The 72,089-nt window shown below is 37.1% G+C and overlaps 3 protein-coding genes across 6 annotated transcripts; 2 read left to right on the top strand and 1 right to left on the bottom strand.

Moving 5' to 3' along the window:
* Positions 1-19,762: 19,762 nt before the first annotated feature.
* On the top strand, positions 19,763-25,047 carry LOC113334718 (mitochondrial adenine nucleotide transporter ADNT1-like). 4 transcript variants are annotated; one of them, XR_003352901.1, is made up of 9 exons: positions 19,763-20,049; positions 20,818-20,866; positions 21,582-21,745; positions 22,040-22,074; positions 22,422-22,534; positions 22,646-22,759; positions 23,450-23,851; positions 24,338-24,400; positions 24,708-25,047. XR_003352901.1 is itself a non-coding variant. In XM_026580906.1 (6 exons), exons 1-6 carry the CDS (start codon positions 19,958-19,960, stop codon positions 22,718-22,720), a joined length of 528 nt encoding a protein of 175 aa, XP_026436691.1. In that variant the 5' UTR covers positions 19,763-19,957; the 3' UTR covers positions 22,721-23,257. The 4 variants fall into 4 exon arrangements, 1 of the variants encoding a protein (XP_026436691.1); XR_003352899.1 differs by lacking the exon at positions 24,708-25,047 and having other exon boundaries at positions 24,338-24,701; XR_003352902.1 differs by lacking the exons at positions 20,818-20,866; positions 24,708-25,047 and having other exon boundaries at positions 19,763-20,029; positions 24,338-24,701.
* On the top strand, positions 22,994-24,526 carry LOC113334688 (mitochondrial adenine nucleotide transporter ADNT1-like). Its single transcript, XM_026580884.1, has 5 exons — positions 22,994-23,023; positions 23,450-23,647; positions 23,747-23,851; positions 24,338-24,400; positions 24,491-24,526. The coding sequence occupies exons 1-5, from the start codon at positions 22,994-22,996 to the stop codon at positions 24,524-24,526; spliced, it is 432 nt and encodes a 143-aa protein (XP_026436669.1).
* A 633-nt stretch (positions 25,048-25,680) lies between the features above and the next one.
* On the bottom strand, positions 25,681-26,808 carry LOC113334449 (histone H1-II-like). Its single transcript, XM_026580700.1, has 2 exons — positions 26,673-26,808; positions 25,681-26,588 (listed from the first exon to the last, which is right to left on the bottom strand). Exons 1-2 carry the CDS (start codon positions 26,793-26,795, stop codon positions 25,878-25,880), a joined length of 834 nt encoding a protein of 277 aa, XP_026436485.1. The 5' UTR covers positions 26,796-26,808; the 3' UTR covers positions 25,681-25,877.
* Positions 26,809-72,089: the final 45,281 nt, after the last annotated feature.

Raw genomic sequence — 72,089 nt, forward strand, 5'->3', positions numbered from 1 at the left:
AGACAAACCTTGCACAATCTCTTGTATTATGGAATCCTCTTCATCTTTGAAAAACTCAAGCGAGTTATTCACCTCTTTTATATCATAGTCCTCTATCAAACCCTTCAACCATTCTTCGTCTGTTTCTGCCTTAACCAATGTCTCGATATAAACATCATCATTACAATCCTTTGCAATATCAATTGGGTCTTCCACAATATTGGTCATATCGGTTTCATTATCAACACACTCTTCTTTGTTGTAAGGCACATATGCTACTGCAGATTCAAGTCTCTCCATAAGGAACTTTTTAAGAACACCCATTGCATCATCCTCAAGCTCTACCTTTTGAATAGGTTCTTGATCATTATTAAGATCAATGCTTGAGTAAGATGCACTAGAGTCATCATATTCCTTTTCATCTTCACCTTGATCGCAAAAAGACTCCATTGTACACTCCTCGGGGATGTCACCATAAATTGGTTCAATCATTGTACTTTCATAGTCATCGTCACTATCATAGTTGACATAAGATTGGCTACCACTTCCCAAAGATTGGTCTTTCGCAGAATTTTGCATGTCCTCTTTGTATTCTTCAATGCCTTGTCTTAAAATGGAAACACCTTTTTGAAGCTCTTGGAGTGATCCATCCAAATTTTGAAAATAGTGTTCCATTCGTTGGTAAAGCTCGTTCGACAAGGAAAAAGTAGAATCACTTACGTCAGTATTGATATGCCAATTATCTTCCCTTTGAATGGGTGAATGATCATAACTACGATCAGAAATTGGGCCAAACATACTATTAGCATATTCGGTCGACGAAATTGGTTCCACACTTGGTTGTCTACAAACTGACTCCATGCCCACCATAAATTGTTGCATCTCATCTACCAAACTCGAAGAAATATGAATAGGAGTACAACTAGTCTCCCCTCCTTGTGGTTGCTCACTGACATACCTACCGTAAGAAGGTTGGTATGTATGAGAATAACTCAAAGGGTACGTGGAATATTGACCTTAACCAAAGGATTGGTTTTGATTGTATTCCCCATAAGGGTGATAGTTTTCATAATGTTGTTGAGGTTGATAACCGTACCCATTGTTCCAATATGCTCCGTCCATAGAAATTGGTACCTGAAACAAGAATTCTCAAAACTATGTCAAAATCAGAAAATAAGAAAAATGAAAATAAAAACAAAACTAAAAACAAAAAATAAGAAACCAAAAACAAGTGACAACCGCTGCCTCCCCGGCAACAGCGCCAAAATTTGATCGCTATCGTGTGCGTCAAAAATAAATTACTTTCTCACTACTCAAAATATATAATATAGCAAGGGCAAGAAAGGATCGTTCCCACAGAGAGGACTAAGGTTGTCAAATTGTTTCGGTTTCCTATAAATGCAAATGGGGGAGTTTTCTAATTTTTATATACTAAAATAAAATAAAAACAAAACAAAGAAATAAACAAGCAAATCAAATAGAGCAGATATTGGTTAAGGATTCCTCTTCATTCACAAACATTCTTTTTAACAATAACTAGAATTGATATTTAATCTCTCTTTTATCAAAGGCCCTAAGATACCTTGATCGCAAGTATATCCTGCAAATCTCCTATTTTCATCAACAAACACATTAAAAGATGCGAATATGAATTCAACCTTAGAGAACAACGTAACGTGTAAAAGAACTAATCAATTTTAATTCCCTAGATGCATTAAGTTCTATGAAATCAGGACAATCAAAGCAATCAAACGTGTAAAAGCACTAATCCGATTTAACAAAGGTTATGACTCACTTGTGACTATTAGGATGTATCACTACAAGCAATAATCATAATTATGCTACTTGTAATCAGGAATCTATCACTTTTGCGTATAATAAATCCTAATATAGCAATAGAGATGAAAACAAACTCAATTTATTCTAGACTCAACCAAAAAAACATTCAAATCATGTAACAATATCATCAATGAATCATAAACGATAATATGGAGACAAAACTAATTTATTGAATATAAACTCATATTTGGAAATCCAACTTATTCCTTAAATCAATGATAAAATTAAGTACTCATGTTAAAGGAGTTCATCACAAGAATGAAAAAAAGTTTCATGTTTCTAAACCCTAGAACCAAGTAGAAGAAGAGATAAAAGATATCTCCAAAAGTTGTAGAAACTTTTCTTTTTGTAGCCCTTCTTATCCCAAAATTAGGTTTAGTCTTCAAAGGTCCACCACCAAGATGTCCACTAAGCCCATATGTGAGAGAAAACCCATGTCCCAAAAGTGTCACCCAAAAACTGGTAGAACGTGGCCGGAATCTGCTCGGAAAAAGTCACCGGCAATCAACTTCAGGATACCGGGAAAGTCAACCCGGTCACTGGTCAAACTTTGTCAACGGGTCAACTAGGGAAGTCAACTGAGTCAAGTCGGTCCATCTCAGTGAGTCAGAACCATGTCAGACATGAGTCAGATAGTCAGGTGAACTGACTAGGCTAACTGGTCTGAGTAAGGTCAGGCCTGTGCACAATCTTCTGTTCCCACTCCTGTAGCTTCAGTTCAACTGCAATCACATCTCCAGCTGCCTCATGCCTAGTTGTAGTTAGCACCAACAACAAAGCATAAACTCCAATGGCAGTAGCTACATCACCAGCTGCAATTTCATATCATAGCATCACTTCCAACAATCCATTCCAGCTGAGTATTCTTAGTTCAACAAACTCACTGCAACAGCGCCGCTGGATGAATCACCACCTTCTTCAGTTTACAATCTCCGCCTAAAGCCAACCCATTATTCCCATCTCTGTATCAATCCCCGGAGATCAACCACTACCTGCAATGCATGAACTTCACCTGCATAACAGCTTAGCACTTGCATCACAGCCAGCCTTACAACTCAGCTCTCTGAAATCCTAGGCATACATCTAATTTGCAATACTCATTTCCTATAGCTTAGAATCTGAGCCGCTCCTGCAATTCTTTTCCAGCAAACCAACATCATTAGTGCATCTTGTTGAGAGTCAGTTCAGCTTCATCAAGCATCAACCTTCATTCTTCCAGTTTCATTCACTGCAAGATTGAACCACCTACAACAGCATCACCATTTCTTTAACTGCAATGCAGCAATCCGTAGTTGCTACACATTCAATCACTCGGAACATCATCTTCAGTTGTACCAGCACCAATATGCCATTCACCATCACCATCAACTTCCAGCCACATCTGCATCACCAGCTGCAGCTGCATTCCACCTGCATCACACAACACCAAAAATTCAATCAATCACTCATTTATCACCATTTCTGCTTCATATCCAACTCTTATTTTGCTTGTCTGAACTGCTACTCCTTGTAACTTCACTTCAAGCATCACCAGTAACTGATCTGCAGCTTCAATCACCTACAATGTTTCACCTGGCACAGTTATTTTCATCAGCTGCATCTCATGTAACTTCTTCGTTTCAGCTTAATTGTTCACCAATTCCATTCTCATTTGTGTACCTACAGCTTCTTCACTGAATTGCACCTGCAGTCTGTACCACTTCTGTCACCTCCATTTCAGTCAACATCCTTCTCCATGCCTGAAATGCCTCCTGCGATACCTCTAATTAAAGCTCATACACACTGCATTCGTTCACTGCACAACCATATATAGCTGCAATCAAAACCTCTCCGAGCTTGCAAGTTCAGTTCACAACTAGCCTTTGTACACTACTTCTTCCACTTGCTGCCAAACTGCACTATATTCATATTCAACACCACCATTGCTTCTCATCAGTACTACCAGAACTCATGGTAAATACCCCTGTAGTTCCTCAGCCATAACCCACATCGTCTGTTGCATCACAGCCAACTGCAACTCTCTTCGCTGCACCAAACCATCTCTGCAATTGCTTCAACTCCAGCTCAGGTTCAACCATTCACTGCCTTCAGTCACCAAGACTAACTGCCATTAACTAACCACCTGCTTTATCTCCATAACCAGCTGCACCATTTCAGCTTCATGTTCTAGTCATTACTGCAAAAACAACAACAGCATCAGCAGTTTCATAGTGACAACAGCAAAAACAAAAACAACAACAGCATCCCAAATACAATATTGCCACAGTAAACACTCCCTTGGACATCTTCCCCTTGTTCTCATCAGTGGCAACCACCAACTCAGATTACCAGCAGTTTCATAGCCTATTGTCTCTCTACCTTCATCTTCCTTTCCAACCCTAGACTCAAATCTGAGATGTAACAGTACCATTACTTCAATTCTTCGAATCCCACTCATTCAGCACAATCAATTCTTACACCATGTTTGTTTACTCCTGATTCATCTGAGTCGTCTGGATCTGAATCATCTGGATCTGAGTGAAATCACCTGACTCATCTGGATCTGAGTCGATATGTTTGTTTTGAGTCAGATCTGACTCATCTGACTCGGAAATAAGTGAGTCAGTGGTTTGGTCCCATGAGTCAGGGGTATTTTGTTACCTGACTCAAATGAGTCCGAGTCAGGGGTTATGTCTGAGTCAGAGGTCGAGTCAGATCTGACTCAAAATGGAAAACAAACGGTCTGACTGCTGACTCGGTCCGAGTCAGGGGTTGACTCAGATTCAGACGCCGAGTCAGCTGCAAACAAACAAGTTCTTACTCTATCATCTCTGATTCCTTGTTCAGTCAATTGCAGAGATAAATTGAAACCCTGATTTCTTTACTGTTATTCAAATTAACGAATTTGTAAGCTCCTTCTTCTCCAATAAATACACAGACTCGAACCCATTTTTTGCAGCAATTTCAAATCACCAATTTCCTCTCATTTGTTTGATTTCAAAATCTCACAGATCCCCTTTTGTTCTTCTCCCATTTCAACAGCAAACTCTCGAGTGGAGCTTAATCTTCGATCAGCAGAAGCTACATCTCCTCCATCATCACTCGGAATAATGGTGTCGCCGTAACCTCCCTAGTTTCCATTTCATTTTCCTTTGAATCTTCTTCATATTCTCTGTTGACGATGGCAGCAGCTTGAATTGCTTTGATCGACATCTCTTCCATCTCTGAGGGTTCCTTTCTCACTGAATAACGAACGAGAATGATGGAGAGATGATTTTCTCTCGATTTAAGGGTTTTGTAAGAAATGAAGGTGGATGCATCCACCCAAGTCCGGCAGATAAGGGGTAACCAGCTCATTCATGGCTTGTCGGTTCCAGATAACTGACACTCCATTCGCTTTCTTCTTGCAACTTTAGCAGGGTCCAAATATCAGTCGCCAGCGAAGTGACCTTTTCGCCTTTTATGCTCCAAATGTACGATTTCTCCTTCTTTTGCTCCAAATGACTCCAAAGTATCTAAACACTCAAAAGTAAACATAAGATACGCAATTCACAAGAATAATAGCAAAGAAAGCATAAATACTAGATATAAAATTAAGTGTTTTAGACACCTATCACACACCTCTTTAAAAACCCTAAAAATCCATCAACGGTCGCAAATATGTGCCATAGATCATCTCGTTCGTCCAACTTTGCCAGCTTGGTCAGACAGCCTAGGCTACTATAGGGAGTGATCGGCCAAGGGATAGCCCTCCCATGCGGCCTTCGAACGATCCCTTGAAGATGTTTGAACATGCTGCTATTTTAAGACCCTTAATCCGAGACTTACTCCATTAAGCTTTAAAACAACGATGTTTCATACATATTGATTGTTTTCAATGCATTACATGCATCGTGCTATTTCCAGCGGCGGGTCCTACGACTCGACCCACTCACTCGAGACATCAAACATGTCACAAACTTGGGGATACTTACTGGGGTATTGGTCTGGCGGTTTACAGCGTGCGGCGTGCAACGCGCCCATTTACAAGAACGTGTCAGGAGGCATGGACGGTTAAGATGATGAGGGAAGTGAGCAAAGATGTGATCGTGTGACAATCACCACTCATACACGACCCCACTACTTCATCACTTCACCTCCTCCACTTCTTATGAGATGAGGGTTGCGCTCAATGACTTGTATAAATAGGTCCTTCACCTATTTCCAAACAACACGGAGAAACCAAGTGTTGTCACAGTATCCAGAAAACACCCAGAACTGATAGATTTCATTGTGCAATCCAGTTCAACATTCTGATACAAGTCATAAACGGCCAACACTTTCACAATCTCAACACCTTCTTCGCTTGCCTCCCTAAGATCAACCCCATCTCCTTCACTTTATGACCGAAGCAAGTATGGAACGGCCATTTCTTGGTTTAGGCCAGAATTGTATAGATTGATCTCTCGAATCAGAAGTACTCCCGTGCAGTGCATTTGTTTAGGGTTTAGATTCGTTTCTCATTCACACACACCCAAATTTACGAAAACCAGCAGTAACAGTTTCCACCCTCAAACACCAATGTAAAATGCTTATTACTTATTGATATATTTTTCCTTGAATCTTTTATCATAATATGATGATCAAATCTATTATACTAGAGTTCCACATATATAACTTCGCATGTTATGTTTTCAATCAAAAGTGACTTGAAAGCTAACAATATAGAAATTGAAACAAATCAAGTCATGTATTACTAACCTCAAGTGGAAGTATCATGTTATCGTAGTTGTCGATACGTCTTCGGAATCTTCAGGTCTTCAGAGTAATACTTGTATGCCTCAACATTTCTAGACTTTCTAATCCAACCTAACAAAGTTGATTCTAGTAATTTAATCAAGCGACTTATGAGTTTTAATACTAAAATATGATATCTGAAAACACGGGGAAAACCAAATACCCCCAACTTTTTCGTTCGACAATCTATATAGACAAAACTTAAAAACATTCCTTGACAATATGTATAGAGTTCATATCTCAACCTGTACTCAGTCAGTATGTATATAGATACAAGTTCCGTGAACATGATTGTTAAGCAGAGTACTTGAACGATCTCAAAAATCATATCCAAGATCAATCTAGTCGTATCCAAATAATTCAATCGGAATTCTACCAAGTGGTTGAACTTGTTATCTATCTTTCTATATACGAATTCTACAAGAAACTAGTCTTGTAATCGATGATAATTAAAAAGACATATCTACCTATATTAAATACGTACAAACCTGTGTAAATTTAATTCTAAAGATAAGCAACATAATATGGAAAAGGAAAAACATAAGACACCAAAAATTTTGTTAACGAGGAAACCGCAATAGCAGAAAAACCTGGGACCTCGTCCAGATTAAACACTACACTGTATTAAGCCACTACAAAAACTAGCATAATATAAAATTTTGGATTAGAATGTGGTTGACACTGGATCCACCCTCCAAGTGATTCGGTTACAGTCGCGCCTCTTACATATCTTGAAACTCCTAAGGTTTCACGCACTTGATTCCCTTAGTTGACGTCCTTTACATCCTAAAAGTTGTTTCAGCCGAAGTGAATACTTTTGATACCAATTTTCCTCTAAGAGATAAGCCTATTTGATTTTCATCTAGATCAAAGATCAAGGTGTGAAATTTTATAATAGACAAGCTAGTAAACCTCACAAATCAGGATCTTTAGACTCACAAAGAGCAGTCTAGATTTTTAACCACCTCTCAAGAACAATAGTTGAAAGATCAGCTAAGACCAGTCTTTAGATATCTATCTTGAGGAATCAAAAAGTTTGAGATGAAGGGAACTTGGTGGTATACTTGGTTTGGTTTTGATTTTTTGATTGGTCTTGGATTGGTAGATGATTGAGGATTTTATTTTGGATTTGATAAAGATTTTATTTAAGTAAAATGAATTGAATTTTGATAAATTGCTTAATTCAAATACTGAATGCAAGTATTGCAAACGTTTTGGAGAAATTTAAATACAATGAAAGAAAATCCTAAATGCCAAATCCAGGCGTCATGAATGCTCAAACGCCTAGTACCTCAAATGCCCAATAATTTTAGGCGTCAAATGCTTTAAGCCAATTCTCATGTATCACTGGCATGGACCTTCCATCCGTGTTGATCATCCTGTAGTATCCTCCAACTATGGATTTAGCAACCACGAAAGGCCCTTCCCAATTGGAGTTTCTTGCAGAATGAAGGTTGCGCTTAGTTGCTTTGAGAACTAGGTCTCCTTCATGGATTTATTAGGCTTGGTCGTCCGCGCCTTGAATATCTTCTGTTGATTCGGAACTCCTCGTGCGGTGGATTCCAGGGCTGTGTCACATATGGACACTCATGCAAAAGGGAGTATCCAAAGTACTGTCTGTCATGCTCAGCCATGTCTTCAGCAATAAACCTTTCGATAGAATGCTCAGTTTGAATAAGCTCTGTATTCAACCATTTGGCGTAATATTGCCGCGGTGAGACTATCCATTCAGAGCACTTTGCGACGGCTAAGTTTTCAGTGGGAAGAAGTCCCTGGACCAGGACAACATGATTAAACATTAGTAATATAGGTGCATGAAAGGGAATCAGACTTGCCTGAGTACGGAACCTTTTGATGAAAGAGTGTGAACTTTCTCTAGTTTTCTGTGTTAATTCCACCAAGGCTTTAACTTCCTCCAGATGCTCGAATAATAGAGTATCTTATATTTCTTATGAGTCAGAGGTTTCTTCAACCGAAGGTATTGGAGTCACCTGTCCAGCATGAATCCAAGGTCGTCCAAGAATCATGTCATATCCTGGATCTTCCCGGATTATATAAAACTTGGTATCAGTGCAGACCGAGTTTTCTCTGACCTTGAGGGTGTTGTAGCCATATGCATCCCTGAGTGTCCCTTCATGATCTCTAATTGACATGGGAGTATGCGTAACTTCTTGTCGAGTAATGCCAGCGACTCTGAGAGTTTTCAAAGGAATGATGTTGATGGTTGTGCCAACATCAACGAACACTCTTCTGAATTCATTTCCTTTGAGATGCACTGTGGTGAGCAGTCCCCAGTCATACATTTCTTTATCAGTGGTTGGAGGCTCAGGAGGTACTTCTGGGATCAGTAGACGTTTTCCAGACACTATATGATTCAAAGCCATGAATATGTCTCCCCTTTGATCCTTCGACAGATAAAGTAATTCGCAGACATGTTCGATCAGCCACTGAACTGCTTCTTTGACTGGTTGTTCAGAGATGAGAAAGTCCTGACTAGAAGAGGGTCCATGTGTACTCCTTCAGTCCCCAAGTTAAGCTCTTCTGATTCGAACTTTTCGTTGAATATGTGCTTCAAGACCCTACAGTCTCTGGTGGGATGATTGACGAACATATGGAAATGGCAGTAACGAGGGTTCTCCATTTCCTTTTCAGTTGGTTCTTTTCTGACATATGGAAACTTGATTGCACCGTCTTGGATCCAGGCATCCAGCAGTTCAATGACCTATTCGATGGAGAGAGGGAAGTTGGGTTCCGCTGGATCTGTGTTTTGAATTGGAGCTTGTGCGTCCCGGGTTTGATTACCCTTTCTTGGTGCCTTTGAAGGAGCTGAAGATGCGGACTTGCGCTGTGGTTCGACTTTCCGTTTGCTCCCTTCTGCAACAACATTTGTGGAAGGATGGAGGTTGTACTTCTTGTTGATCGCACGCCTGCTACCTCGAGTCTCTCGCGGTTCCTCAGCTTTTGTAGCTTTTGTTCTTCCAGTAAAGCGGGTGCAGTAGTTGCTGATCTCTTGGCCGCTTCATGAAGTTCTGAAAAGGTCTGGAAACGAAGAGTTTCCAATAAAGCTATGTAGATCGGGATCATGCCGTTGATGCACAAGTCTACAAGTTGTTGCTCCATGACGTTTGGATCATGACAGTCCAAGGCTTGAACCCTGAATCTTTTCACATAGTCAGTGGGATGTTCATTGCTCCTCTGAAACATTCTTCCAATATCAGAGAGAGTAATTTGCTCTGACAAAAAGAAGTACTTTATGTAGAAGGCGTTAATCATTTCTCCTCAACTAGTGATACTTCCTGGCGCGATGTTGTTATACCAGGTATATGCCCTGCCTTTCAGGGATTTTGAGAATTCCTTCAGACAGACGATATGGTTGTGCTCATATTCACCCAATACTTCCAGAAATCGAGAGACATGCTCTTGAGCATTGCCTCCATCATACAAAGTGAAGTTTGGGGAAGTATAACCTTTCGGAAGAGGGATACTTTGCATGGCAGCAGGGTATGGAGGTTGGTAACGCTGTACATTTGGCGTGGTGCTTTTCCCACGGTCTTCCATAAAGCATTCCAGCTCTTCACGAGTGATGAAACCGGCAGGTTCTTTTGATGTCGATTTCTCTGCAGCTTTTTGGGCTTCATCATCGTTGACTACATGGACTGGTACAACCTCTGGATCGACAGTTGAAGATGCTTCTTTGCCCTTCCCTTTCTCCTAAGTTTTTTCTGACATCTTGTCAGTGAGAGTCTTGAGATAATTGAATAGCTCCTTCTGTGTTGTAGCCATGTCAGTTTGATTTTTTACAAGAGTCTCTTGCACCTAGATGAGATCAGCCATGGTAGGTGGATTCCCTCTGACTTCCTCGGGGTGTCGGCCGAACAGGGGATGATCTTCCATGTTGGCATGAGGAGGAATAACATCACTACCATCAGTGTTAGAAGCGGGAATGGTTTCCGGGATATCCTCATTGTTATCGTTGCTAGTGCTAGCGTCGTTTGTGTTGGAACCTGTAACTAACCCATACCTAAGACCATCCATCGTTGTGAATTGAGATTGCAACCGAAAGATTAATCTCCCACTGTGGTCTCCAATCTGTAGATGGGGAAAATGATTTGCTGGTTTTTATGGAATTGAGGAGACGTCCGTGAGGAGGAGACTCCTTGAACCGAGAAAATTGCTCAACCTCACACAGATGCACTGCAAAAGGGAGTGCTTTGAATTCGAGAGATAAATCTGTAGGACTCCGGCCTAAACCAAGACAATGGTCATTCCAGAGTCAATTCGGTCACAAGAGAGGATGGGTTGATCTGTAGGAGGGAAGCTGAGAAATGTGTGAGATCAATGGTAATCAAGGATTGTTGGTGTTGTGTATTTTGCATGAAAATAGTTTCTGAATGATCGAATTTACTCAGTTGTTTCTAAGACGATGAATAGAAAAAAATATTGTTTATCGTATGAACGTTATCTTGTTGGCAAGAATTGTTTTGTGGTTCAATCATCGGTTCAGAGAACTATTTATGTTACAAAAGTAATAGACAACATGATCCCATGAAGTGTGACAGTTGCTGGAGTCAAAGAGTGGAGAAGTGGAAATCGTGTCAAAACCAGTTGCTCATCGTGCGGAGACTTGGTTGACTTTCTATCCACTACTTTGCTAACTCCTTCAACTAATTGCACGACTTTCTCACATTCTCATCGTGGATGAACACATGTGTCGTAGACCGTCAGCCTAAAACCCTAGTTAATATTCCCCCATGTGACACGATTGATGTCTCGTGATTGTGGAGTCTGCAAGGCAGACGTGTATTTAATTAGTCAGTTGTTGACTTGATGAGACGATGAGTCTTTGTATTGCTGAGTCGAACATGATTTTCAAATGTTCTAGGATTCATGAATTGAACATGTCTGTTGAGACAGAGGTATAATTCTCGAGTAAACGTTGATATTTTAAGGTGAGCAAGTATTACTCATTCGATGAATTGTTGAATATTGATAGTTGAACCAATATTCATTAGTCTGGGCAAATATTGCTCATCTGAGCAAATGTTGCTCGTTCCATGAATTATTGGTAACAGAACCAAATAAAATATTAATTAAAATACTGGCAACTGAACGATTAGAATTAATTAAAATGTCGATCATGAGATCAACGTAAAATCACTAGTTTTGAATCTGCTCAGAATTATGTTTTGCAGAGTTTTAGATTCGAAACCCTAATTCTGATCAATTGCTGATCAATTAATGATTTATTTAAAATCAACCATGGAGTGAATGAGGGACCGGATACATGGGATGATGGATCGACCATGTAGTGCCCAGATGCTCGAGTGAGCAAAAATATACCAAAGTCTCTTGAAGACCAGTGGGTGAAAGGATAATTAAATGCTGGTTTAATCATTTATTAAAATAATGCTCCTCTGAACCTTAGGTGGTAAAACCTAATTAATTATTAGGAGATGACAGACCGACCAAGGGGTCATGAAACCATCCCTTGGTGACCGTGGGACCAGTTGCTGGTCGCTCGAGCAAGTCTCAAGTTAATTGAAGAGAGTTTGGACCCAATGACCAATTGATGGCAAATTAGGTCAAAATTGTGAATAAGTGTGGGACCGTCTTCTTGCAAGCCTTAGGGCCGTCCATGGTCGGTTATGAAGGCATGCCCATGTCACCATGGTGTCTGTGTCTCAGTCCTGAGAGTTTTGGTATTTTCTGACGAGCGTTTGAGCAACATTTAGAGAAAATACGAAGAAACCAGGGTTTTGCTGAAACTGGGAAACTTCATAAGATGAAGGAAATAATAATAAAATAAAGGATCATGGAGTGTGGGACCAGCTATGGCCAAGGCATGTCCGGACGGCCAATAAACCCGGTCTGTGACACTTTCCCTAATTTTATATTATTTTTCATGATTTTATGAAAATACCATGAAATCAAGGAGTTTGTTGAAACTAAGGAGTTTTCTTTGAAGTGAAGGAGTTTCACTGAGATGAGGGAAACAATAAAATTAATAATGATAAAATAAGGGGCGTGTGGGACCGGCCATGGCTATGGCATGGTCGGTTGGCTAGTGGCCCGGTCCCTGAGTCTTCCCTAATTTTATATTATTTTCATGATTTGAAGGAAATATCATGAAATTAAGGGATTTCCATGAGACGATGGAAATAATTAATAAAATAAGGAATTACAAGGTGTTGGACCGGTCATGGCTGGGGCATGGTCGGCCGGCTAGTGACCACAGTCCCGTGACACCTTTCCTAATTTTATGTAATTTTTGTATAATTTCCTTCATGTGAAGGAAATACCATGAAACGAAGGAATTTCATAGGATTAGGGAATTTTCATGAGACGATGAAAATAATTAATAAAAATAAGGAATTACAAGGTGTGGATTGGTCACGGCTAGGGCATGGCCGGCCGGCTAGTGACCACGGTCCCGTGACACCTTTCCTAATTTTTATGTAATTTTTGTATAATTTCCTTAATGTGAAGGAAATACCATGAAACGAAGGAGTTTCATCAATTGAAGGGATTTTCATGGGATCAAGGAAAATAATAAAATATGATAAAATAAAGGGAGAAGCATGGGACCGACCACGGCGGCACGACCGGCCGACCGGTGGGCTTGGTCCCCTTAGACTCCTCCTTAAGATATTTTATTATTATTATTTTCTTCATGGTTTGATCGTTCCTTCATGTTATTGAATGTTCGTTCGTGCATTCAGGTGTTCGTTAGTGCATTTATTGCTAATACACTTGCACCATTTCCTTGGGGCTTACTTGATGGTGGATCATCCTACACACATTAAATATTTATTACTAACCCATGGGATTATGCTGGGAATAACCATAAATTGAAGTAATGAAATATTATGCGGAATGCAGAGTATTTTTCTAGGAATTCAGTTGATGAATTTTGCGACTAGAAATAATTAATTGATGGCTCTATACTAGCAGGCATGCTGTCTAGGAGCATTATAATTATTCGAAAATCGAGGTATGAGCTAGCTGAAGCAGAACGCTCGATTTGAATGTTTATTCTGTAAAGTCAAGGAACATTGCAACATCCTGAAGACATAGTGCTCTACACTAGTGAGTAATACATCTAGGAGCCGTCCAATCATTTCGATTCTTTACAGAAGTGATTACTGAAATTGCTCAGTTAACGGAATATGTCGTGGTCTCAGCTGAGAGACTGCATACATATTCTCTGAAAAGTAATATACTCGATCAGAGATTCTTAGACATGTTCTGAGAAGCAATATGCTCGATCAGAGATCACTGTGGCATGAGCTTTCACGCTTTAATGAGAGATAACCCTCAATATTCATCTGACTGCTGGATCAGAAATATGCAGGGTTACAATTTTACCCTTTGTTAAGAATCCACCATCAACATGATTTATACACTAATTCGCGTACACACTATATATGCTTATATCCAAAGATAGTTACATAATCAACTCTTCATTTCAATCATTGAAACTTTCTTAGAGGATGTTATATAGTTGTTGTTCACAAACTATTTTTCGTCAAAGCAATTTTCAAGTTATTGAAATTATCATAATGAAATATTCCAAAGAAACACCAAATGATTGTATCACACAGACCATGTAAGATGTAGCTCGTCAATTTTCATATGATCTTATTCGGACTTTCGTCACGAATGTAAGATGAATTCGGCCGAAGCGAAAGCTTTCCAACACATATTCCGAGAAATATATAAGCGAGATAAACTTAGCTCGAAATTTCAAATGTGTATAATAGAAAACTATATCGTAACACGGTTATGTCTCAATATAGGAGATAGAGTAGAAATAGACTTTCCAAGTGATAGATAAGTTTAAGTCTCCACATACCTTTTGTCGATGAAGTTCCACAAGCTCCCCTTAGTAGTTCTTCGTCTTCAATATATGAACGCCGTGAAGTCTAAATCTCAACCACACAATCTATGTCCTAGTCCGAGACATCTAAATAGGATAGAAATAAAAACTCATAGTTTTGATCACTAACATTGACAAACATGCTTGAGATAGCAACGCATGCGAGTTCGACCGAGCAACGCTCTAACACTATGGTCCGATTACGGAACCGTGTATAATGACTTTTCTGTTTCGCAAATATGTCTTTTGAACTATAAGCAAGTTGTTCATTTAAACACTTAAGTATTTAATCATGAACACATACACAAGTTTTTTAGTAATCACTGATGTCTTTATTAGAGATGTTTATGAGAGTCATAGAAATGCTAAACATATTTTAAAAATAAGTTTTTAAGCATGTGTTAAACTTTTACTACGACCGCACGAACCGTATAGGAAGCAACGAGTCAGGATGCAACGGTTTGTGAACCAGATCTCCAACCCTACCCAGCTCGTGAACTCAGATGGACACGGTTCGTGAACCGGGTTACCCAACTGCTTATCCTTTTACACCAACATTAAATTCATATTACCACGGTTCGTAAACCGGGTTCTTGATCACTACCCTTATACATTTAAGGTTTGCGAATAAGTTCACCAACCTTCATGTGATTCAGAAACTCAAATATCTATGACTTGCGAACTGGTTTGCTAACCTACCCTGAGTCGAAATACCAGAAGTTCTGAATTTCTCTCTTTTGATGTTTGAAACATTCCCAAATGATAAAATCATTGCTTAGGTTATTTTCAAATTGATACACAAATTACTTCTTGAACAATAAATTATTTCGAACTAATATTGTTAAAGGACCTTTGAACATTCAATCTTGATTCATATTTAGAGATGTTTAACAAGACAAGCTTGACTCGAAATTTCATCTTTGCAATAAATCTACTAGAATTCATATGACATAGTATAATAAGATAGAATAGTAAGATAGTGAGTAAAATAGAATGGTTCGGTCTTCGCATACCTTGTTGATGAAGTTCTCCAAATATATGCGTCGATCTTCAGTCTTTGAGGGGGGTGTCCTATACCCATCTAATCCGAGACTTGACTTAGCAGACTAGAAATCAAGATATAGTTTTGTACGACTAATATCGACAACAAGCTTGAGATAGAAAAGCTTGTGGGTTCAAGCGAGCATTGCTATACCAATCTTCCTCTTTGTCAATTTTAGTGGCAAAACTGTTCAATACACATGGATTTGAAATAAAAAAAAATATTTCAACTCAAAATCCACTATGCTTGATTTACTTGGTTCTTGAACAAGCTCTTGAATTCTTCGTACTACAAGTTATTTTATGGTTCTGCATATATCCGTTTAGCACCTTTGTTGTTGAAAATCCGTAGCGTTAACAACTTATGAGAATACTCAAAAAGAGCTTTTATTAGAGTAAAAAACCATTATACTCAATGGTTGTTATATAGAAACAAAATATCAATGTTACCTTATCCAAAGTTCAACCGCACCATAACTTTGAAGCAATACTACGGTGATATGTTCTCGCCCATAGTCAATACTTATATCTTTTGTAAAATAGGTAAAACCTATAGATCATAATCCACTCCCTCTTACATAATGCTCCGAGAAGCCATATGTTGTAGTAATATACTTGTTTGTACCCTTTATAAAGAATCGTAAATCCCGATAGTCAAGCTCATATATAAGGTTCCAGAAGTTTCCACACGTCTTGCTTCCCAAATTACTTGCATATCAAATTTATCTCATAGTTAGGGTATACATAGACTATATAAAACTTGCGTTTAAACCCTAAGAAGAGATGGAATTCTAGATCGTGTTTTTTTGCCGAAAGTAATTTTTGGTACAAACAATACTACTTAATAGTTCTCCCCCTTTTTGTCAACAAAATTGGCTAAGGCGAAAAACATGGATCATAATGAATTAAACAAAAGATTATTAAGACTAGAGAACACATACCAGCTTTTAGTTTAGACGATTTCATCAAGGAGATATATAGGTACAAGCATCTCCTATAATTCCACATACGCTCTCCCCACAAAGATATGTCAATTAAGCACAAGTTCAAAAGAACTCTCCCCTATTTGATGTCATTCCCGGAAGAACAACATGAACGTACCCTTATCACAAAAGAAGGATTTTCTTGGACACTAAAATTTACTCGCCAGTCACGAAGCAAAGTAGATTTGTATCCCAATATTTTTCTCTCTTCTCACCAATTATGGACAAAGAAGTTGAAAATAACGATCTCAATGTTAAAGGCACTAAGATACAAAAAATTTGTAAGAAAAATAATCATCGACATAAACTATTCTATAGGAAGTTACGATCAATGCGATATGACTCAACATAAGAATTATAACTTCCCTAACCATGTACAGGCGTAAAGATTAAAGTTCACCATTTATTCCCTGAAGGTTATGCAATCTAGGAGAAAAACAGTTTCCTAAAGAACATCTTACGAAATCCTGTAGCAATGTATTCACAAAGTTTAATCGTGGAAAGATCAATATTACAATTCTCACAATAGTTTACTCCTCTTTTGACAAGAGTTAAGAGCTTAACATATGAGATATCTGTTCTAATCACCAGAATGTGATAGCAAAGAACAAATCTCACAAAATAAGCAATATATATATATATATATATATATATATATTTATATATATGAAGATTAGGTATTGCGAGTCATCTTCCAAAATAAAATTTAATTAAATAAACTTTAAACATGCAAAATGATAGAATTTGGAATAGCTAATGTTTCACATATAATCTACTCTAAAAACTAGTTTGCCTCCTTAAATAATAAGAATAATTTCCTACAAGGAGTTAACTAGTAAAAATAAAGGATATTGAGAAAGAAATTAGATTTCACTAATCTCTTCATACCTTTCAAGCACCCCATCATAGAAAGTGTCACTGAGATCCTTGACTCTTTTGACAGTGGAAAGGCCATGTTCGTTGAGTAAGTATGCCAACCTTGCAATTAACAATAAGAACAATCCCTTGCTGTTCTGCATTATGAGATGTGTTTCTTTTGATTTCGGTTCATGATTTTCCGCTTCTCAGAGATCTTGGGTTGACTGTCAACCAGGTTATTTTAAATATTTCAACTGAAGATTTGCAATTTCAACCTTAGAATCATTACAGACGTTGACCTGATCCTTGATGGTTTTCGCATAAGACGACCTTTGTTCATTCATACTCATAACCACCCTTTTTGACGATCCACTCATTCAGATTTCTTCGTTTTCATCCTCTTCATCGAGAACAATAATTTCATGGGTCTTTTGGAACTGCCCACAACTATTAATTTTTCATAGACAAGAATTAGAAGATAACTAGGAAACCAATAAGTTCTTTAATAAGGAAACAACTAGGGTTTTCTTTAGGGATTCACGAACCGGTCAACAAAGGGTTAATGAGTGCAAAAATGACAAACTATGTTGTTTGACGCGTTCATAGGAATTGCCCTGACAAAAGCCAAAAAGCTAATACGAATTCGGGAAGTGCTACGTTTCCCCTGGAACTGTCCCCCTCTGTCTTTTTCCGTAATGTGGCTACATCTAAAACACTTAATTGATAGAGTGAATTTCTGAAGCCTTAAATCCTTTGGACATCAGTAGGTCGATAACTGAATCCAATTGACCAGTAAGAAAATGACACGTCACTGGGACAGGCTTTGGGTGTTAATAGTAGGGGATATTAACATTTTCGTACTAATTTGTATTTTCATTTGGGCTAATTGGGTCTTCTTAACTTGTAGTCCCGTATATAAGTTAAGGATTCTTTAATAGCACAATTCCATCTTGTTTTTTTAACTTTTCACCTCAGAGTTTGAGATAACAATTAATAACAAACAACTTAAATACCTAAATTAATATATAAAGATAAATTTACTTAAATGCCCTTCAGGTTCATTACATACTTAAACATTTGGGTCCCACTAATTATAACATCAGATCAGATGGATGGATTCAGTAACAAAATCGAATATTCTGTTCAAAGTGAATTTTTGAGTTCCAACGATTAATATATTTTTACAATTTTTTTATTGACGGTGTGGCTCACCACCTTTTCTTTATTTCTCCTGTTAGATACCCTGCCGTTTGAAATTCTTCATTTTCTTCACCGCTTTTCTTCCCACTAGTCTATAACACAAAAATCGCTAGGAAGTGACATTTACTACTCCGATTGATCATGAAGCAGATGTTGTCTTTTGCTCTTACCGTGCAAATTTTGGAATTGTTAGCAACGTATTTTTATATAAACATTTTTTTTCTCGTGAAATTTATAGATAAACATAACAAAATTAATTTCGCTACCGGTACAAAATATTTCATGTCCAAATCATAGAAATGAAAGTGTTATTTACGATTAAATTATTTAGTGGTAAAGGTATAAATGGAATAGATATTTTATTAAAAACATGTAAATCATATTTCAAGGTAACAACAAGGCAAATGCTATATAATTCGCGAATTGTTCCGAACTGATTCGTTTCCCGTTTTATTCGCGCTGGATCAAACTCCGAACCTAGTACGCGTATAATACCAGTCTCCCAAATAATGCGCGTACTTTCCGAATTGGCGAATAATTCGCTAGGTTCGTTCGGACGTGTTTTGTAGCTGACTTGACTCTCTCCGAGTTGACTCACTAACCAGTTGAGTTGACTTTCCCTTCCACCTATTTTTCTAGGTGAAAAAAGATGATTCCAAGGTGGGATTCGAACCTGCCTAATCTAATTCCACTAGAAGTACATAGAACCAACTGTTCTACACACTTGTTTTGATTGTTTTTGTACATGTTTTGAATATAACACATTTACAACTTATTTTTCACCCTGGAACCAATGTAAATATAAAAAAATTAGTATATTATGATAACAAATATTAATCAATTTATTATATATATGGGACGAATTTTGTGCGACGAATTCATATCTCTAAAACGAATGATACACGTACATATGTCGTTCCGTATTACTGCCGAATCACGAGTCGTTGACCGGATTTTTAACCGATCTCAACTTTTATAAATCCGAATAATACCTGTACGTACGCTGTTCCGTAGGTTTACCGAATGACGAATTACTAACTAGGAGTTGAATAGCATTGCCGTGACAACAATTACAATAAAATTTATTAAACTCCAAGACAGTTGAAGGTGAGTTATTAATGACTCCTTAAAGTGAATATTGGGCTACAAGTTAAGAAGACCCATTTTATTTCATAAAAGTGGGAGACTCGGAGTCGGAACACCCTTAACTTCCTGCGCCTAATTTGTACGACTTCCGTCGGTTCACAGGTTTTAGAACTTAGAAGGCCAACTTAGTGCCATCCAAAATGCAATGCAAATTGGTACACTTGCAAAAGTTCCATGGAGATTTGCTAAAAACATTTTCAATTTCTTTTTAGGGGTTTTCTTTTCTTTTTCCATCTCTGATGAGTAGTAGCGAGTTAGCGATCATTTTTTGACTTCTCTGATGGAGTCTGAAAACAGTGTTCGCCAGGAAACAGTGAAGAAACCAGTTGATCCTAAGAGAAGAAAACGAAAAGTTAGTGTTTCGATGGCAGCGTAAGTTCTTTCGTTCACTTATTCTGTAGAATTCCATTAATTTGTTAATTTCTGGTTAATTGAAGTAATTTTATCAGTAATTTCAATTGTTAAATCTACCATCACCACCGTTTTAACCTAGCTTATCAATCTCCTAGAAGAATAAATAAAAATTAAACCCTAATTTTTGGGATTATTAGATTTGTGTTTGATTGATTGCTTTACTTTTTGGTGATGTGTCTTTCAAAATTGTTGATTCTGAAGTGGTAAGCCATTTATGGTTGATTCTTAACTGAAGTTGTAAATGACTTCTTCATAAAAGGGGATTTAATCAGTACATTTTGAATAGGATACTCAAAAATCTATTTATTTCATTGATTAGGACTGGGAAATTTAATACTACTGCTACTGCATTTTCTTTGTCACAAAGATGCAAATTTATTTCGTATTTGCATAGAGGACCAGATAATGCAAGGGGTATTGCCTGATATATACAAGTATGGTTATAGAATCATTCGTATTTGATGTTCCGAAGTAAAATGATTGTATTTCTACACTACCTTGAAAACTTTCATGGTTGCTTTAACAAAGATCATAAGTTATGATTCCCTGCAGAATTGTGTTCTTTCTTTTAAAAGTTTGAGTTGGATAGTCATGAATGTTAATGTAGATCTTTTGTTTTTACTCGAATCTACGTTATTCAGAGTTTTAACTAATGAAGTTTGATTATTATTACTTTGGTATGTGTGTTTGGGCCACTATACCTGTTTTATGTCTATATATATTCAGGTCTGTCACTGCTGCTGCTCCTTTAAGACGCTTAGAAATATTGCTTCAGGTAGTCTTCTTGATAAATTGCCTCCTCCGTGATTGTAAACTTTTACATATATAACCCGATAGACTGATGGTTGAAAACTAATCATGATCAAATTTATACTAAATAATCAATTACATCTCAGGACTCGAAAAATACATATAGTTCTGTAGAAATGTGAATGAGGTATGCTTTAAAATTGTCCCCTTTGATTCCCTGCAGTTCAACAATACGAAATAATCAGAGAAAACTTCTAAAAGGAATTTATATGCACCTGAACCATACGAGACAGTATTTCACCTTCATATTCTATCCGAGTTCGTATTACAAGGAGAAAGGTTATCCATAATAGTCTATTTGGCTTATATTTATACACTGGTCACAGGATACGTTCTTCTGGCTTGGATCACATAATAGTCTCAAAAGTTACCAAAGTGGGCATAATGATTTTCGTAGAAAGTAGTTATCCATTTTTGTTGGCAAATAGATCCTGTGCTGTGAATTGTGATTGATGCAATAATTATGTTTCATAACAATTGTAAGCCCACATGCTAAACACAAATGAAGCGTCTTACTGTTGAGGAGGTTTTGCATTTTCATTTTCTAGAGGTTTGCATTTTGACCGATTAGTTTTTACATGTGGTCCTTTCACCTTAAGGGATAGTGTGTGTGTGTGCCTACGAGGCTTCAATTTTTGGTCTGGTGGCCTAAATTTTTGTTTGGTTATTCTACAATGCAGGTTCAAAACTCTCAGAATATAAAGTACAAGGATGTTATCCAAGGCTTGCAACATATGAAGAGAACTGATGGTTTTCGAGGATTATTCAAGGGCAATGGTGCTTATATTGCGCAGGCCATGTCATTTTCTATAGTCCGCACTGCTGTCCACTATCCATTAGCAAGGTGCAATCTCTTTTATTGGGCTTCATATCCATTGTTGCATTTGTTAATATTAGCTGTTTTACATATTAACAAATGTATCGTACCTTCAAAAGAAACATAGGTACATGATCTGCATCTAATTGGTGGTGATTTTCTAAAGCATATTGTTATAATTTCATGTCTTTTATATGCTACTTATCTCCAAAGCTCATCTGATTCTAAAAAGCACTCAACTTATCTTGGGATATTATTTAGAACGTGCGTGCAAGTTAGGGATTTCTTCCTCTCTGCTCTGAACATCATTTTTTGTTACAGGATTATACAACTCCATTGGCAGCATCCAGGCAAAGGTATGATTATTCTATTTGCATTTTGATGCCAGAATCTAAAGCTTTGTATCATTGAATAAAAATAGGTTAAGGCACTTCAAAATTATTATTTGGATTTGAGGAAAAGGTTAAATGTGCCTTGACATAAAAGCGGCTCCTCACTTTTCTTTAAACACTAACTTCCTGAGATGATCTTTGAAGAGAATTAAATATGTTGGGGTCTGTTATCTTAAAATGTCAAATGAGTCAGTTCTATTACTGCTAGAATATACTGAACATTCAGATGCAATTGGCTGTTGGTACTTGGTAGTGAAGTAGAATGTGGGAGAATACAAGTTAAATTCTTTTTTTCCGTTTATCTTTTGCAGAAAACGCAAAGCCTCCTATTTTATTAACTGGTGGAATTGAAGCATGCAGTCTGATGATTGCAACGGCAGCAGCATACCCCATGGACATGGTACGAGGAAGGCTTTCTGTCCAGGTATTTACTAAACATTCTTTTTTCACTAATTTAGTGAACTTCCTGGTTTTGGTGCTTGGTAGTACCATAAAAAGGTGAAGACTCTTACTCTTCTATTAATTCTTTATGCAGACAGGAAAATCACCATATCAATACAGAGGAATATATCATGCTTTATCAAGAATTGCCCGAGAAGAAGGCCCATGAGCTTTATATAAAGGCTGTCTTCCTTTTACCATCGGACAAGTGAGTCAACTAATGCATCTTAAAATTCTTAAACATCTTCAAGCAAATGCCAAGTTTCTAATAAATTGAGGAAGTGACTGTCTCTATGGGAAAACCCTGGTCTCCTTCTTGTGTATCTTCTTATGTGATGCTTGAAAAGGTTGTATTGTAACATAGCCTTGCCCGAGGCTTATTTTAAAGGTTCAAGTCCCTCCTTTCGCTCCTGGCTTCGTCCTGCATATCACAAATGAGTGTATGACAGTCGTCACAACAGCTTTGGGACAGGTATTCTCCAAAGGAAGAAAAAATGAAGATGTCAGACTTTTAAGAAGCATGAAAATTTTCTGTCTGACCAGCCAAAATGCTTTTATCTTGACTTGTGGGAGCACTTCCCTCATCACACTCCTTGATCTTCTTTTCTCAGTATTACTAATAGTGTATCTGCTTGTCGTCAATATGTACATAATACTTCTTCCTCTCATTTTTTTGTTGGTTTTAAAGCCTTTTAAGGCTGTTACTGAACTAGTGTCCGTCATTGTTACCGGATATGAAAGTTTGAGCTGAACAAAGTTTGTTTAGGGTTTATCACAGCTTACTTTGGGATTTTTCGGATTGTGTTTGAATTTTTTACACTTCCATAATAGAACATTATTTCCTGATTGCTCAAGCTCTCGCTGAAATCTGTATTTACAATCTGTTTGGTGTAAACAGGTGGTATACACAGGCCTCAACTCCACTGTCTATCAATCTTTACGTATAATCTCACCAAGGGTCTTGAGACAAATGTTGGAGGCAACACCAGGATTTGATTATACTGATATGAAGCCGGAAGACATGAAACTTGAAGTGCTTGAAGAGATGCGCGCCTATGGGAAAAAACTTCCATTCTTCTATGTTTTTGCATTCGCCGTAAGCCATACCTTTGCTTTTTAATCTTATTCATCGAAGAATGCAGATGGGGGGTGGAAAAAATCTTCATCTATTATTGCATGTGATGGCAATAACAAGGCAGCAATTGAGTTCACAGGCATGTGTGATGCATTCAAGAAAACCATTAGAAATGATGGTTTTAAAGCACTGTACAGGGGATTGGTTCCGAATTTACTACTGAAGGTCAGTAATTGTCCCGTCTGACTTTTAATAGGTTAAAAAAGGATGTTTTCTTGTTCTTAATATATGAATTGAAGGATTTATAGAGACATAAAATCAACAAGAACTCAATACTGCATGGGAGCATGAAAAGTTTTAAGTCTATAATTTCTAATTAGTGCACTCGTTTTTTCAAGGCTATTAGTCCATTACTAATTAGCAATCTCTTTTCGAGTTCCTATGTGAACGTTCTCACATAGTACAATTTCCAACCAAAAGGGGGTGGTATTGGATGTTGAATTTTCTACTGTAAAAATATATATTAGAATCCCTATACTTAGCTGATGGTAGAAAGTTGTAGATCAGGCTGAGTTTTGCGAGGATGGTACATCTGGTAATAACCATAGTATCCCCCTTAGTGTATTGCTATCAGAGCAGAAGGAGATTTTGTAGGCAGAGTTTTTATTGTGTTTAGCTTATCTTTATACTACTGCTGATTTTAATGTTCAGGCATTTCCAGCTTCAGTTGCATCTGTGATACACTATGGGCTGATGGAAGGTCTTGGACTTGAGGTAAATATCAACCATCCAGAGTTGTCAGAATTTTAGAGCTATTATTCAGTATAACTTTTTTCCATCTTATTGTCTCTTGAATGTTTTAAGGTGCTTTTGGCACAAATGAAAAATGGGTGGAATTGAATTGGAAGAGTACAGAGTTGATAATTGATTATTAGTAAATTACGTTTACTGTGTATTTTTGTAACTCTTTCCTCGAAAAGTTACTGTACCACTGGTTTTGTTATTCTGGCGAACCTTTGCTGCATAGTACACCACAAGGTTAGCCCATCAATTAACATGATTTACATGCCACGCTACACAGGACATTCACATCTTGACTTTCTCTTTGGAGTTGACAACTTTAGCAGTATCATTATCTGTGAGTGCTTCATCCATTCTTGCCCATCTGATAGTTTCTAACGATGTCTTGCACTACACCTCATCACTCACTGCTGAAGCCCGGGGAACAGCGCTGTATCTCGTCCCATCAAAAATCTGAATGAGGGTTTTTTGTTGGTTTTTCTTTTCTTTTTTCTTCCTCCCCTTATAATTTAAATTAGAAATGAAAGGATTCTGGAGTTGGATACCCATAAGAAAGCTGGCTATCTTATTGCCAAAAATACCTAAAGCAATCATTTGAGAATACAGTATGGCTAGTTATGATTGAGTTCAAAGTGAATGAGACTAGTGAATTCTGCATGTTATAAAACTCCCTTTCAGTCTTTTTTTTCTTTTTTTGGAAAATTGGCACTCCCTGGCTTTCATAGTTATCAAGATAATCTGGATTAGAATTTTTCCTTTTTCGTAGACAAACAGAGTGCATAGAGGTCTTGCTAGTTTTGAAGTTTGGTGAGACCGACAGTTGCATATCATATCACCAGCAAAGACTAAGAGTAGTATATGAGTTATACCTGAAATTGTGAGTAGTAGATGTCAATGGGATGTCAGAAGCGTGGGTGAGAGAAAATGTGTAGGAACTGTGGTCAAAATTATTGAACTCGCAAAATTATGGCTCTTGTCGAACCAGTACTAGGGAAAAACTGCTAAAAGAAAAACCCTTTAAACAACTCTAATAATAACTGAGCACAAACACGAACTGCAGTCAGAAACTGTTGCATCCTCAGTTATGTTCACCACAAAAGAAATTGGAGATGGCTAATGAAGATTATCAAAAGTGTGGGTATGACTTGTGAGAAAGTGCCTGGCCATGTCAAAAGATTTCTCAAAATTACCCACTACACTGTGATTATAGTTCCTGTTATGCTAGAAAAGATCTACAAGAACTTACCACAAAATTGAAGTAACAAGGAAGAGATTAAATCAAACTAGCACATTCAAACTGATTTCATACAAAGAAATCTATTAAACAAACCACATTAACCCAATATCCATCAACCTAACATCCTAAACAGAAAATCCTAAACATAAATAAGAAAATCCATTTACATACATAGAAACCAAAGATTTAAACTACGAAACATTCAATTCATCATCAAACCTTAACTTTCTTTCCCCCAACTGCCTTCTTCTTTGCTTCTTTTTCTGGGGACTTCTTAGCTTTCTTTTCCGGCACCACATTTTTCTTGTTCTTCTTCAAGATCTCTGGGGTCTTCACTTGACTCAACCTCTTCAGTTTATCACCTACCTTCAATTTCTTCTCAGCATCACTCTTTTTCGCCTCAACTACTTTTTCACTCTTCTTCGATTTCTTCTTATCATCACCATCAACAGTTTCACTCTTCTTAGACTTCTTCTTATCACCACCAGCAACAGCTTCACTCTTCTTCGGTTTCTTCTTATCGTCGCCACCAGCAACAGCTTCGCTCTTCTTTGATTTCTTCTTATCACCACCAACAACAGCTTCACTCTTCTTTGAAACCCCTACTTCTTTCTCACTTTTCTTAGATCTCTGCTTCTCCTTTTCGGTTCCCTTCTTATCCCCTTCTTTCTCAATCTCTTTGGCTTTCTTCTTTTCTTTAGAATCAGCAGTAACTTTCTTCGATTTCTCCGTTTCAGAAATCTTATATGAATTCTTAACTTTCACTAATTTTTCAGATTTGACAAATTTTTTCAATTGCATCGAAATTATCTTCTTGAAATTTGGGGGAAGTCCAGTCACATACTTTTCTTCAATAAACTTTGCAATTGCTGGTTGACTAGATCCACTTCTGTCTTTTAATGAGGAGATTGCTTCTATTATCATCTGCAAATCATATAAAATCAAATCAAAATCTCACCCAAATAAAACCAAAAAATCAAAGAAAAAAACCAAATCCAAGATGTATACCTGCAAGTAAGGAGGATGTTGAGGTGGTTGAGAGATCTTGACAGCTTCATTTGATTTTGATTTTGGTTTTTTCTCTATGGCTGGCTTGGGTTTTGTCTCAACAGGAGCAACTTTCTTAGCCATCTTTGAAACCCTAATTTTTAACTGTTTGAGGAGAGGGAAAGAGGGATGGGGTTAAAAAGGATTCAAAAAGGTCCTAGGAAATGAAAGCTAGTGACGTGGGCGATTATTATTGGGTGAGATGAGGTGGGACGGATTCAACTGGAAAGTAGTGAAAACTCATACTATCACCGTGCGAAAGGAAGTGGTCAAGTGGATCGTATGGGTATAATTGTTAAAGGGGGACTGGTTTTTGTTATGGGAATTTTAATAAAATGCCACATTTTGGTTTTCCGATTTAATAAAATGCCACCGTTTTTTTCAGAATTTATAAAATGCCACACATGTTAAGTTTTCTGTTAAGGCCCATTTGATTAGTCAACCGTCATTGAAAAATTCCAAAACATGTGGCATCATTACCAAACTAACCTTCTCAATTTCCTGACAATCTATGGCTGCACAGGACCGACCGACCTGTTGAGTCGAACCAATAAACCGGCTATATTATTAACCGTTGATCTGATAAAATTTTCTAATCCTAGCCCTCTATTTCATCACACATATAATAACCTAACCCTAAACTAAGAGACACTCACTTCATCTTCTCTTCTCGCCTCTCTTTTCCTTTTTTCCTTCTTCTTCTTACAGTCACGACCACCACTAGAATCACCATTTTCTTTTTCTCTTTCACTGATTACTTCAATTTGTTTGGGAAAGGGGTAAAGCTGTTCCTAGTCAGATTTTTTTGGGAAAAAATGGGGAAGATGTTGTTAAGGTTTATTACATAAGGGGTTTTAATTGGAAGGCTGTAAAATCAGAAAGAGGGGTTTCATGATTTCCTGTTAATGGCTAAATTAATTGTGATTTTTAATTTTTTTATAAGAAAATTTATAAGTGAAATAGATTTGTTCGATTGTTGGATTTGTGTGAATTGTGAAGTTTCAGATCGAGAATTCGTGAAGTTTCAGATCGAGAATTTGTGAAGGATTGAGTTTTTGCAGATTGAATTGCCATGGAGGTTTTAGAATTAGGAAGAAGAGAGAAATATTGGTTGGATTTGTTTGACCAGGAGATGAAGAATTGATGTGGGTCTGTAATGAAATTTCTGTTGCTCATATAAGAACATGGGTTTGATACATGATATTGAATCTAAGATGAAGACAGAAGAAATTTGTGGTTTAAATTGATTTGTTTGTGGCAGTCAAAAGAAATGGGTACTTGAGATGAAATTGAGAAGATGGTGGTGCTAGGATTTTGAGGTTGTTTGGCCTAGTGGATGTTGCAGCTGCAGTTTGTATTGAGTCTGTAGTTGAGAGAGATGTTGAGATTCAGTAAACAATGAAGAAGAACTGGGATAGATGAATGCCTAGGTTTTAGGTACAAATTGCAGCTGATGTTGTTGCAGCGATTGAGAGAAGTTGGAGATGAAATGTTTGAGTTATTGCTGTAGAAATAATGTGTTGATGCTCATAGTGTTGCAATGATGGAGAGATGTGTTGTAGCCTATGTATGACAGATAAGTATAGATTTGCTTTCGAGATGACAAGGAAGTGAAATTGGTGGAAGAATAGAATTTGCAGAGTTGTAAATGATGATGTTGCACTAAGGTGTTGTTAGTGACAGTGAGCTGAGAATGGCGTTGGATTTACAGAGAAATAATGTGATGCAGGTGGTGATGCAAGGAATAGGCTGCAATGCTGAGAGATAGCAGTTGCAGAAGCTACATGCAAAGTTCAAAAGAATTTGAGCAACAAGAATACATCTGCTAGTGAACGCAGGTGCTATACTGGCTTAGTGAAGCACCACTATGGTGCAACATCAAATTAGGCGGTGCAATGTTGACTATGGGATTTCACAGCCGATTTCAGTTTGATTCAACTCGGTATTGAGTCACAAGTTAACTCTCTCTACTCAATCACTTGTTAACTCGTCCTAGTTAAATGATTCAGGGGCTTGAATGTCATTTTATGTGGGCAATTTAATGACACGTATGCACTAACGGCAATTAACCGTTTTCTCAAAAAAACAGGATGGAAATAGTCAAATGTGTGGCATTAAATAAATTTTGAAAAAAACAGTGGCACTTTCTTAAACATAAAATTGGAAGTGTGGCACTTTATTAAAATCCTCTTTTGTTATTTATGGGTCCAAACAAGTCAACAACTATTTACCGGAGTCTTTTAAGGTCGTTCCTATGGCATATGCCAAAAAAATCTCATTTGTTACGGCATGTGGCCTAGCAAACTAGCTGGATGTTCGTAAGTGAAGTGTCCATAATAAGAATCTTGTGATTGTTATAGTCATTGAAAAATTTGTCTTGATTTTTTATTTTATCTTCCTATAATCGGTAGTAAAATAAAGTTATCTTGACCCCCGATTAAAGTAGATCTTTGGAAAAAATGTTATCATAATCGGTAGTGAATTTAGGTTATTTAACTCCCAAATATAGAGTAGCCCCAAAATGAGATTTTGCAAAAATTCTCTATTTTTTGAATTTTGGTTGAGCCTATAATCGGTAGTAAATGAAGTTATCCTAACTTCCGATTATACAGTAGACCTCTTTGCCGAAATCCTACCATAATCGATAGTCAAGATAGTTCATATAACTACCGAATATATAGTAGCCCCAAAATGAGATTTTGCCAAAATCCTTTATTTTTTGAATTTTGGTTGAGCTTATAATCGGTATTAAATGAAGTTATCCTGACTTCCGATTATACTTGCAAATATCCAACCATATTCGGTAGTCAAAATAGTTCATATAACTACCGAATATAGAGCTGGCCCAAAATGAGATTTGCAAAAATTCTCTATTTTTTGAATATTGGTAGAGCTTATAATCGGTAGTAAATGAAGTTATCCTGACTTCCGATTATACAATGGCTCTCTTTGCTAATATCCAACCATATTCGATAGTCAAAATAGTTCATATAACTACCGAATATAGAGTTGCCCAAAATGAGATTTTGCAAAAATCCTTTTTTTTTTTTTGAATTTTGGAGTATCCTACAATCAATAAAATGAATTTATTATTAACTTCCGATTAATATTAGCCCCAAATACGCATTTAGCACAAATTCATATCAATCAGTAGTGTCTGTGTGTTTATTAACTACCGATTATATTACCAAAAATCGGATTCTAAAAACAACTATTTTACTTCCGATTATTAAAGGGAATTAAGGTATTCTACTAACATTTAAGACATCCCATAATCTTGTCTATGGGTTGGGAATAAAAAAGTCGCCCCTAATTCTTTCGGGGTCGCCCCTAAAAATGCTAGGCTTTTTTGAGTTAATGTTTTCGCTAGTTTTGCATCATTGCTCCCTGGTAACTTTCTCCTATTACTATTATTGAGAATTAAGTTATAATTTGGGTTTGTTGTGTTATTTGGTGAAGAATAAGGATTATATGGACCTGGTGAAAAAGGTGATGAATTTGGTGTTGAAAGTGAAAGAATTATATGGTGATCTTTGAGGTACTTGTTGATTAGTTGCTAACAACTCTGGTTTATATTTGGGAAACACTTTTAAAATATTGGTAACAACTTTCGTATGCAAATTTTTTATTTATCACCGCCAATTTGCAGGACCGCTTCGTTCCATATCAACACCAATACTCGCGGCCTCTCTTCGTTCGCATTGTTGCAACAACATATAAGGCGACTTCATTATTGGTTGTAATGAAGTGTTGCAACAATCTATTTTCATATCAACTATTGATATTCATGGTTTGTTCATGATATTTGAAAAAATATGTTATCCCACATGGTATTACCATGTTGTTGTGCATCATTAACATAATCTTGGGTAAAATAAACATAATTATGAAAAAAAAACATTCATCTTCAGCGACGATGAATTTTGAAACCCGAACTTTGGTACTTTTTCCCTGAGATTAAGGTTGAGATTGAGAATCCATTTTACATAAAATTAAGAAATTATGAAGTATAGAGAAGGTGTGATTAGTTTATTTTGTTTTAGATCGGAAGAAGAGTGATTGATTGAGAAATTATAGAGAAATTTAGAAAATTCTGGTGTGAGTTAAAATGAATTTGATGTTGAGTTTTTATAGAAAGAGGGTTTCTGACAGTTAGATGGTGAACGATTGAGCGATGACCATAGCCTCGAGTGATATACTAACTATCGATGTCGTTCTGCTGACCGTCGGGTGCTTATTTGACCATTGAGTGATGGAGACTCTATCGCGTGTTGCCAGTCTCTCGCACCTATTTAAGTGGTATATTTTCCACTTAGGCAGTTACTATTAGAGCACTACTCGGTGGAACTCACAAGTTTTACTATATCTTTTATGCACAAAACCATATCTTGATTTTTAGTCTACTAAATTCAAGTCTCGGACTAGGAATAAAGTATGACAATTAAGTAGCAGACATCATGGAACAACCCTCGAAAATTGAAGACTGAAGAACAAACGAAGACATTTGCGAGAACTTCATCAACAAAGAGGTATGTGAATACTGAACCATCCTATTAATCATGATTTACCATTATATGTTATGAGGCTATGTCATATGATTTTAATAGATTTAATATTGAAAAGGAGAAATTTCGAGTCAAGCTTGCCTTCATAAATCTCTCGAAATATGATTCAAGCAATGGATATTTTTAGATCCTTAAAAATCTTGGTTAAGAACAATTTATTGTTCATGAGTTATTTTTGTTTCAAGTTGATCATTTGGAAATTTCCCAAGCAATGACTTTTATTATCTATGGTTATTGGGAAAGTTTCAAATTTTTTAAAGAGAGTTTTTAAAACATTCAGAATTTTAGAAATAAGGTAGGTAGGCATACCTATTGATCTGAGTTCCGGAATGAGGGGGGTATGCATACACAGTACGCGTACCCTTGGGATATGAGTTTGTGAACAACCAAGGAATGCATACCCGGTACACGTATCCTTGCATCCTGAGTTATCGTACTGTCCATAGGTATGCATGTACGGTACGCATACCTACCCAGTTCTGGTTTAAGAAGTAGCTCACAAACTGTTTTAGAAACATGTGGAGCTTTGCTACAACTCTCATAAACACTTTTAAGACAACTTTGTTCACAATTTTTTTTGAACTTGTGAATCATGGGTTAAGTCTTGAGTATTATTGAAAATCACTTATACTTGTAAGTTGAAAAGGCATACCTTCCAACATGAACTATCATTCTACATAGTTCCAGAACCCTGGACTGTAAAGACCCGTAAATTCGTCAACGCCATTTGACCGGTTAAGAGACGTTTTAACCGCTAATGATTTGAGTAACTAAAAGATGAACCTTAACTAATAGGAGTTAATCAAACAATAATCTGGAAATTAACTAGTACCATTGTATAGATCTCGAAAAGTTATGTGAAATGGACTACTCGAACGCTTCATTTGGATATCAAACGAAGAATAAATAAGCTAAATTCTATGAAGGGTAAAATAGTCATTTTATATGATAATGCTATTAAGAAAATCGGATAATTGCTCAGGGAACCTCATTCCCAAACTGACAACGCAGGGGATACCAAAATACACCCGACTTTTTCTTTCGGCAACCTGTATAGACAAAACTTAACACAATTGCAAGTAGACCAACTTAATGATCCTTAACAATATGTATAGAGTTAAATATCTCAACCTATACTCAATCAACAAGTATATTGACACGAGGTCCATGAACCTGATTGTTATGCAGAGTACTTAAATGATTTCAGAAATCAATATCCAAGATCAATCTAGTCGTATCCAAATAATCCAATCGGAATTCTGCCAAGTTGTTAAAATTGTTATCTATCTTTCAAGATACAAATTCTAAAATAAACTAATATCGTAATCGATTACAATTAAGAGTACTTATCTACTTTGATTGAATACGTACAAACCTGTGTAAATCAAATTATAAAGATAAACGATATAATGCGGAAAAGAAAAAACACGAGACACCAGAAATTTTGTTAACGAGGAAACCGCAATAGCAGAAAACCCTCGGGACCTCATCCACATTGAACACCACACTGTATTAAGCCGCTATAGAAACTAGATTACTATCAGACATTGGACTGGAATGTAGTTGAGACCGAATCCACCCTCCAAGTGATTCAGTTAAAGTCACGCTCCTTACATCTCTTGAACCTCGCAAGGTTCTACGCAGTTGATTCCCTTAGCCGACATCCTTTACAACCTAAGAGTTGCTTTAACCGAAGTGAAAACTTTTGATACCAATCTTCCTCTAATATATAAGCCTATTTTATTTTCGTTTATATCAAAGATCGAGGTGTCGAAATCTGTTTGCAAGAGAAAGCTAGCAAACCTCACAAATTCAAAACTTACGACTCTCGGAGAGCATCCTATATTCTTAACCACCTCTCAAGAAAAATCGTTAAAAGAACAATTAAGATCATTCTTTAGATATATATCTTGAGGAACTACAAAGTATGAGACGAATAGAACTTTGTGACTACTATCTACCTTGCCTGAAAGAGATTCCGAGAACCTCGATAACAGAAACGCAAGATCAGGATTCACGAACTATCAAGGTAAAGATAGTCGGAACTGGCTTACGAATCCCCTAGAGAATTTTTTTTAATCGTAGACCTAGATTTGTCTATTATGAACATATTTCCATACCTTGATCTTTGAGCTAAAATAAAATAAAATATGCTTATCTATTAGAGGAAGATTGGTATCAAAAGTCTTCACTTCAGCTGAAGCAACTCTTAGATTATGAAGGACGTCGGCTAAGGGAATTAAATGCGTAGAACCTTGAGGTTCAAGAGACGTAATGAGAGCGAATGTAGCTGGATCTCTTAGAGGGTGGATCGGGTCTCAATTACATTCCATTCTGAAGTTTGATAGTAGGCTAGTGTGGTATTCAATCTTGATGAGGTCCCAAGGTTTTTCTTGCTATAGTAGTTCCCTCGTGAACAAAATTCTTGTGTGTGTGTGTGCTTTTTACTTTTATGCATCTTTTGATTGTTAAAAGTACTAAATATGTTCATACTCCTATCAAAACGAGAAAGTTGGGTGTATTGGTGTCCCCTTCGTTTTCAACCAGTCATCTCAGATATTTTCAGATGACCTTTTCGGCCAGAATCTGACCATTTTTACCAACACTTCAATGACTATTTGGACACAAAACCTCTATATAGTTTAATAAAGAAAGAGATACGAGAGTACTAGAACGAAGATTGAGATAAAGCAAAGGATACTGTCTGGGATTCTGAAGAACCATTTATGTATCATTGTCATGTTGATTCATATGGTAATTGCATGTTCAAGATGATAATACTGATAACCAAAGATAGGATATAGTAGATATGAATTCTTGAAGTTAAAGTGGTTTTCCCTCAAAACATGTGAGAACTTTCTTTCCACGAGCATGATGTGTCTTTGTTAATTTTGAGTATGATTGTGTGTATTGATTGTGTACGTTTCCTGACATGTATTGTCTCGTCTCCCTACGAGAAGCTCCTTCGTGAACCACAGATTCTCGTTAGTTCTACTAGGAGTGGCATTACAACCAATAGTATTTTGTATAGGCCTAGATAGTTATCTGGTGGCCAGTATTACTATTTTATATATCACAAATTTATCTATAACGGTGGAATTGCAACCAATATTATCCTAAATATGAGAAGAATTGCGGCCAATAGTCCGATTACTTTATATCAAAAATATACATATCTGGGGAGATTGGACGTATATATATTATGCTTGATTGTTCGGTCTATCTAAGAGATATGACCGGGTTACTCTAACATTACTTCGGATAAAATTCTGGTTTCATAAGGGGATAAGGCCCAATATGATATTGCTATGCGGAGGCGGGTTAGAGTAGTCGACACTTTCGTATATACTTTAGACTTTGATGATGGTACCTGAATTCATGAGGTGTACACATTTCACGAAGATATCATATGGTACGTGAATTATTACTATCATTTGATATTGGAGTTATTCTAGCACTTTCTTCTCCATTGAGTGGGGTGAGGTTAAGATAACATATGTCTAGGTTGTTATAATGTCATTTCTGTAGGTCATATAGTGATGATCTTTCATAGATATTGTAATGTAGTACGCAATATCTTAGGAGGTGCGCCAAAGTAATCTTCTGCCGTGTGCTTGGTGTAAAAGGTGTTAATTTTTTTTTTTTTGTAGTAGAACAATGAAACATGTTAGTAACTACTTGAATGTTGTAATGGTTTCCATTGGGCACACATTTAGGGATGACGTGCTCACTTAATTCCCACTTTCAGTTTCAAAGGAAGATAAATCAACGTTCGTGAAGCAAAGACTTTGATTGGAATTTATTCGTATGACGTTTTACGTTGTGTCTGTTTGCTGATTTTATTATATTTGAAAACCAACTCATTATATTGTATGTATTATTTGAGAGATGTTCATATATGTAACCTCGGAGAGGGTTTATATTTGGGTTAAGCTTTGCTAAGAACATATGCTTAAATTTTTAATTATTGCTTTAGAACCTTAATGCCTCAATTTGTAGTTTGATCTTTTAGATAATTGAGTAGCTTAATTTTGGGGTGTTACATGAACAATAGTGTATATTCTTCTGTGTAACTTCAAGGAGGGTTTCTCACATGCTCACATGAATTCTTAGTAAGAATTTCATTCAAACTGAGAAAGTGTTATCTTGAATCTCAAGTTATCTTAGCTTGAATCGAAGCTACCCGGAGCATTGAAAATCTATAAATAGAAAGATTCTTGCAACATGATTTCTCAATCCCTGGAACTTTTGTATTCTAGTTTCTAAGATAGAGTCGGCCTCTATAACATAGGTTCTTCGTGAACTGTAATTTAGGTTAAGAATTTGAAGAAGTCACTTAGGGATTCATGAATCCCTGTCAGAATATCATTTACATGGTAGTTCTTGTATCCGGATCTTTTTCTTCTTGATCTTTGAGGTTTTCGTAATCTCATATTAGGAACGAGATAAAAAAAATCGCAAATTTTTATTCGTCTCAGACTTTGTGATTCCTCAAGATAGATAGCTAAACTCTTCTTTGATTTGTTTGGATTATTCTTGAGAGGTGGTTAAGAATTCAGGCTTCTCAGCTAACTGAGTGTAAGTTACTGGATTTGTAAGGTCCGACGGACTTTGTCTACTACAAACAAATTTTCAAACCTAGATTGAAAAATCAAAAAGGAAATCAGATAGGCTTATCTGTTAGATGAAGATTGGTATCAAAAGTCTCCAATGAGTTTGAAGCAACTCTTAGGAAGTAAAGAATGTCAGTTAAGGGAATGTTCGGAGAATCTCGCGAGGTTCAAGAGGCGTAAGGATTACGACTGCAACTGAATTGCTTGGAGGGTTAATCCCATCTCAATTACATTCCAATCTGAAGGCTGATAGTAGGCCAGTGTTTATAGCGGCTTAATAGAGTTTGATGTTCAAATCTTGATGAGGTCCTGAGGTTTTTCTGCAGGTGCAGTTTTCTTCACTAGTAAAATTTTTGGTATCGTGTTTTTCTTTTACCGCATTATATTGTTTTATCTTTATAATAGGAATAGTACAAGTAATATGTAATTAATGTAGATAGTTTAGATCCTTATTAATTGAGATAAAAAAACAAGACCCATTCTTGTTAAATTCATATATTGAAAGATAAATTTCAACTTCATACTTGTTAGAATTAAGATCATGTTGATTTGGAGATGACTAGATTGATCTTGGATATTAATTTTTGAGATCATCCAAGATCTTTTCTACATTATCAGGTTCACGGACTTTGTATCTAAACATATTAATTTTGGAAGAGAAAGAGAAAAACTCTACGTATATATTGTTCAAGGATATTTATTTAGATCTACTTGCAATTGCATTTGGTTTTGTCTGTCAGGTTGCTGAACGAAAAAGTTAGTGGTACTAAAGATGCATTGAACATCCCCAACAAGCTTAACTCTTCACATTCCATACCAATTCTTTTTAAAATATTTAAGTTATAAGAGGAGTTCCATATATCACCTTTCAACATTAATATTCAATTATGTGCTAAGTGAAATATTCCTCATTCTACATATGTCAAACTAGGCACAACAACTTTAAATGATACCTTATTTCTGACTGAACAAATGTCAAGTATGGTAGAAGAGGTAGTTGTTAACCATATTTCTTGGATAACATAACTTTTATGGTATATCGGATCAAAAATATCGTCAAAAGAATAAGGCCTTAAAAAAGAGAAAATACCACCTAACCGATTCATATGAATACGATTTTAATCACAAACCAGGGAATATGTTCTAGAGAATCAATATCTTTGCGGAAAGTACAGAACCTGGACACAATCCTGAAACCTTTGTTTTTTATTTTCACATCAATAGCATAGACCCCTGCATAATCTTCCAAACATTGCAATACATGGTTGGATGAATACAACTCCTCTATGTTTCCTGCACCAATTAAGAGTATGCAGTTCAAGGGTAATTTTGTCAACAACAGTAGAGACAAAAAAATTACCTGAATGATAGTCACTCAAGATTAGCGAATCTTGTCTTGAATTAAGTACAAGCAAGTCAGCAACAAAAATTATATGCGTCATCTCAGAAGTAATACTCTAATGATTTATATTATTATCGAATTATACATCCAAATTTTGACTAGATAAGAAATTGGGAAACAATCATCAATCAGATGCACACCTCCATCGACAACAACCATGTTCTAGTATCATGTGGATACTACTTTAGTGACCACATAAGGATATTCCCATTTAGAAGAGAATTTTGGTGAAGATATGTCTTGTTGAATGTGTTTTGTTATTTTTAATACCAGATCCCCTACCTGAAAGATGATGGGATTTTAATTATACAACAAGTGCAATGTTATCAGATGGATATTATGCAAGCATGGGTCATTCATTGGGACTAATAAATTGCTACTTTTTTAGTTTACAATTAAATTATAGGCTAAAAAGATAAATAAGAAAATATTAAATAACACTAATCAAAAAAAATAAAGAAGAAAATAAGAGAATTTAGGATTTTTCGGATCCACCAATTAAATTATGTAAGACTCCCAAACAATCTATAATAAATATCTAAATTATTACTCAAGATTATGGAAACCCAACCGATACATCTCAGAAGATATAACCGAGACAAAAATACAACTTTTGTTGTACCAAAATGATATAATCGCTTATAATATTTTGGGGTAAAAACTGATTCTGCTGTTTTTGGTAAATTTAGGTGTGTTGATGAGAAACGAATTCAAACCCTAAACAAATGTACTGCACAGGAGTACTTTTAGATTCGAGAGATCAATCTGTAAGACTCTGGCCTAAACCAAGAAATGGTCGTTCCAGATTTCAATTCGGTTACAAAGTGAAGGAGAAGGGTTGATCTTAGGGAGGGAAGCGAAGAAGGCGTGGCTGTTTTATGACTTGTATCATAATATGGAACTGGTTTGCGAAATGTAAGCTATCAGTTCTTGGTGTTTTTATGGATACTGTGTTGTTAACCAAAACTCCGTTGTTGGTTGAAATAGGTTGAAACCTATTTATGTCAATCATAGTTGCACGCACCCTGATCTCATAGGTAGTGGGAGTGGTTGAGTGACGGAAAAGTGGGATCGTGTGAAAATGTAGAAAACCACGTCCCTACTATGAGGGGAAGACGGGCCAGTTTACACCCACCACTTCTCTGCCGCCACTAACTGTCTGCTTTCCCGATACTTTCTCATAATGGGCGTGTTGCACGCCGCACGCTGTAAACCGCCAGACCAATACCCTAATGATCATCCCCCGGTTTGTGACATGTTTGATGTCTCTAATACTTTCGTGGGAAAACATGCAGCAGGTTGCCGAGTGGATCTTGTTTACAATACCTAGTTATGTTTACCAATCACGCGCAAGCCAGGCGGCGGGTGGTCATGTGTGACGAGTCAAGTCATGAGACTTGCCGTAAAGAAGAAGATGTAACGCTATTAGGTTAAATAACTAAGTTATTCGTGAAACCGATACTCATAAAATATCGTATGTATTCGATGCATGTAAAGCATCGCTTTTAAGCAAGAAGATCAAAATAATCGATATATGTGAAGCATCGTTGTACAAATCTCGTTTAAGTTAGTCGCGGAGCTTAATATCTTAAAAAGAGTGTGACCGGCCATTCTCGGGAAGCTGCCATGAGCCACTCGCGCGCTAAAGTCAGGACGATCTGTCCTTATAGGAGAGTGACGGCTGGCGACCACGGCGGCATCCTATTGGTCACCTAAAATTAGATCTAGTCCGGTCAATTCGGCTAGCGAAGTTGGACGGCCGAGATGATTTGCGGAAGTTAATGGCTGCCGTTGAATTATTAAAAATTTATGCAAACGGCGCGACTGGACACCTTTGGGCGATAAATTGAGTCCATATGGGCAAGCAGTGGCTTGGACGATCGCTCCTCATGGAAGAGGGGTGGCCAGTGATCACAATATTACTCTATTGGCCATCTAGAATCAGATCTAAACCGTCCGACTAGGCTAGCGAAGTTAGACGGACGAGATGATTTGAGGCAGTAATACCGCTGACTCAATTTAGGGTTTTAAAGCCGTGTGGCCAACCATCTTTAGGCTAATCGATTCAAGGCGCCGAACGTTGGCTTGAGCAGGCCGATTGGGCAGACGCAAAAGTGGGTTTCCGGCGAGCATGCTGGCATCCTATTGGCCGCCAGGAATTGGATCTAAGCCAATCAATTTTCTGGTGAAGATGGACGGCCGTGATCGTTTTGCGATAGTAGCATGCTGCCGTTAACACGAATTTAGGGTTTTTAAAACGCGCGATCACCCTATCTTTGAGCAAGCGGTTTGTTATGCTCCTGGCATGTCGCGGGCAAGTCGACCAGCCAGGCATGAAGGTGAGTCACCGGTGATCACACCAGTACATGTTTGATCGTTCGAAAGAAGATCTAAACCATCCAACTAGGCTGACTAAATCAGACGGATATGATGGGTTTGAGACCGTTATGGTCGGTCTTAGCTCGTTGAGCTTCTCTTTCAACAATGCGACCATCCTAATTCTGTCCAAAGATCAGGGATGATACTTGCGGGCTAAGAGGATTCTGATTGGCTGGGGTGATAGCGGGCCTGCCGGTGGACACCATGGAGTTTGCTCGATCTTGCTGGGAGGAGGCCAAACTTGTTGAATTGGCTGGCCAAATCGTGTGGCCGTGATTGTTTTGAGACTGATATGGGCAGCCTATGTTTAATTCCTTAAGCAATTAGGTGTGTCGACCAACCAACTTCCAATTTTAATTAAAAGTGCGCGTGGCGCTTTTGGAGCGATCTGATTGGTTGGTGGGAAGAGGGGGACGACAAGCAGCAACATAGAGCGTGGCAGGTCAGCCATGGGCAGCGCCTGCTGAGGCAAATCGGCCGTCCAAGTGTCGCGGCCACGCCTCCTTTTGTTGCTTCTCTTACTTGCCGCAATTCCTCTTTATTTATTGTTTTCTGATTTTTGGTAGGATCTTGCTCCGACTAGCTCCGTGATGGATCAATTTTCTACTTTGCCTAGGTTTACTTTCGACCAATAGGTTTCGAATTATCGCGCAGGGAGCAAAAAGCCTAATTTTTGCAAATTGATAAAATTAGGTTAAAGAACTGAATTTTGCGGGTTTTCCGCAAAACCAATCAATTTTTGGTGAATTTCGCATATTGACACAGAAATCACTGATTATGTTTCAGAGGGCATCATAACTTTGCGTGCCCCTAATTGAGTATTTCCATGCATATCTTAATCCTGACACTTCAGGAAATTCATGATGCTCAGTTACGAGCGAACATTAATTGTCATGTCATGTCAAAATCAAGAGTTCGGTTGGGAACATAACATGGAATGAATACTCGGCAGGCTCCGACATTAGTGAGTAATGCAACTAGGAGCTTAAATAATCATTAGGATCTATACTAGTGAACGATTCATCTAGGAGCTTGAGTTTCAATATAATATGAAGAGAGTCATAGGCACTCATCATATTCTGATATATTCTTCAAATTCCTTGCGGAATATAAACATATCAAGGTCTATTACTTCTGATGCTGGTTCAGGTAGGCATACTTTTACAGTTTTCGCCCTATAATAAAAACTACCATCAACATTAAGTCCCCTGCTTAGCACGTAACAGTGACATTGTAGCGGGGTAAGCATTAGATGGTGACAGACGAAATTAAAATTGAAAAGATAAATCAGGTAGATATTACCAGGAAAATTCTAATTGTCCTTCAGCCACGGGACCGCGCGTCCAGTGATCTTTGTAATAGCGTGTTGCTAGCTCGGCTATGGGTCATGAGTGTTATAAGCCCAGCCATCTATTTTCGTTCATAGAGCTAAAAGGAATCCTTCTTTTGGAAACTCTGTTCATATAAAAAGGGGTATCAACCCTCTTCCATTTTTGTTGCTCGTCTGGCTCTGTGCTTTCGTCTGTAGAAGCCGGCTCCTCTTCGTCACTATTAGAAGCCCCATCACGAGCATGCCAATCATCGACAACAAGGTAAGTACATCTTGTTCTTTCTTCTTTTTGCAAGTATGAACTTTAGTTGTACGTATAACTTCCACGGTTTTGAAATTTCATCAAATCCTGAGTGAACTCCATCGATCCTCTCCGGAATGTGTAATAAGGTTATGTCTCCAGAAAATGAGCATCTAACCTCTCCAGTGGGTTTCAAAATTTACCAAACTTCGATCAATTGCAAGAGGCCTTAAATTTAAGTTGTTTGGTGTATGGATTGATGAGTCGCAATTAAAATGTTCTTTAAACTCCTGAGCATTGAATGACACGAAACTGTATTTATTATGACTCTTTAGCTCATAGGCCTATTCTTTTCTTTCTGATTGCGATGATGATATGCTTGGAAGGCTTGTATGGGAAAAATATTCCAGAGCCGTTAAGTGAAGTAGACGAGCTGAGAGGCGCTCTGTTGCCGACGTGCTTCTATCAAGTCTTCAAGGAATTCTTTCCAAGAGACATCCTTTGAATCATATTCCGAATCTTGGATTGTTGTATGGAATGGGATGCGATGAGAAGTCCCCATTTACAGTTTTGTTTGGTTACTAGAGATGTACTTTTTGAGCGGCTTGGGAATACAATGCGTTCTTGCAAGGGGTTGTATATGCGTGCTAGATCCGATGGCGTGGCCGGATATGTGAAAATATCTTTGCGGCGTACTTTTGGAGTCTTCGATGCACGTGTACGGCTTCATGTTGAGAAATTCTTGCGGTTCGTAAATCTTTGACAGTCATGATACTGATATGAGCAATAACCGGTTGAGGGACGTAAAGGAAACCTGTGCTGGAAATCCCCAGGTGTAATTATCCTGAGCCTATTTTCTCCTGAAAGATGTACTTCCATTGCATTTTTTAGTAAAGCGGTTGACGAACTGACAAAGGCGGCAATCATTTGGATTCGTCACTTTTTGATCAATGGGTGAGAATCGCACTTGATAGATCGGTATTGTATCCAAAATTTTGGCAGCCCATGCACCCCTTCCATAGGAAATTGGAAATCTAGAAATATCGGCGATGTGATTGTTGATGCGCAGGTTCGTGCAGTCCTTGGGTAGGCGACACTGAGTTCTGAGTAGGTGATGTAGCAGGCATGATGCGGTTGGAATGTGTGGCTTGTTGAGGCGCGACTTTCCTCTTTGATTCTTCACTAACAACAACGCTTATGGATGGTTGAACCAAATAATGCTTGTTGGTAACGCGCCTTCCAGACAAGGGGGTAATGATATCCTCACGCTACATCTTTGAAGAGTGGTGAACTTGTCACAATTTCTTGGTTGACCGTCTCTTCTGAGTTGAAGAGGTCCTTGACAGTGAAGGGATTCCGTGTTGAGACTCATTTCCCAAGTGTGGTTTACGTGATTATATCTTGTATGGTCGGTGAGTTTACAATAATAAAGATATCACCATATTGCCTCCGTACTAGTGACTCTATTACTTCCCCCAGGGGAAAATAAAATATGCAGAAGTTCGGATTACCTTTATCCGTAGTTGTTATTGTTATAGTGAAGCTCTGGTTGGTATAAAAAAACGAGCAGCAATGGTTCTTGGCAGCAACTGTAATCAGAAGAGACTGCGTTTTCGTGGGAACAAAACAGGTTGGTTAGAGCTTGGATGGATACGGTCACGATTCTTGACAGGGAAGAGCGGTGACTACAGGCACAAATCTTCGCAGAGAAGAGTGGTGGCTACAGGCATGGCAGGGAGAGGCATGGTGATGGTGGTCATGGGATTTGGTAACCATGACCATGAATCTTGGATGAGCGAAGAAGCATAAGTAGTAGTATCCACGTCCACGAGCTTTAGGCGAGCATCGGCAGTGATGCTAGCCACGACCACGAATATTAAAAGGTTTTGATCGGCCGTTATGACCCAAAGGATGAGTTTCTTCCTTTCATATAACTTACATACGTGAGTTTTATTTCTCCTTATATTATTTCCCCTCTTTTATTTTTTGTGAAGCAACTCCTCTCTGATTCCATGACGGAAGCTCGCCTATTGTTGCTTGCATGATACGACACGATTGAGGGCTGCAAATATGTTTTGACGCTGCACTTTGGAGAAATACATAATCTTACATAAATGCTCCATTGTGGACTGTACAGTTTTGTGGACGGAGTCCTCAGAAATCATGCGGCTCCTGACGGAAAGAGGATGTCTGTGGACTCCCTCAATGCTTAGTTGAAGTTTTCCTGTATCCACCTTCTCTTTGAAAATGCGCTTCAATTTGTCGCAATCGTTGGTGAGGTGATTGACGAACCTATGGTAACGACAATATTTTGGATTTGACATTTCTTCTTCGGTTGGAGGACGTCTGGTAGGATGTAGCTTGATGACGCCATCTTGAATCCACGCTTATAGAAGTTCGATTACCTCTTCAATTAGACACAAGAAGATTAGAGCAGCCTTTCCAGTTTCTTGTTGCTGTGCAGGTGTCTTAGTCGCAGCTTTTCGGGTTTGAGTTGTCTGCTGCGCTAGTGCCGCACGTTTGGGTTGTTGATAGCCATCCCCCAGATGCATTCTCTTTCTACCCTTACTAGCGATTGACTGGAGGTTGGATCTTTTATTGGAAGGACACTTGCTTTCCTGAACATATTTACGAGCTTCTTCATTCTGGGATGGTTCGGATCGACTGAGTAAAGTAGCAGCGTATCTCTTAGCAGCTTCTGATACAATATGGGAATTGATATTTTCCAGGAAGGATGCACATAATGAAATCACCTTTTCATTGTGAGAACCCTGATGAGAACGTGATAAATCCCACGAGTCTTCTTTTTGAGCTTGAGGAACATCTCTCGATCTTCATGAGCAGACAAGTTAGGTTGGTGGATACCTTTCCATTCAACGTGACCATAGGCTTTATCTTCCTCACCAGGAATAAGAATATGAATCTAGGAATAGGGACTACTACCATCAGTATTGATCCAAAATGAATTGTTGGTGGCGTTTCCTCCAGAATGAATACGTGTTGGTTCCTTTGATAGTTTGATCCGAGATGACTTTCAAAAGCATGAATAGTTCGTCATGTGTCTTGACAATAGTAGCTTGATTCCTGACAATATCACTCAGGATTTTCTTCAAATCGTGAATAGTTTTCACATATTGAGACTCCATAGCCTCGACAAGGGTTTTGAATGAAAGAACAAATTTAGGAATAACATGTGGAGTATTGTCAGTGCTAGGAGAATTAAAATTGGGATTGAGGGTTTCTGAACCATTCCTAAGATCAACCATCTTGAGAAATTTGGGAAATTGAAAATGGAATAGGAAAAATGATTTTTTGCAACCGAGAGATTAATCTCCCACTGTGGTCCCCAGTTGTTTTGGGGTAAAAAATGATTCTGCTATTTTTGGTAAATTTGGGTGTGTTGATGAGAAACGAATTCAAACCTTAAACAAATGTACTGCAGTACTTTTAGATTCGAGAGATCAATTTGTAAGACTCTGGCCTAAACCAAGAAATGGTCGTTCCAGATTCAATTCGGTCACAAAGTGAAGGAGAAAGGTTGATCTTAGGGAGGGAAGCGAAGAAGGTGTTGAGATCAGAATGTTGAATTACGAAGGTGTGGCTGTTTTATGACTTGTATCAGAATATGGAACTGGCTTGCAGAATGTAAGCTATCAGTTCTTGGTGTTTTTCTGGATACTGTGTTGTTAACCAAAACTCCCTTGTTGGTTAAAATAGGTTGAAACCTAGTTATGCAAGTCATAGTTGAACGCACCCTGATCTCATAGGAAGTGGGAGTGGTTGAGTGACGGAGAAGTTTGATCGTGTGAAAATGTAGAAAACCACGTCCCTACTATGGGGGGAAGACGGGTCTGTTTACACCCACTACTTCTCTTCTGCCACTAACTGTCTGCTTTCCTGACACTTTCTCATAATGGGCGTGTTGCACGATGCACGTTGTAAACCGCCAGACCAATACCCTGATGATCATCCCCCAGTTTGTGACATGTTTATGTCTCGAGTATTTTCGTGGAAAAATATGCAGCAGGTTGCTGAGTGGGCCTTGTTTGCAATACCTAGTTATTTTGACCAATCACGCGCAAGCCAGGCGACGGGTGGTCATGTGTGACGAGTCAAGTTATGAGACTTGCCGCAAAAAATATCAAGTAACCTCTATTAGGTTAGATAACTAAGTTATTCGTGAAACCGATATTCATAAAATATCGTATGTATTCGATGCATGTAAAGCATCACTTTTAAGCAAGCAGCTCAAAATAATCGATATATGTGAAGTATCGTTGTACAAAGCTCGTTTAAGTTAGTCGCGGAACTTAATGTCTTAAAAGAAGCGTGATCGGCCATTCTCGGGAAGCTACCAGGAGCCATTCGAGCGCTAAAGGAAGGTCGGTCGGTCCTAATAGGAGAGTGACGGCTGGCGACCATGACGACATCCTATTGGTCGCCTAAAATTAGATCTAGGATGGTCAATTTGTCTAGCGAAGTTGTACGACCGAGATGATTTGCGGCAGTTAATGGCTGCCGTTAAATTATTAAAATTTTATGCAAATGGCGCGACTGGCCACCTTTGGGAGATCGTTTGGGTCCATATGGGCAAGTTGTGGGTTGGACGATCGCTCCTCATGGAAAAGGGGTGGCCAGTGATCACGATGTTACTATGTTGGCCATCTAGAATCAGATCTAAACCGTCCGACTATGATAGATAAATTGGACAGGCGAGATTATTTGCGGTAGTTACGTAATGCCGCCGACTCAAATTAAGGTTTCAAATCCGTGTGGCCAACCCTCTTTAGGCTAATCGATTCAAGGCGCTGAACGTTGGTTTGAGCAGGCCGATTGGCCAGACGCAAAGGTGGGTTGCCGGCGAGCATGCTGGCATCCTATTGGACGCCAGGAATTAGATCTAAGCCAGTCAATTTTGCTAGTGAATATGGACCCGTGACCGTTTTGCGACAGTAGCATGTTGCCGTTAACACGAATTTAGGGTTTTAAAAATGCGAGATCACCCTATCTTTGAGAAATTGATTTGTTATGCTCCTGGCATGTCATGGGCAAGTCGACCAGCCGGGGCATGAAGGTGAGTCGCCGGTAAGCACACCGGTACCTGTTTTATCATTCTAAAGAAGATCTATACCGTCCAACTAGGCCGGATAATTCAGACGGATGTGATGGGTTTGAAACCGTTATGGTCGGTTTTATCTCGCTGAGCTTCTCCTTCAACAGCGCGACCATCCTAACTGAAAAGGCGAGGGTACCCAAATATACCTCAAGCTAAAACTTTTCCTACCTATAAGTCCTTTCTCCGAAAGTGATTGTCTATGGACTGAGTCGAGACAATACAACTAATCGGTTCACACTTCGTGTGATCGTCTATGGATACGAGATCGAGACAATACAACAACGAAGTATGTTTACTTGATACGAAGGTTCGGACTTAACCAAACACAATAGGATTGCTTATCAAGTAAATAGGAATTAACGTTTGTGTAATTTACTTTAATTATAATAAAACAATTATAATGCGGAAATATAACTTAAATGACACAACAAGATTTTGTTAAAGAGGAAAACGCAAATGCAGAAAAACCCCGGGACCTTGTCCAGAATTGAATAATCTCAGGATTAAGCCGCTACACAAAATTACACCTAACTTCGTATAGTTGAGACCAAGCAACTAAACCTATAGTTCACCTAGTTCCGTCTGTATTCCCATGCCTCCAACTTATAAATAAGTCACGTACTTGGAACAATTTCTTTGGTTCGTATTCCAAACAGTAAAGGAAGAACAAATCTGTTTGGTATCAACTCTATTCAACCAAGTGATATGAGTCGGACAAAGGATCTTCCGTTTATCTTAACATAAACTCCTTCGTCAGGCCCTTAGATCTATATTATGTTCAATTACCGAAGTAATCGTTTAAGATTAAGCCAACAACACTGTTAATCCAAAGAATTGTGTTGATGCCGATATACTCAATTAATCAATCCAATCTACCATAAGGATAAACCGATTATTAATTGGATCCTCTTTTACCAAAACAAGTATTGTGCACACCAAAGATTATAAATCCAAGTCAGATTTTCAATATCTTCTTTGTCTTGAAATTTTCTTAAATATTCAATAAAAACCTGCACACAATCACTTGAATATCTTTTGATCAATCACGCACGGAACGGAGTCTGTTAACAATGGAGTATTACAAGATCGTCTTTAAAACTAACAACAGTCTAAAGATCCCTGTCGAACTCTGAACTAGTTTGAGTGAATCTTATATCAGAAGAGAAGATCCAAAAGCATAAACAAACTAGGTGCAATCATATTTCAACCACCGTTAGTCAATCAAATCAATCGAAAACAAAAGATAGACCGCAATTATCTAGTTTCCCACCAACAGTACTAGAGCTTCTCAATCCCAAAGAAGACTTTAAACTGAGCGGACATAAGAGATTTCGCGTAATGAGGTTACTCTCCTCTCCGAATAGGCGGCTGCACCAGTAACAACAACAAAAGAGGAAGTCTGTTGTTACAAAGGATTAGTTTGCTAGAAAGGAAAACTTCAAGTATTTATAGACAAGGAAGTTTGGACACCAAGGAATTTCCAAAACCGAAAATATTCTCAACATATTCGTTAAAGCACATATTCGGTTTTCATAATTCCTGTAACTACTCTGTCCGAAAATAATGATCGAAATCTCTCGGAAAATCTAATAAGTAAATGCACATTACTAATTCTTATATTTCCCTACAAAATGAAATCAATAACTTTAATTAAAAGATTCTTAACTTACTTATGTTTCGATCCTGGGATTTTCTTCCTTTAGCTATTAAGGAATAACTTTGAACAATTAATGAAATAAACATCCACAACACGTGTTCAAAGTATGTCGACATCCTTACTTTGTAAGTTCTCTTTCACACTTACAAGCTTGAAACCGATTTTCCACACTTCCAAACAAGTTTATAATTTGTTCATCTGACTTTCAATAACTATGTGATTGATCAAACAAACATTCAATCACAATCATGTGTTTAACGGTTCTACCAAAACAAGTTTCGGTTCTACCTCCATGTGAGTACAGTGCATAGTCACACTAGCTTTCTAAAAATTCGGTTGTCAAGGTACTAGGATCGGTTCCCCACATATATATGGTATCTAACTTATATGTGTTTCACATGTCCATAGGATCGGTTCCCCTTTGCCTAAAAACGTGTTGCACATGTCCATATGATCAGTTCCCCTTTCTGCTATAAACCTTGCTGCACCTCATACAAGGATCGGTTCCCCTTTGTGATGTACTGCATCTCTTACTAGTATCGGTTCCCATTTCGCAAATTTGGTCAAACATAACAGAAACCCGATCATACCATCTTAGGTGATTACTTAAGATCGGTTTCACTAATAAAAGTCATACCAATACATAAGTCAGGCCTTTGTGAATAGTTCTACCAAGAACACAAACAAGTTGTCAGCGGTTATACTCAATCACACATATTGGTTGTTCATAAGATATGCAATGAATACCAAAACCAATAACACATGGCAATTTCCTTTTCGGTTCACAAACAAGTTTATGAACTTACTTCCTTAGAACACATGTAAACATTGTTCCCTAGGATGAAATACTCACCTCATACCCATACATAATCACAATATCATTCAAATGAATATGGTGATGTCTTATCTACAAAGTTTAATGGTTAAGAAATAAACCTCGTATTGTATTCCTTAATACTATATCTATCCAGAGTTCAAATATGCTTCGCAGTTATGTTTTCAATATGCACGACTTGAAAGATACGTTAGGTAATGAAACAGTTCAAGTCAAATATCACTAACCTCAAGTGGAAGGATGATTGTTGTCGTTGTAGCTCCTTGCTTCTTCGCATCTTCAAGTCTTCCCAATACTTGTAATGTCTCACATCCTAATACTTTCAAGCTAACCTATACGAAGTTGACTCTAGTACATAATCAAGCGACTCTTAACATGAGTTTTGATTCACTAAAATATGACAACCAAACTTGACATACCAACGCTTGGTGGGTTCAACCGACCAATGCTCTAACATTAACTCTGGCCAACGATCAGGGATGATACTAGCGGGCCAAGAGGATTTTGATTGGCTGGGTGATAGCGGGCCCACCGGCGGACACCATGGAGTTTGCTCGGTCTTACTGGGAGGAGGCCAAGCTTGTTGAATTGGCTGCCCAAATCGTGTGGCCGTGATTATTTTGAGACTGACATGGACAACCTATGTTTAATTCCTTAAGGAATTAGGTGTGTCGACCAACCAACTTCTAATTTTAATTAAAAGTGCGTGTGGCGATTTTAGAGCGATCTGATTGGTCGGTAGGAAGAGGGCGCCGACAAGTAACAACATGGAGCATGGACGTCCAACCACGGGCGGCGCCTGCTGAGGCAAATCGGCCGACCAAGTGTCTCGGCCACGCCTCCTTTTTCTGCTGCTCTTACTTTCCGCAATTCCTCTTTATTAATTCTTGTTTTTTGATTTTTGGCGGGAATATTTCATACAAGAATTTTGAAGGATATTTGAAAGACTAAAGACAGGAATTTGTTGGTTACCATAACAACAAATAGTTTCCGTGTCTTGGAAGAAGAAATGTTTTTTTGTTTTTCATATCTTGTCTGATTAAAAAAAAGGAAAGAATATATTATGGGAATTGATCGAGAATATTATGTTTCGTTAAACAAGGAGGAAATAATATTTCTCGGGATTTTTTTCATTATTTTTTGAAGATGCATGCGGCTTGCGAGTGTTTAACTCCAGATAAGACGTGCAACAACCTGGTGGAGTTTGTTTGTTGTAAAGAAGACGCGTGAGAAGATAAAAAAGAGAAAGAAAATATTCCCGTAATGGCAGGGAGTAAAAGAAGATTATTTTGAATTTATCATCGATATTTTAGAGTCTGTTGTATAAATAAGGTATCGGGGAGTCATAAAAGGGATATGGAGTGATTGAGGAGATCCAGTAGACAACATTAGAAGTAGTTTAGAATTTATTTTTATTTTTCATTTCTTGTAAAAATGGAGAGGTAAACCCCATTGTTGAGGCGACGGAGCAAGCCATGTTTCATGATTGTGGTAATTCTATTAAATTCTTTTATGAATTTTTGCGTAAACTTTTACTTTGATTTTAATTAATTGTGTGATCTTGTTGATGGCATACGCTTAGTCTTAAGTACTCTTAACGCGTCATACTTATAATTTACATCTACTATTTTAAAAATCTACCTTTGGCAAAGAATCAGAGTCAATATTTTTATTGTATGAGTTAAAATTGTCAAGAATTAGTATTTGAACCACATGAATATGAAGTTTGGTGGAATCTTGAGTCCTAAAATCTCTTAATCTTGTTATCATTTTCTATTTGTTTCCATTTTATTTTTTGAACTTAAGTCTAGAACGAATCTTAGTAAATCCGAGTGAACGGTACTTTATTTACCACTATCAAAATCATATCAGCGCTGCATAGTAAAGGTTTTTCCCGTTCTTTCGGATTTTAATTTGGAAGCAAGAGTGGATAGGTAGTCAGCATGTTTGTTGTTAGCACGACCGATATGGGCTATTGTGGTATCAAAAAAAAAATGGTTAGCAACTTTTGCTCTTCAGCTCTGTATGAAGAAAATGTCAGTTCCTTGAGAAAATATATCCCATTCATCTGATTGACTAATTGTGACAACCCGAAAACTTATTCATTTCTAATTGACGATGACGCAAGAATAACACTTCTGATATCCAAAACTCACATTTACTTCTCTGGGCATACAACTTATGTTGTCTCAAAGTCTGTAACAGAATCTGAAGATGTTTCTCATGTTCCCATCCAACCTTTCAATAAATAAGAACATCATCTATAAATACTACCACAAACAATTTTAAATAAGGACTGGAAACTTTATTCATTAAGTCCATGAACGCTGCAGGTGCATTCGTCAATCTAAGCGACATTACAAGAAACTCATAGTGTCCGTAAGAAGTTCCAAATATTGTGTTCTTGATATCCTCCTACCGTATTCTGAATTGATGATACCCAGAACGAAGGTCAATCCTAGAAAAATATTTTTCTCCCTTTAATTGATTACACAAATTATATATTAGTGGCAAAGGATACTTATTTTTGATATTCACTTGATTCAGCTTCTGGTAATTTACATACATCCTCATTGTCTCATATTTTTTCAGAACAAACAAAACTGGAGCTCTTCATGGTGATGTGCTTTTTCTGATGAATATTAATAACAAATAGCTCATCAAGTTTGTAACCGCTACGTGTGTTTTTTTTTTTTGGCGCCATATGATAAGAAGATAAAGAAATTGGTTTATAAATGCAAACATATTGACAATCAGAAAGAATAATCCAAGTATTGGAAAACATGCTTAGGGCTTGATCATTGGAGTTTAAAGAGAATGGACAATTACCACTCGTTGAGTTTGCATATAATAACAGTTATCAATCTAGCATTGGAATGACACCATATGAAGATTTGTAGGTATGCTGTGTAGAACACCATTATGTTGGGAAGAGGTCAGTGAAATAAGTGTAATGGGACCAGTCGTTATTAAAGAGACGACAAAGAAGATAAAAATTATCTAAGACCGTCTAAAGACAGCTCAAAGTCGATCAAAGAAGAAAACCTCTGGAATTTGGATTCAGAGACCAAGTATCTTTTCAAAAGTAAGTCCAAGGCCTGGTATAAAAATATTTGTTAGGAAAAGTAAATTGGCGCCACGTTACATTGGACCATTTGATGAAATTCCGGAGCGTATAGGCGATTTAGCTCATCATCTAGCTTTACCAACAGCACTAGCGGACGCCCATAATGTATTTCACGTTTCCATGCTTCGGAAGTACCACGTGGATCCATCTTGCATCATTAAATGCCGATATATTCAATTGAACAATGTGACCTATGAAGAAAAGCCATTATGAGTAGTTGATTCAAAGGAATAAGTGTTACGTATCAAAATGATCAAATTAGTGAAAGTAATTTGGAAACATCACAACTTCAAAGAGACAACGTGGGAGCTAGTAACTGAAATCTAGAAGAAATATCCGAGTTTTTTGGATTTCAGGCCGAAATTTCTTTTAAGTGGGTAATGGTGTAGTAGCCAAGTTTTTTTTATTTAAATTAATAGAGTGCGATCCCAATCCATTTGGATTGGAAGAAAAAAAGTAACACGATGTGGAGTGAGAAACTTAGTTTTTGTTGTGTTTCGGTCGCGAAACACTTGACATTTGCTTGAGAGACTATGAGTCTCTTCTTGTGAGCCTTCAGTAAGTTGTATCGATACTAATATAATTGTTTATATTTAAACTCACGGAAGAATGACATATATTAAGGTTACATGTCACATTCGAGTGACAACAATCGCATTTTGGTTATTCTATTTTCTATGATAAGGTTTTCCACCTCAGGTCTTTCTTTTCACTTCTAATTTTATCTTACTCCCCGCATCAAAGAAAAGAAAATTATATCACAAAAGTTAGTAACTGAAGCTTGGGTCACCTAGTTTGATTTGATTGGGTCGCTTTGGATTCATTTGTTGTGGAAAAAGGTAAGAGATTTCTTTCTCGTATTAGTTTATTTCCTCATGAAATATAATTTTTCATCTCTTATGCTTTGGTTTTATTGATGATTGAATTCAATTTAGTTTTTTACAATTTTGAGTTCAACATACTCAAGGTGCTTGTTTCTTGCATGTATTTTAGTTCAAAGTAACTTGTCCTGATTTTATTCTTACTCCTTGATTAGTTTAATTCGTTGTTACTCCTTTATTTTGTTAATTGGAGTATTGAGTATTTATTAAAATCCCGATTCTTGTCAAAAATCAAGTCTTCAATTGAGTTTTTAAGATAGCCAATCATGTATTTATGAAAAAAATCTTAAATTCCTGAAAAGGGTACTTTGTCCTATTTTATTTGGATTTTTGGACATGGCTATGTACCTCATTACATTTGCTTATCGGTTTTATGTCAAGGAGAGATTTCTCAGATTTCTAATGAAACCAAAATTATTGAATTTTATTTTGCAAAGAATTTTGCACGAAATATTGATCCTAGACTGCCGAAACTTAATTTCTGAAGAACTTGATTTCTGTCATGTTTTGTTGAATTACTTTGACACAGATACAAATATAGCTCATTAATTTTTCCTATCATTTTTATGTTAAATATGGCCTTTTTTTTTCTTTAAAATGAGCTAAGAAACACTTGTTTTCGTTGTATAATGAAGTCTAAACAGTTCTTTGAAAATAGGCTATGCAAGCTGGAATTTCTACAAAAAAATCATGTTTTTGTTGTTTAATACTTGCATCTTTAGTAATTTGAGATACTAAATTATTTTTGTTGTGCTGGTAATCTCTACATGAGTTGAGACCTTTTATGGTTTTTAAAGTGATAAGAATTGTTGAATTCTGAGTTGTATTAAGTCCCATGGAAAATTTTGAGTCTAAGTGGTTTAAAATGGATTTTTCGTACAAGCTATTTTGTTTGGTGTATTCTGATAGTTCTGAGTTAATTCCCAACATTTCAAATTGATATTTCCTTGTACTGTTAATCTTGTTTTAGTGTAAGGTAAGTTTTTTTTCATGGTTTATGAATAGATAGTTGTGAATGTTTGATTGTCACTCGAATGCAACGATGTTTGCGAACTACTTATCGACTGCGTGAGCACCATCTTGTTTGAATTCTACTGCTGAGTTTTTCGGTCACTATTAGGGTAATCCATATTAATGGTGACCTACAGAAGATCATTATGGACGATATGATGGTTTTCTAATAAACCTCGGCAGTTGGTAGCACCCTCACAGTATAGTATTTCGATTTTATTCGTTCATGATTTCGATTGTGTATTGATTTCTAAAGCCTTCAATATTTTGTTACATACGTGCTCATCAACTTTACGTATTGTTTATGCTTAAATCACTCATTGTTATCCTTATTTCGGCATTGGTTGTTTTTACGTTATTCTTCAACTAGGCTGTGGCTCAGCTATTTTGTTTTGTTTTTCATAGATTTTGAGAGCGGCTTGAGGCAGTTGCTTGTTAAGGTTTGGTAAGTAAATTTTTAGGGGTTCAAAGTGAGTACGCTCACTTTTTGTTTTGTATATATAATCATGTGTAAATATGGTTTGGTTTACAAAAAAAAAAAGAATACTATTATTTCTTGCTGTTGTGGTCTGTGATAAGGTGTCTCTGGAAACTTGTTAAATCCATGTATAATTATATATGATCTTTTTTTCCATCAATTTTGGGGTTATCAGGATAATGTAAATATTATTTTTCTTGGTACTGTTTTCCGTATTTTCTTATATGAGTGTGAGACATGTTCAAAGAGTTCGACGTTAGTTAACTTGTTAAGCTTACAGTGTAGTTGCAATAGTCCATTACTTGTTAACTCATTAATTTGAATGAATATCTTTTTATAATGTTTAGTAAAACTATATCTCATACTCTTGATTTCAAATTGTTTTCATCCCGTATTGCAGCTCACGAATTTTGGAACTTGCCAATTGACCGAACTCCACGGCCAATCGAAGCGAAAAAAATTCTGGGCTGCCAAACCAATAATTTTGAATCCCCTCTTATCTCTAGATGCATTGATCTATCTTGATTTGATGATAATCCTAAAAAGAAAGCTTTATATTCGGCTGAGTTGTTAGTGCATTAAAATCTAGTTTGAATGAGTGAGAAAAACTTCGTCAGCTGGGGATACTAAGATCACCCTTGCTCCTTCGGTGTTGTTTCTAGGTGTAGCAGAACCATAAAAGTACAAAAACCATGTTTATTCTTTGATAACAGAAACTTTTGGAAATTCTCCTGGTATATCTTTGTGTAACATGGTGACTTCTATCTCGGGAATGCTGCGAGTAGGTCTGCCACTGTTTGTCCTTTTATCGCCTTTGGAGAGATGCATGCTAAGTCGAACTCTGACATTTGGATCATACACTTTTATGATAAGTTGAGGGAATGAATTTGTTATCATAAATCCATGGCCGTCCTAGTATCATGTGATATTCAAGTTCCTTCTCGATCACATGAAATTTTATTGTTGAATGAATATGAACCACTTTCAGATCTAAGTAGGTGTATCTATGTGTGTTATCCAGGTTTCCTTCAAAGTATTTTATCATAGTCGAATGATAGAAAATTCTGATGAACTCTGGTCATTCTGAGAGTCTTGAGAGGAATGGTGTCGGTAGCCACACTTGTATCGATGATATAACTCTTTTGAATTCGAAATCTTGGATACTGGAAGTCACGTACAAGGATCAATTGTGTCATCCTTCTTCTATCATGTATTCTTCAGTGAAAATGATGTTGTTCATGTAACTATCGTATACCATCTTCTATCATGTTTTCTTCACTGAAAATGATGTTGTTGATGTAAGGATCGGATACCATCTACACTTCTGAGACTTCTGACAATGAAGCCATGTGTGCATCGAAAGTTATGCAATTAAGTATAAAAAATGTGTCTATACGTTGGACTCTGAAAAAGTGTAGTAGTTCACATTGGATTTCGATCAAGAACTTGGCTTCACGGCCTACTGGCTACTCACATGTGGTGAAAATCCCGATTTATTAAAGAGGGAGGGTGTCAGTTGAAGCATCAGTTTACTGATCTCTAAACAAACCAGATGACTTAAGTCATATAACAATTTTTTGAAGATAGTAAATATACCATTCTCTTTATAGTATTGTTAAGAATATGCCTGAGATTCCTGCCTCCGTGCCAACTCGGCCAGGGTTGGAATTGCTCAATTGACTGCTTCTGTGGTGCCATTGGCAAGGGGAATGTTGGTAGGAGGAACATTACCATTTGTGAGACTGTGATTGGAATTAGGGATTACAGAATCCGACCTAAGACCAAGACCGACCACCTTGAGAAGTTGAGTTTTGCAACCGAGAGATTAATCTCCCACTTTGATTGCCAATCTATTTTTACGGTTTACTGGTGAAGTGTAACATGGTGGAGTAGGTGGATACTAGATATATCAAATAGTCTAAACCCTTAAATAGATGCATTCCATGTGAGTACTTTGAGTTCGAGAGACCAATTTATAAGACTCTGACCTAAACCAAGAATTGGTCGCTCCAGATTCAACTCGGTCATAATGGAAGGAAAAAGGTCGATTTGAGGGGACGGATGATGAGAATATGTTATAATAAATGTATTGATTTGATTGCGGATGTGTTAAACTAATTTGAAGATGATTATCTATGTTACACCGAGAAAATGCTTTGTGCTCTTGGGATATGGTTGTTGTATGAATGATGACTGATTGATTAGTTGTACATATTATAAGTTGAGGAACCTATTTGTAGCAGAGGTAGTCAAAAGATTAATCTCATGTAATTGTACCAGTTGAAAAGAGGTGGAAATCATGGTGAAACCAGTTCCACTTTGTTTGGAAGACTTGGTAGATTTAAGACCACCACCCATTTACCCCTTCAACTACCAACACGACTTACTCACTTTCTCATCGTGGTACATTGGTGCATCACACGTGATGTAAGCCGCTAGACTAAACCCTAGTGAGTATCCCCCATGTGACATTATTGGTGTCTCGATGCTTAAGTATGCTTTGCAAACGTATTATTTTGTCAACATTGACAGCCATGCTAGTCTTAGCATATTGATGAGTTTAGAGGAACATTGTTAGTCCGAGCAATGTTGAATATTTCTGGTCAAAGCAATATTACCTCTTAAATGAGTATTGCTAGTCAGAAAAATATTGTCGATAAATGAATATTTCTATTGTTAATTAGATGAATCTTGTTAGACAGAGAAATATTTAATATTTAGAGGAATACTGATATTGCTAATTGAATGAATATTACTAACTAGAGAAATATTTCCAAGTAGATGAATATTGCCAAATAGAGCAATAATGTCGATTAAATTAATATTGCTAGTAATACTATGATTAAATTAATATTACTATTTAGAGAAATAATGATGATAAATGAATGTTGCTAGCCAGATCAATATTGTTGATTAAACGGATATTGCTAGCTAGAGCAATTTTGCTAGAACAAAAAAATGGTAGCTGGACCAAGATAAAATGATTTGTGTTTATACCTAGTTAAAATTATACTTTTCAGAGCATTATGTCAAATATGGTAGAAGGAGCAAAAAGTACAAAGAGGATGACCTAGGAAGTGAGGGACCGACCAAGGTAGAGGACCTACCAAGGTGGTAGTAAGACCGGCCATGATGACCGGTCATGGTTTCTGTGCTGCACGTGGGCTATTTTTATGTTTTGTTGATCTTCGTAGCATATATCAGTGTATTTCAGAAGAGTTTTATCTTAACTGAAAGGGCTAATTTTGTTATTTAGGTCAAGTAGGATTTTTTGGTGTAAAATGTTAGTGTGACCATTCGTTTATGTTTAAAACAAGATTTGATAAGATATAGCATAAAGACCAAAAGAGAGAATCTACTAGAAAGATGATGTCTTAAGTAACGGAAACAAATAATAATAAAAAAAAAAACAGGTGGAGACCGGCCTACCGGATTCGGCAGCATGACCAACTGACGCCGGTCTCATCAAAAGTCCTTTTTTTATTCCTTCTTCTATTAATCCTCTTTGATCCATATTTTGCTCTTAGATCATTATTGCTATGTGTTAGAGCACTTCCCGGTAGAACTCGCAAGCGTTGTGTTGTGATACAACAACAACTGACAATCAAATTGGAAGAAGGATAATGTAAATGGAAGAATAAATCTCAAATCCACAAGGGATTGAGCCAATTCTTGTTCTGGAAGAACACATCCACAGGTTTTTTTTTTATTGACTTTTCTTTATGAGAAGATAATACTCTTCTCTTACACAATTAATACCAATAATCGAACTTAGCTAAGACCCAATGGATTGGACACACGTGTCACAATCTGACTGACTGACTACTAACAAATCAAATGACAAGGGGGATTTAGTAAGGCACCCATCTGAATTACTAGAAGCAGACGCTCAGTTGGTTTAACAATCACACTGTGACATTGCCTCCTCCTGAACAACATCCTTGTCCCAAAGGATGAACTGTGGATAATGAGCTCTGACAGTGGAAAGGTCTTCCCATATGGCATTATCAAGAGAAGAGTTATTCCATTGAACTAGCAATTGTTTGACCAATCTGCTTCCCTGCAAAATGGTTCTTGTGCTCAATGTATTCTCAGGAACCATGATGATTTCACCTACATGATCCACAATAGGCAGAGTGGGAGAGGGAGTATGCCTAAGGCCAATGTGTTTCTTCAGCTGATACACATGGAACACATGATGGATCCTAGCATGGGAAGGAAACTATAATTTATATGCAACCTTCCCTATCTTCTGTAACACTGGAAAAGGGCCATAGAATTTAGAGAACAGGTTAAAATTCTTCCTGAGTGACAGAGAAGCTTGCCTGTATGGTTGGAGCTTCAAGTAGACCAAATCACCCACATCAAATGATCTATCCTGCCTAGACCTGTCTCATAAAGTTTCATTCTGGATTGAGCTTGATGTAGGGACTCCTTGAGGATATCTAGTAAGGAATCTCTATCCTTCATGTAAAACTCCACAGCTTCAACTGAAGTAGTAACTGAAGATGGAAAGGAAAGATGAGGAGGAGCATAACCATATAGGGCTTGAAATGGAGAGAGATTTAAACTAGTGTGGTAACTAGTGTTGTACCACCACTCAGCTGGGGCCAACCAATCACTCCACTTGCTTGCCTTATGTCCAGTAAGGCACCTCAAATAAGTTTCCAGACGAGCATTGACTCTCTCAGTCTTCCCATCTGTCTGGGGATGATAAGTTGTACTCAATTTCAGGTCAGTGCCTAAGGCCTTGAACAAATCCTTCCAGAAGTTGCTGGTAAAAACCTTGTCTCTGTCTGAGATAATGGAAGAGGGCAAGCCATGTAACTTAAACACCTGAGAGAGAAAGGCATGAGCTACAGAGGCAGCTGTATAGGGGTGTGAAAGAGCTATGAAATGATCATATTTGGTGAGCCTATCCACAGCCACTAAGATGACATCCTTTATATTGCTAACAAGCAAACCCTCTATGAAATCCATAGAAATATGTTTCCATGCATTCTCAGGTATAGGAAGTGGTTGGATTAATACATCATGGTTGGTGTGATCACTTTTGTTCCTCTGACAAATGTCACATTGAGAGATTAGATGAACTATATCTCTATGCATACCTTTCCAATAAAAGTGACTTCTAGCTCTGACAGAAGTAGCTTGGATTCCTGAATGCCCACCAATGGAAAATGCATGTAGAGATGTTAAAAGAGTGTGTCTGATATTACCTCATGTGCTAATGTAGAGTTTATATTTGAATCTGAGAATGCCTTCCTTATATGTATAGTTTGGAACACTATCAGGACCAAGAAGAAGTTGAGAGATAAGCAGAGAAGCCTTTGCATCCTTTACATAGCTTACAAGAACCTCCTGGACCTAAGCTGGTATAGATATAGCCATATAATTACAAGTAACACCCTCAGCGGGTCTCCTAGAAATAGCATCTGCAACTACATTGTCAGCTCCTTTCTTATATTGGATGTCATAATCAAACCCAAAAACCTTAATCAACCACCTTTGTTGAAATGTAGTGGTTAACTTTTGTTCAAGAAAATACTTGAGGCTTTGATGATAAGTCCTAATAGTAAACTTACTTCTTTGTAAATATTGTCTCCATCTCTGAACAACCAGGACAATGGCTAAGAGATCCTTTTCATAAGTGGAAAGAGCCCTTGCTCTTGGGCCTAAGGGTTTGCTGAAGAAGGTTATTGGCTTCCCTTATTGAATTAAAACTGCACCAACACAAAGATCACTAGCATCACATTCAACTACAAATGGCTTGGTGAAGTCTGGAAGGGCTAGAACAGGGGTATTGCTCATTGCAGTCTTTAGTTGCTCAAAAGCAGTGGTTGCAGCCTGTGTCCATATGAAGGAATCCTTCTTAAGCAAAATTTTTAAGGGTTTACTGATGAGGCTATACCCTTGCACAAATTTTCTATAATAACCTGTGAGGCCAAGAAAACCCCTCAATTGTTTAATGGTTGTAGGTATTGTCCAGCTCTGCCTGCAAGCAATCTTATTTGGATCAGCACAAACCCCATCAGCTGTAATAATATGGACAAGAAATTCCAATGAAGATTGTCCAAAGCATCATTTAGACATGTTAGCAAAAAGCTGATGTTATCTTAACAACCCAAAAACAATCTTGAGATGCTCTAAATGCTCTTCCATGTTGGGACTGTAAATAAGGATATCATCAAAAAAAACTAGAACAAATATTCTCAAGTATGGATGAAAGATGTCATTCATTAAAGCTTGGAAGGTTGCAGGGGCATTGGTTAGACCAAATGGCATAACCTTGAACTCATAATGACCATGATGAGTCCTGAATGAAGTCTTGAAAATGTCCATGTCACTGACCCTTATTTGATGCTACCCTGCCCTGAGATCAATCTTGGAAAAAAGAGTAGACCCTTTCAATTCATCCAACAATTCATCAACAATGAGAATAGGAAATTTATCTTTAATGGTAATACTATTTAATTTCCTATAATCCACACAAAATCTCCAAGACCCATCCTTCTTTCTAACAAGCAATATTGGAGAAACAAATGGACTGTGACTAGGTTGAATGATTCCAGATTGGAGCATTTCCTTGACTAATTGCTCAACTACACCTTTTTGTACATAAGGGCATTTATAAGCTCTTTGGTTTACAGGTGTAGAAAGAGGTTGTAAGGAAATTTTATGATCCAAACTCCTCTGAGGTGAAAGTTGGGTAGGTTCCTGAAAAATGTCATGGAAAGCATGTAATAGAGGTTGGATAATGGAAGGAGGAGGTGGGCTAGGTGTTAATGAGATGGAGAACAAATGGCCCACAATGCCATGAGAAGTGGTAGAAAATAATTTCCTAACTGACTCACCAGTAACCATAAGTACAGAAGAAGATGGAGAAATACCTTGTAGGGTAATGTGTTTATCATGATACTTGAAGGAAATGCTCAATTTAGAAAAATTGAAGAGGACATCACCTAAGGTTCTCAACCAATCTGCACCAAGTACAATATCACACCCACCCAAGGGCAGCAGTCTGAGATTTTCAACAAAATTGTAACCTTGCATACTCCATTGAAGGTGAGAACATATCCCAGTACTTACAGTTTTTTCACCATTAGAAACTGTTACTAGCATGGAGGGAGTTTGCTCAACATGTAATTTCAGAGAAGCATCTAAAGTGCTATCAATAAAACTGGTGGTGCTACCAGAATCAATGAGAATGGAAACCTTTTTCTTACAAAGCAGACCTGGAATCCTGATGGTGTCACCAGTAGAACTGCTTGTGATAGCATGCAAATAAACCTCTATATTAGATTGTATTGGTGATTCAGTTGCTTCCTCAAAAATTTCTTCTTCCTCCTCCCCAGTTTCAGTGGAGTCAGCATTGTCAACTTGAAGCATAAAAATCTTTTGTTTACCCTTGCAAAAATGGCCTTGTTTGTATACCTCATCAAAGTTATAACACAACCCCTGAGCTCTTCTCATATTCATCTCATCTTTAGATAATCGTTTAATTGTAGGAGAAGTATTGGTGGGTTTTGGGTGTGGAGAGAAATTAAATTTTGGAGTGGGAGGAGCTGACTTTGGTGAAGTAAGAATATGCTTAGGTGGAAAAGTTGGGGAGGAAAACTGCCTATTATACTGAAATGAGTTGGTAAAGGATTTAGTAAATGGCTTGGTAGATGAGAAAGCAAGGTTAACTTTATGTTCTTGTAATCTAGCAAGGGAGAAGGCCTCAGACAGTGTAGCTGGTTGAAACATTGAAACAGATTTACCAATTTCCTCTTTGAGACCACTAAGAAAACTCATAACAAAGTAAGTCTCACTAAGAGAAGGGTTCACATTAAGCATTAAGGCTTTTAATGATTCAAAATCCTCATAATAATCATCCACAGTTCAGCTTTGAATAAGTTTATTAAAACTGCCCACAAAGTTTTCTTCTATTGGATTTTCAAAACGATCACACAAATGAAGACATAAATCTGACTAGGTAATACGAGTTCTATTGACTTGAAAATTTAAAAACCACTTCTCTGCTTTACCTTCCAAGTAGATCGCAGCAATATTCACCTTAAGATGTTCTTCAATATTGTTGAGGTGAAAGTATCGTTCGCTTTTCTGAATCCAACCGTGTGGGTTATCCCCATCGAGTCTTGGAAAATCTAGTTTAGGGATCCTGTGCTGTGGATGTTAAAAATACTGGTGGTGATTATGAGAGAAATTATTATCATTAGTATCGTCTTGCTGAGAGCTACTAGCTTTTTTAGGAAGTTGATGGCGCTCAAACAGCTTCAGCAGTGTATCAAATTTCGAACTCATCCCATCAAATTACAGTGTAGATCCGTCAGTTCAGATTGAATCTGATTCTGAGCACCTCTGAGTTTCTCCACATATGATTCAACTTCTTTTAAGGTCATAATGAAAGAAAAATATTTGGAGTAATTTTGAGCTAGATCGAACTGCTCTGAATACCAATTGTTGTGATACAACAACAACTGACAATCAAATTGGAAGAAGGATAATGTAAATGGAAGAATAAATCTCAAATCCACAAGGGATTGAGCCAATTCTGGTTCTGAAAGCATACATCCACAGGGTTTTTCATATTGACTTTTCTTTATGAGAAGATAATACTCTTCTCTTACACAATTAATACCAATAATCGAACTTAGCTAAGACCCAACGAATTGGACACACGTGTCACAATCTGACTGACTGACTGCTAACAAATCAAATGACAAGGGAGATTTAGTAAGGCATCCATCTGAATTACTAGAAGCAGACCCTCGTTTGGTTTAACAATCACACCGTGACACGTTGCTATCTCAAGCTTATTTGTCAAGTTTAGTTGATCAAAACTATATACTTGATTACTAGTCTACTTATAGCTATGTATCGGATTAGGATAGAATGTGTCGTTAAGCTTTAGATTTCACGGCATTCACCAATTGAAGACGAAGATCTACTAAGGAGCTTGGCGGAACTTCATCAACAAAAGGTATGTGGAGACTAAAACTTATCTATCACTCAAAAGTATATTCTATTCTATCTACTAATGATACTATGTAGTATAGATAGACTTTTATATTATACACATTTGATATTTCGAGTTGAGATTAACTCGCTTATCTATTTCTCGAAATATATGTTGGAAGCATTTTGATTTAGCTATGTTCATCATATTCTTGACGAGTTTAGTTGGAAACAATTTATTGTTGGAAACTAAATATAATGTCAAAAGATGATCATGTAAAAATCACCTTGAACATCTTATATGATGTGTTTGAGACAGTCATTTTATGTTAGCTTGGGAAGTTTCGTATTGATCATTCGATCACTTGAAAATTACTTGAAGCTAAGGTTTGTGTGAGACAACCATTGTCGTCTTCTATGGATGTTTCAATGATTGAAATGATAGTTTAGAACTGAAAAAGTGGGGGTCTAACAACCACACCTAATATTTCGTTTAGATAATCTGTATGAACTAACTCCAATATAATTCCAAGAGAATCAACTAGACAATCAGTCTCAATCAAGGAAAATATATCCAAGAGTTATATCTCTATTTCTCAAATCAATCTGCAATCGAACAGATAGGATTCTGTGAGCCGGATCAATATGAGAAATAACTTGAGCGGTGAAAAAACCAGGGGTCTAATAACCACACCCAATATTTCATTTAGGAAATCTGTATGGACAAACTCTAACATTTCCAAGAGAATCAACTAGACAGACAGACTCAATCAAGGAAAATACATCCAAGAGTTATATCTCAATTTCTCAAATCAATCTAAAATCGAACAGATAGAAATCTGTGAGTCAGATTAATATGAGAAATAACTTGGATGGTACCAAAGACCAATATCCAAGCGTCAATCAATTTCAATCAACAACCAAAGGTTGGATTCACCAATTGATTGAACTACGCACAACCTGTGATAACAATTATATAAAAATATAACGCGGAAAAAAAATAACACAGACACCAGAAATTTTGTTGACGAGGAAACCGCAAATGTATAAAAACCCCGGGACCTAGTCCAGATTTGAACACCACACCGTATTAAGCCGCTACAGACTCTAGCCTACTACCAATTAACTTCCGACTGGAATGTAGTTGAGCCCTAACCAATCTCACACTGATTAAGGTACAGTCGTATTCCTTACGCCTCTTGAACCACGCCGGGTTCTGCGCACTTGATTCCCTTAGCTGATCTCACCCCACAACTAAGAGTTACTACGACTTTCGTCTTTTGATAAATCAAGGTGAATAGGAACCAATTGATATACCATGACTTATATTCCCGAAGAACAACCTAGTAATATCAATCACCTCACAATAATCTTAATCGTATGGAAGCGAAACAAGATATTTTGGAATCACAAACGATGAGACGAAGATGTTTGTGACTACTTTTTATCTTACCTATCGGATATTAAATCTCGAGCAAATCTTAGAGAAGATAGTACTCAATCCGATAGAACAAAGTAAGATCAGAACACGCAACTACAAAGAAAATAGTTGGGTCTGGCTTCAGAATCCCGATGAAGTCTTTAAGTCGTCAACCTATAATGATTTTAGGAAAAACCTAGGTTAAAGGAGAATCGACTCTAGTCGCAATGTATCACACAAGAGGTGTGGGGATTAGGTTTCCCAGTTGCTAGAGTTCTCCCTTATATAGTTTTCAAATCAGGGTTTGTAATCAATGTTACCATGGTAACAAAGCATTCAATATTCACCGTTAGATGAAAACCTGATTAGAGTCAATGTAATATCTTTCAACCGTTAGATCGAACTTAGCTTGTTGTACACAAATGAAATGTGACTTCATTTATTTATGAGTAACCGTACCCAAACGTGTGCATATAGTTGGCTCAACAATAGTTAACCGAAGTTATCCATATGAACACTTTTATATCAACCTTGTTCATCTTGATCAAAACCAGTTCAAATGACTCAAATGAAACTAATTATGAGTTATTCAATTGTTTATATTCTCATAGAAGTGTACAAGACACAATTGAAGCAAAATCGATTTTGATTCACTTGAATCAATTCATGAACATTATAGCCAAGGTTTGAAAAAGATTACATTCCTCAATATATAAAGGTATTAGTTCATGAACAAACCGATTTTAGAACTTATCCCACTCAAGTATGCAAACGGGTACGCATACCTAAGTGGACGGACATAGTTTGGGTTCGCCAATATGCGAACGGGTACGCATACCTCCAAACTCAGTTGAATTACCGTACTTGAACTTTACGCCGATACACATACGCATATGCATACTAAGTTCCCGGACTTTCAACTAACCAACCAATATGCATACGGGTATGCATACTATGGTTCCCGGACTTTGAATAACTTGCAACAGTTAGCATACAAGTACTCATACTATGTTATATTCAATCAATGGTTAATCGTTATAAACTCCATCTTAATCATTAAAACATTCTTGGAAGACGTAAATAGCTGTCTCACACAAACTATTAGATTCAAAGCAATTTTCAAGTGATCAATAGATCAATACGAAACATTCCGAGTTATATCAAATGACCGTCTCACACAGATCATGTAAGATGTTACCAGGTGATTTTCACATGATCATATTTTGACTTTCATCAAGAATAAATATGAACTTGGTTAAAGCGAAAGCTTACCAACACATATTTCGAGAAATATGTAAGCGAGTTAAACTCATCCCGGAATATCAAATGTGCACAATATAAAGTCTATATAGTTGTACGAATTTTATCTCAATAGGAGATAAAATATAAATAGACTTCTGAGTGATAGATGAGTTCAAGTATCCACATACCTTTTGTTGATGAAGTTCCACAAGAACCCCTTAGTATTTCTTCGTCTTCAATCGATGAACGTCGTGAAGTATAAAGCTCAACTACACATTTTATCTTAATCCGATACATAGCTATAAGCAGACTAGAAATCAAGACTTATAGTTTTGGAAGCTAAACTTGACAACAATCTTGAGATAGCAACGCTTGCGAGTTCGACCGAGAAGTTCTCTAACAATCTCCCCCTTTGTTAATTTTAGTGACAAAACTATCAATACATATGGATTTCAAAATAAATAAACTTTATAGCTTCTAATCCAAATGCTTGATTTCCTTGGTTCTTCAACATTACTCGAAATCTTCCTCACTTCCAAGTACTCCAGTGATTCTGAACGTGTTCAACTCAGCATCATAGTTGTTGAAGATCCATAGCCATAACAGTAAGAAAATAATTGTTTTAAATTATTATTATACAATGTCATAGTATTATTATAGTGTCATATATTATTACACAACATCTGAGTCCAATTGTATCACAACTTTGACAATAGTACTACGGTGATATGTATCACTCCCCCTTAGTTAATACTTCATATCACAATGAAAATCACTCCCCCTTACATAATGATCCGTAAACCATATGTATTTGTAGTGTCAACTACACATTAATTCTCCCTCTTTTTATCAATATAAATTAGCAAAGATACGAAAACTAGTGGGATCATAATGAAATTCTCATAGAGATACTTCATGAATAAAAGAGAACATATTGACTTTGTTTCAATGATTTCACATAGTCGAAACTTAGTGTATAAACATACACGGAGTTTATAAAGATAAAAGAAAACTCCTACAATATTCCACAGCCGCACTCCCCACAGAGATTTGGCAATTAAGCACAAGTTCAAATAAGAACTCTCCCTCATAAAATGTCATTCCCGTAAGGAACAACAAGAGCGACCTTACTTTTACAAGAAAATAAATATTTTATTTTGATACTAAATAGAAACAAACTACTACAACTAGAAACAAATGAGGAATTGAAACAACACTTCACTGAAACTTCAAGTTATTTTTGCCCAAAAGATATTGATAGATCCAGGGGCAATACATCGGCGAGAAGTATAATGAACCAAAACAACACCAATAGACAACCATAAGTGCTGAAATGTAGCAGTTGAAAAGGCGAGGGTACCCAAATATACCTCAAGCTAAAACTTTTCCTACCTATAAGTCCTTTCTCCGAAAGTGATTGTCTATGGACTGAGTCGAGACAATACAACTAATCGGTTAACACTTCGTGTGATCGTCTATGGATACAAGATCAAGAAAATATAACAACGAAGTATGTTTACTTGATACAAAGGTTCAGACTTAACCAAACACAATAGGATTGCTTATCAAGTAAATAGGAATTAACGTTTGTGTAATTTACTTTAATTATAATAAAACAATTATAATGAGGAAATATAAAGTAAATGACAAAACAAAATTTTGTTAACGAGGAAACCTCAAATGCATAAAAATCCCGGGACCTTGTCCAGAAATGAATACTCTCAGGATTAAGCCACTACACAAAATTACACCAACTTCGTATGGTTTAGACCAAGCAACTAAACCTATAGTTCACCTAGTTCCGTATGTATTCCCACGCCTCCAACTTATGAATAATTCAGGTACTTGGAACAACCTTTGGTTCGTATTCCAAACATAAAGGAACAACAAATCTGTTTGGTATCAATTCTATTCAACCAAGTGATGTGAGTCGGACAAAGGCTCTTCTGTTTATCTTAACATAAACTCCTTCGTCAGGTTCTTAGATCTATCTTGTGTTCAATCACCAAAGGTAATTGTTAAGATTTTGAAATCAATACTTTTAATCACAAATAATTATATTGATGCCAATTTACACAACTAATCAATCCAATCTACCACAAGGATAAACTGATTATAGTTGGATCCTCTAATACCGAAACAAGTATTGTGCACACCAAAGATTATGAACCCCAAATCATAAATCTTCAATATCTTCTTTGTCTTCAAATCTTCTTAGATCTTCAATAAACATCTGCACACAACAACTTGAATCTCTTGTAATCAATCACGCACAGAACGGAGTCTGTTAACAATGGATTATCACAAGATCGTCTTTAGCACTAACAACAGTCTAAAGATCTCTGTCGAAACTTTGATCTAGTTTGAGTGAATCTTATATCATAAGAGAAGATCCTCAAGCATAAACAAACTAGGTGCAATTAAAGTTCAACCACTGTTAGTCAATCAAATCAATCGAAAACACAATATAAACCGCAATTATCTAGTTTCCCACCAACTGTACTCGTAGAGCTTCTCAATCCCAAAGAATACTTAAATTGAGCGGACGTAAGAGATTTCACCTAATTAGGTTACTCTCCTCTCCGAATAGGCGGCTACACCAGTAACAACACAATCGAGGAAGTTTGCTGTCACGAAGGATTAGTTTGCTAGAAATGCAAACTTCAAGTATTTATAGACAAGGAAGTTTAGACACCAAGGAATTTCCAAAACCGAAAATATTCCAAATTCGGTTTCCATAATTCCTGGAAATGCTCTGTCCAAAATAATGGCCGAAAATCTCTTTGGAAAATCTCAACTAGTAAATGCACATTACTAATTCTTGTATTTCTCTACAAAATGAAATTAATAACCTTAATTAAAAGATTCTTAGCTTACTTATGTTTCGATCCTGGGATTTTCTTCCTTTAGTTATTAAGGAATAACTTTGAATAATTAAAGAAATAAACATTCACAGCACGTGTTCAAAGTATGTCGACATCCTTACTTTGTAAGTTCTCTTTCACACTTACAACCTTGAAACCGATTTTCCACACTTCCAAACAAGTTTAGAATTGGTTCATCTGACTTTCAAGAACTATGTGATTGATCAAACAAACATTCAATCACAATAATAGGTTTAACGGTTCTACCAAAACAAGTTTGGTTCTACCTTCATGTGCGTACTGTGCATAGTCACACTAGCTTTCCAAAAATTCGGTTGACTAGGTACTAGTATCGGTTCCCCACATATATATGGTATCTAACTTATATGTGTTGCACATGCCAATAGGATCGGTTCCCCTTTGCCTAAAAACGTGTTGCACATGTCCATAAGACCGATTCCCCTTTCTGCTATAAACCTTGCCGCACCTCATACAATGATCTGTTCCCCTTTGTGATGTACAACACCTCTTACTAGGATCGGTTCCCCTTTCCCAAATTTGGTCAGACATAACACAAACCCGATCATACCATCTCAGATGATTACTTAAGATCGGTTTCACTAATAAAAGTCATACCAATACATAAGTCAGGCCTTTGTGAATAGTTTTACCAAGAACACAAACAAGTTGTGAGCGGTTATACTCAATCACACATATTGGTTGTTCATAAGATATGCAATGAATAACAAAACCAATAACACCTGGCAATTTCCTTTCCGGTTCACAAACAAGTTTATGAACTTACTTCCTTAGAACACATGTAAACATTGTTCCATAAGATGAAATCCTTACCTCATACCCATACATAGTCACAATAACATTCAAATGATTATAACGATGTCTTATCTACAAAGTTTAATGGTTAAGCAATAAACCTCGTATTGTATTCCTTAATACTAAGTCTATCTAGAGTTCAAATATGCTTCGCAGTTATGTTTTCAATATGCACGACTTGAAAGATACGTTAGGGAATGAAACAGTTCAAGTCAAATATCACTAACCTCAAGTGGAAGGATGATTTTTGTCGTTGTATCTCCTTGCTTCTTCGCGTCTTCAAGTCTTCGCAATACTTGTAATGTCTCATATCCTACTTTCAAGCTAACCTATATGAAGTTGACTGTAGTACATAATCAAACAACTCTTAACATGAGTTTTGATTCACTAAAATATGACAACCAAAATTGACATACCAACGCTTGGTGGGTTCAACCGAGCAATGCTCTAACAGTTAACGAGGAAACCGCAAATGCAAAAAAATCCCGGGACCTAGTCCAGATTGAACACACACTGTATTAAGCCGCTACAGACACTAGCCTACTACTAACTAACTTCGGTATGGACTGTAGTTGAACCTCAATCAATCTCACACTAATCCAAGGTACAGTTGCGCTCCTTACGTCTCTGATCCCAGCAGGATACTACGCACTTGATTCCCTTAGTTGATTTCACCCACAACTAAGATTTGCTATGACCCAAAGTCGAAGACTTTAATAAAAAAAATTGTATCACGCAGAAAAGTCTACGATAATAGATAAATATGTCTCCCACATAAATACCTACGAGTTGTTGTTCCGTCTTTTGATAAATCAAGGTGAACAGGAACCAATTGATAACCCAGACTTATATTCCAGAAGAACAACCTAGAATTATCAATCACCTCACAATAATCTTAATCGACTAGCGAAAGAAGATATTGTGGAATCACAAACGATGATACGAAGGTGTTTGTGACTTCTTTTATATCCCTCCTATCGTAGAAATCAATATCAAGCCAATCTTACGATTGTAGTCAAATACAATAGAAACAGCATGATCAGATCACGCAACTACAAAGAAAATAGTTGGGTCTGGCTTCACAATCCCAATGAGTCTTCAAGTCGTTAACCTACAGGGTCTCGAGAAGAAACCTAAGGTTAAAGGAGAATCGACTCTAACTAATACAACTAGTATCACAAAGAAGGTGTGGGGATTAGTTTTCCCAGTTGCTAGAGTTCTCCTTTATATAGACTTTCAAATCAGGATTTGCAATCAATGTTAGCTTAATAACAAAGCATTCAATATTCACCGTTAGATGAAAACTTGATTAGATTCAAGCTAATATATTTCAACCGTTAGATCGAATTTAGATTGTTACACACAAATGAAATGCATGTTTATTTAGGTTTGTGTAACCGTACCCAAACATGTATAGTTGGTTCAACAGTACTTAACCAAATGGTTAGCCATATGAGCACTTCCATATCAACCATATTCTTCTTTACCACAACTAGTTCAAATGACTCAAATGAACTAGTTAGAAAGTTGTTCAATTGCTTAGATATTATAGAAGTATACAAGACACAATCGAAGCAAAAACGATTTGATTCACTCGAATCAATTCATGAACTTTATAGCCATGGTTTGCAATTATGCATTCCTTAGTTTATATAAGTTTAAGTTCACGAATAATCATTTTTAGAAAATAACCAACCTAAGTACGCAGACTGGTACGCGGACTTAAGTACCCGGAATGAGTTTGTTTTTAGTTCACAAACTCCAGCATATTTTCACGGGACGTGAACTTCCGATGGTGCGCGTACTGGTACGCGGACTTTAGTTCTGGTTTTCCTGAGCAGCAAAGTACGCATACTTTGGTTCAAGGAATAAGGACTTACACATATGTGTTACTACATAATGTTTATATCCTTACAAGGTTATATATTCTAAACTCTGATTTCAATCATTGGAACATTCTTAGAGGACGTTATATGATTGTTATTCACAAACCATTTTTCAAAGCCATTTATAAGTAATTGAAACTTAATATGACTTTCGTCATTAGTAATGAACTTGGCCAAAGCGAAAGCTTACCAACACACATTTCGAGAAATAGATAAGCGAGATAAACTCGGCTCGAAGTAACAAATGTGTATAATCAAAGTCTATATAGCAATACGATTTTGTCTCAAGATATGATATAGAGTAGATATACTTTTGAGTGATAGATAAGTTCAAGTCTCCACATACCATTTAGTCGATGAAGTTCCACAAGTTCCTTGAGTAGTTCTTCGTCTTTGTATGATGATTGCCATGGAGTCTTGAGATCAACTACACTTTCTATCCTAGTCCGAGACTTAGCTATAAGTAAACTAGAAATCAAGACTTATAGTTTTGATCACTAACATTGAAAAACATGCTTGAGATAGCAACGCATGCG

The sequence above is a fragment of the Papaver somniferum genome, unplaced genomic scaffold (genome assembly GCF_003573695.1).
Source record: "Papaver somniferum cultivar HN1 unplaced genomic scaffold, ASM357369v1 unplaced-scaffold_137, whole genome shotgun sequence".
Taxonomy (NCBI): Eukaryota; Viridiplantae; Streptophyta; class Magnoliopsida; order Ranunculales; family Papaveraceae; genus Papaver; species Papaver somniferum.

Excerpts from the sequence above, each read along its gene's own strand:
- LOC113334688 (XM_026580884.1), top strand. The coding sequence starts at position 22,994 with ATGACAGTCGTCACAACAGCTTTGGGACAG. Across the intron at positions 23,024-23,449 it reads TCACAACAGCTTTGGGACAG|GTGGTATACACAGGCCTCAA; the intron begins GTATTCTCCAAA and ends TGGTGTAAACAG. Across the intron at positions 23,852-24,337 it reads TTCCGAATTTACTACTGAAG|GCATTTCCAGCTTCAGTTGC; the intron begins GTCAGTAATTGT and ends TTTAATGTTCAG.
- LOC113334718 (XM_026580906.1), top strand. The coding sequence starts at position 19,958 with ATGGAGTCTGAAAACAGTGTTCGCCAGGAAACAGTGAAGAAACCAGTT. Across the intron at positions 20,050-20,817 it reads GTTAGTGTTTCGATGGCAGC|GTCTGTCACTGCTGCTGCTC; the intron begins GTAAGTTCTTTC and ends ATATATATTCAG. Across the intron at positions 20,867-21,581 it reads GCTTAGAAATATTGCTTCAG|GTTCAAAACTCTCAGAATAT; the intron begins GTAGTCTTCTTG and ends TCTACAATGCAG.
- LOC113334449 (XM_026580700.1), bottom strand. The coding sequence starts at position 26,795 with ATGGCTAAGAAAGTTGCTCCTGTTGAGACAAAACCCAAGCCAGCCATA. Across the intron at positions 26,589-26,672 it reads AACATCCTCCTTACTTGCAG|ATGATAATAGAAGCAATCTC; the intron begins GTATACATCTTG and ends TATGATTTGCAG.